This window comes from Crinia signifera, chromosome 1, assembly GCF_055691185.1.
Source record: "Crinia signifera chromosome 1, ASM5569118v1, whole genome shotgun sequence".
Classification (NCBI taxonomy): domain Eukaryota; kingdom Metazoa; phylum Chordata; class Amphibia; order Anura; family Myobatrachidae; genus Crinia; species Crinia signifera.
In genome coordinates, this window is record NC_139217.1 from 260146747 (window position 1) to 260218835 (window position 72089).

Genomic DNA, 72089 nt, shown 5'->3' on the forward strand with positions numbered 1-72089 from the left:
GTCAGTCCACCTACAAGTTTAAAAATACAAATATCACCATGAGATATGTGCACCACTGTGCTACGTGTAGGGTTACCACCTAGTCCCTTTAATTCCGGACACATGTTACTTACACAGGTTCTGTGGCAGTTTAAAATTAGATGAAGTGGAGTCTTGAAGTCAGCCAGCCACAGAACCTGTGTAATTAATATGTGTCCGGAATTAAAGGGACTATGTGGTACCCCTAGCTACGTGACATTTCCTAGTGTGGGTGATCTTTTGTGCCATGTGTGGCCAAATATTTCTTTGATGGACAAAACCATGTGCACTGCAGGTGAGGCAGGTGTAAAACCCCACCCAAATCTGATTATCTCTGCACAAGTAACACCTGCCTCACCTGCAGTGCACATGGTTTTGTCCATCTAAGAAATATTTGGCCAGAAAGAGTGAACTAGAATAAGGGCCTCAGTTACTGCTGGAGACTGCTGAAAAATTGACCTGACAAACACACTAACCTTTTCTTCACCGCGTCCCAAGTTCTGACCACTGGTGACACCTGGTTCACTTCCTCGGTTATCTTGTCCCAAAGGTTTCTCCTTGCACTGGCACCCGGCTTCCTGGTTGCCAATTCAATCCATTCGCGTGCCCTGGGCACTAGAATTCGCATTTCGGCCTCTACAAATGCAGGGTTTCTCCTTCTGGTGGTGGTATCCTGCTCAGTCATCACCCTAGATGTTGCAGCACGTTTTCTGGTGGCCCCAGTTCTCTCACCATGCACCTGCTGGGTCACACCTGTTTGGAGAGATGCAACCTCTTGTTCTGGCTGGTTGCTTGGCCCTTGTGGAGCTGGTGGAGGTTCACCAGGGCCTGTTACTGAGGGGCCCGCTTGATCTTGCAGGCGACTCCTCTCTTGGGCCCTCCTTCTCCGCTCCTGTTCCCTCTTCTGTAATGCTTCAAGCAGGGATTCTGCTTGTGCTCTCTGCAGAGCGTCCTCTGCTGCTGAATCGTCAGAGTCAGACATGTTTGCAGCAATTGTGGGCTGCATCTGACTGAATATTTATATGTTAATCTCCCGCCACGAACAAGGGGGCGTATATATTTCCCCGCAAGGTAGATGCAAATTTACGCCGATATTTCCCGCCGATAATTGCCGCTTAAATTACGCAGGTCTCAATGCACCTGATCAATCACCCGTATATGTATATACACAGGTTGTGGAGCATTGTGGGCTACATCGTGAAATGTGTGCACCTGTCATTCCAATGATGAGTGTTGTCAGCTGGTATCTGTTGGAGTTCGTGTATGCTTTGTGAGTCACATTTCAAAACATCACGTTATCATGCTTGCCTTGCATATGTAATGTGTATGAAATTGTCATACAGCAACATGTTGCATTGTGGCCCTTTAAGCAGCGTAGTTATAAGTAGAGGGTTGCGTGTATTATTTTCCGCCTACTGTATATACAGTACTCCTCTCCATGCATATCGGTGTATCGTGCCCCCTTTAAGCAGCGTAGTTATAAGTAGAGGGTTGCGTGTATTATTTTCCGCACACTGTCAATACAGTACTTCTCTGTTCATTGAATGCATGCTGTTGGTTGTGGTGTGTGTATATCGGAACGGTCCGCGTAAGTTTCTATTCGCATCCAGTTTGTTAATGTAAGAGGGATTAATAAAGTTAATACCAAACAAACAATTTTTTCGACCAATCAGCAAGCACCAAAAGTGATATATGTACCTGCAATTAATAACTGCGCCATTGCCAATATGACTTGTCCAAGAGCTAGGCCCTTTTCCACGTCAGAGCTTTTGGCCCTGGTGGAAGTGATGGACCGTCACCTGGGGCCCAGGGGCCCTTATGTCAGTAATGCCGACAAGCGGCGGGCGTATAATGCTGCCCGCCGCCTCATCTTCTCTACGACCGGCGTCCGCAGAAGCCTGGGGCAGGTTGAGCGGCGCTGGTCAGACCTGCGCCGGCGGCAGCCGGTTTTACTCAGCAGCCTTCGCCGCCATATTGCCCGATGTAAGTTTTGATTACTAGTATGTCAGCGTTTTTTAGCAATGTTTTGTGTACTTTTTATAAATATGTTCCTGAGTATGGGGGTGTATATGGGGGGTATATGGGTGTATATGGGTGTATATGGGTGTATATGGGTGTATATGGGTGTATATGGGGGGTATATGGGTGTATATGGGTGTATATGGGTGGTATATGGGTGGTATATGGGTGTATATGGGTGTATATGGGTGTATATGGGTGTATATGGGGGGTATATGGGGGTATATGGGTGTATATGGGTGTATATGGGTGTATATGGGGGGTATATGGGTGTATATGGGTGTATATGGGTGTATATGGGGGGTATATGGGTGTATAGGGGGTGTATAGGGGGGGGTTTAAGTAGTTGATCAGTTTTTGGGTGTAGGATATCAAATAGTTTGCATGATAAATGTCTGAAATTTCACAGCAATGATAATTTTGAAGGTTATGAGCATGACTAATGTGAATTTTTCTTTCCCCCTTTTTTATGAAACCCAATCTTCGATTTCTATGCCATCAACATGAACATTTCAGCACGGGCAAGGGCACGCATTGAAGCCCGGGAGCAGGCAGCCCGGGAGCAGGCAGCCCGGGACCAGGCAGCCGAGGAGGAGGAGGAAGAGGAGAAGGGAGAAGAGGAAGAGGAGGAGGAGGAAGAGGAGGAGGAGGAAGAGGAGAAGGAGGAAGAGGAGGAGGAGGAGGAAGAAGAGGAGGAGGAAGAAGAGGAGGAGGAAGAAGAAGAGGAGACCCAGGGTGCAGTTTGGACCCACACAATTTCCCCATCCCCTTCCCCCTCCACAACCCCCACCCCCTCCACAACCCCCACCCCCTCCCCACCCCATTTCCAACCCCCCTATACCTCTCCACCACCCACCCCCAAACCTCTCCACTCCCCACTCACACCCACTACCTCGGGCCAAACTACAGGACCATCCACCTTGCTCCTGACCCCCACAACCACTGCACAGCCAACCAACGGCAACCAGGATGGCTCAAGTAGCCGTAAGTAAATAATGTGTCTAATGTTGACCTACACATTTCTACACATAAACAATCACAACAACCACATATGTGTATCCAACATCAACATTAGTTGCAACATATCACTGCAGGCCGACCATGAGGTGTGTCCTGTCCTTCTCCAGGAACAAGGCTCCCCTTGGTGGTTTTTTTGAGTGTGGCCATGCCTCACCCCTTGAATAATTGACATAACAGTACATCCAATGAGATATCCGACATTAGTGGTGTGGTAGTTATGTGGCTCCAGGTGTTGGGTAACTCCAGTTCCCAGCATGATGTGCAACACAGGGCCGGATTATAATGGAGGCGCAAGGGGTCAGTGCCCCTGGGTCCCCCTCTAGCTAGGGGCCCCCTGTGGTTGTCATGTATTTTTTACAAATAACATGTTTAAGTTATGTTTTTTTTTTTTTAGCTAAATGTTTTGTGCATGGGTGGGGTAGTGCTGCAGCTTGACCTATCTGCCAATGTGACAATGATTTATGGTGCTGAGCATCGGGAGCCAAGGCACACTGATTGCACAAGTGTGCAGTGCATTTCTGGGAGTTGACTAAGTCCCATGACACTTTGCACCAGAGGACAGAGGCTGAGAAGTTTGTGCTGAGCTCTGATTGGTGGAGCTCATTACATGCTTCTCAGGTCCATGGAGAACAGCAGCAGCAGCTTAGTCATAGGAGGGTTTTTAATCAGAGGCAGCACTAGGACTGTGAGGTCTCCTCCAGAGTAAGGGGCAGAGGGACAAACACAGGCTTTTCATGTGGTGTGTGTATATATATATATATATATATATATATATATATATATATATGGGGTCTATTATTATTCCGAGTGCCGCCAACCCCCTGTCTATATATATATATATATATATATATATATATATATATATATATATATATATATATCCCCTGCAGGTAACCATTGACCAAGTTTATTCTGCCTTTACGCTATGTTTTGACAGTATAATATTCGCCCATGCAGTGTGCGGCCAGTAATGACAAGTGCAAGGGGGCCCCCCGCTCTAAAGTACCCCGGGCCCCCCAAAGGCTTAATCTGCCACTGGTGCAACTTAAATGTAGAGATTGTTTTGGTAATAGTGTGTGAGGCCATGCGGATGCATGCTTTACAAACATAGCTGTAGGCCTATAATTTGTACAGCAATGTCCTAAATTTAAAATAGTAAGGAGTGCTTAAGCCACAACAATGTCATAACCCTTAAATAGCACAGGCTAATTGTGAGGTTAGAGGAGAGTCCCCCAAAACCAAAGTACCAATTGGGATACAGCATACATTCATTGATGAAGGAGTAATTGAATTAATGTTATTTACTATGTACAGTATGTGTGGGTTAACATATTTTTTTTTAGTACTGTGTTTACAGCAGACCCATCTTCAATGTAGTTTCTAAATGTATGTGGCCTTCACACATAACTCTGAACTTTTTATTATGTACAAATACAACAAACATTTGTGTATATTAATTTTTTGTTTTATCCCTTCATTACAGACACTGAACAGCAGCAGGAGGAGGTGGCCGCAATAATGCGGGAAATAATGCTCACCCTGGTGTACCTGCAGCTACTTTTTGGGCTTCTGGAGGCCCGCCTTTAATTTTTTATTTATCCCCCCCCCCCTTTTTATTTTTGTATCCAATAAAAGTTTGATTACAGTTCGAAATTGCCTGTGTTTTTAATAATAAATATGTTAGAGGGCGTGTAAGGGTAGGTACATACAGATGTGTACTGTAAGTTATACTTGTAATTTGAGGTGAGGGGTAATGATTGATGTGTGAATGTGTGTGTTTTTGAGTAAAATAACACATAGTGAAAATGCATGAATGTTTAATGTTGTTCGATTAAAACATCACACATAACATCAGGGTAGGTATACATGTTACACATTTTGGACAAAGTAATTACGTACATAATTTAGTACATATACAGAAACACCAACATAACTTGATTTAAAAGTAACAGCAATATGGGGACACATAGATAGTGATTAAAATGCCACATTAGAACATAACAAATATACATGTAATGTGGGTTAAAATGTAGTTTTATTAGGTCTTTATTAAGGTAGACAATTGAGTTAATAGAAAACAATAAGTGAATAACAAATAGATTAATTAATCAATTGTCAGATTAGTAGTTGAGAGGCAAGATTTGCAGGTCCATATATGTGAAGGGTATGCCAGCGTGCACGGACGTACGCTCACTCTCACGAGCGGTGACATAAGCTGAGTTTTCCATTGAAAACAATAGGGACCCGTCCGTGCAAACTGGCGTACGCTCAGATCTCCGCAAGAAGGCGGTGGGGAGACGGAGGAAAGACGGCCGTAGACGGCGCCGTACGCTCAGTTGTACGCCTGTTGTCGGAGTGCAAGGGCTGGCCCGTCCGCGTACGTTGCCGTACGCTCATTTGTACGGCACTCCCCTTCTACGGTATTTCTGGCCGTACGTAAGCGGCTGATTTGTGGGTGGACTTAACCCTAACGGCCGCGTACGGCTAGCGTGCGGTAATGGCGAACGTACGCACGTTTGGCCGCTCCGATCAGAATAATGCCCATAATGCCCCCAGCAGGAACACAGATAATGCCCCCAGCAGTATAACACACATAATGGGGCAGATGTATTAAGCCTTAACAAGAGATAAATTCAAGTGTGATAAGGAGAGATAAACGTCCAGCCAATCAGCTCCTTACTGACTTTTTTCAAACACAGCCTGTAACATGGCAGTTGGCAGGTGATTGGCTGGACGTTTATCTCTCCTTATCACCCTTGCATTTATCTCCTGTTAAGGCTTAATACATCTGCCCCAATGCCCCCAGCAGAAACACAGATAATGCCCCCAGCAGTATAACACACATAATGCCCCCAGCAGTATACCACACATAATGCCCCCAGCAGAAACACACATAATGCCCCCAGCAGTATAATAGAAGTGCACAGAATGCCCCCAGCAGAAGTGCACAGAATGCCCCCAGCAAAAACGCACAGAATGCCCCCAGCAAAAACGCACAGAATGCCCCCAGCAAAAACGCACAGAATGCCCCCAGCAAAAACGCACAGAATGCCCCAGCACAAACTTACTGCTGTAAGTTACACTCACCGTCAGTGTCCAAAAGCCTCCAGCACCCGTGTGGCGCGCAGTGATTCCCCGCGTGTCAGCAGAGGTGGGGAGCCTATCAGCGCAGCGGGCAGCCTGTCAGCGCGGCGGGTGTGGGATGTAGCTGGAAGAGCCTACAGTACACACTGCGGCGTATCAGCTCTTCCACCCACATCCCCCCCCCCCCCCCCGCCGCGCAGACGGCTCAATCCATTCCCCCGATGTCAGCCGCGTTTCCTCATAGAAAGGAAAAAAAAATCAGGCAGTCATGCTGAACGCTTAAATATATGCACCATCAGGGCATTTAGTTCAGGATATGCAATTTCTGCATAAAATCGGGCATATATGCAAATGCATATGCAAATATGCAAATGCATATAATCCGGTCTCTAGTAATAAGGCATCTGGGTGCCTGTACAATTAGAAATCGGGTGAAATGACGTCGCATCACGCAATTTTTCATCGTACAATGCCCTGCGATGGAAATCGTGGGCACCGTGATAATACACAAGTACCCATTTAACATTGCCCCTAATGTGAAATCGGGTGTCAGGTACCATTTGGAACCATTTAACATTGATTTCTATGGCAAAATCGCGTTGATCACGTCGATCGCATCGCATGTGCGATTTGGTCGACCTGATGAAAAAATCGGGCGCCCAGATAATACACAAGTACCCAAAGTGGTGACTTGGGGGAAGCTGGAGGTGGGTGGGGGCGCAGGGTCTCTGCAGATTTCATGCGGTCTGGATGTCCGCATAGATTCTGCTAAAACAGACATCTAGTGTCTTTCAGGGGAGAGAAGCATGTACAGTGCTACCCATAAGTCCAGGAGCGCAGGCAACATGTAACCCCCTGACAATGAGCATGTAACCCCCTGGCACAGAGCATGAAACCCCTGGCAATGAGCATCTAATAACCTGGCAACAAGCAGGTAACACTTTGGCAAAGAGCATGTAACCCCTGGCGACGAGCATGTAACTCAGGCATGTCCAAACTGTGGCCCTCCAGCTGTGGTGAAACTACATATCCCAGCATGCCTTGCCATAGTTTTAGCATTCCGTAATAGCAAAACTATGGCAAGGCATGATGGGACTTGAAGCTTCACAACAGCTGGAGGCCCATAGCTTGGACATGACTGATGTAACCCCTGGCAATGAACATGTAGGTTAAATAATAAATAAGGTATGAGGTGGGGCACCAGAAACTTTTTTGGCAGGGGGTACAAAATTTCTAGTTACACCATTGTAACAGTAACTAGAATATAACTTCTTTGCGGACCACAAGGCCCTCTAATGTCAATTCCCAATTTGCTCATGAAGTCTAATAGCTAGATATGAAAAAATAGGAACTACCTGTTGTATAAAGAATAATTAAACATTCCAAAATAAATTTTTCATTTTTATAATGATGTATATGTGACGTTATGTACAAATAAAAACATACACCTGCTCATACACCTGTCACATAACTGTAGTATCAGACCAGACTGGTGCAGAGTCTCTTCTGTAGCAGCAGGTGGCGCTGCGGTGTCTGACAACTCATGCGTCCTTTTGTCTGGCTGGGTACATCTCTAGTGCGGTGCGTTATGGGAGATGATGTTTCTCGATGCTGCAGTGCTCTAGAAGCTAATGGAAGCAGAACAACGTTTCCCAGAGCGCCTTGCGTGCGGAGCTGTGGCTGCTGCAGCGAAATAATGGGGTGCCGGTGGCTGGGATGGGTTTAATGCACTGACCGGAGGATGGCAACGTGTGACAGGGAGATAGTGTATCACAAGGACAGCTCCCAGGTGACAAATAGTGAAGTGTACATGTTATGTGTGTTAAAAGGATGTGTATGTACAGTATGCGCAAGTAAAATTACGTGTGCCTATTACTCAGACATCTCTCTAGGCTTGATTGTCTGAGCTCTGTATGTGTATTATGCATGTAGTACTAGGCATTTAAATGTACGCACACCAGTTGACGCAAAGGCAGACGATTCAGTAAAAAAAAATGGGCACGTCTGTATGAGTGTGGGACGTGGTACATGTTGATGGACACATCATGCAATATATTCCATATAAATGTTGCAAAATAGATCATTTACAATACTTTGCGCTCGCATTACACGAATACCTACTATGTATGCTGTTTTCTTACTGTCTATTCCATATAAACATATAGTAGAAACTGGCTTGTGTTCTGGAATAAAGGAAACCTATTTTATCTGCCTAGCAACAACATGGAGGAGATTAAGAGTAAACTAATATATTGGCCACAAACTCATTTTATAAAGGATGGAAAGAATGCCCAACTAAACCCAATGTAACAAGGAAAACAGCAATATACAATGCAGTGAATAGGGTTTAGTTTTAAGTTACAATAAATTCAATATGAGCAGTCTTGTTCTAAAATATTGCATTTCATCTGAATGACGATGAAATCATTTTTATTGTGGCTGAGTTTATATAGTTGCACTTGAGAACCTATGCACAATTTAATTGTGAATGTTACAAATTGCAAATAGTATTTAAATGTATTCATTTTTAATTCCCCATTACAGTGATTTCTGCGATTATAGTGTGAATGAGTGGATATACTGTAGGCCATCATTCATGATACTGCAAATGAGACCCATTCTTTTGTATGTGCATGTTGGGTCCTGCGTTTACATCACTGTAATGGGAATTGACAGGCAGAGGCATTCTGGAAAACGGGTGGTGTTTCTGAAGCCGCAGTTGCATTTTACCAAACGACAGGCAGAGGTGTTTGGAACACAGTGATGCGATTGCAGGACCCGTCCTACATAGGAATATGGTTGGTTGGTCGACCATAAGATGGCTGACAGTCATTAGGTCGACACAAATGAAGGTTGACATGAGTCTAGATCAACATGAGACAAGGTCAACAGGGGTATAAGTCAACACATGCGCTAGGTCGACATAGGTTAGGTTGACAGTCAAAAGGTCAACATTTTTTTTGTGCCGACAGGTGGTATTTCATGCCCTATCATCCACTAGGGCTGGGGTAGCCAACTCCAGTCCTCGAGAGCTACCAACAGTTATGCTGTGTACACATGGGGGCGATAGGGGCTGAAATCGCTGGGAATATGGTCGCTGGCGACCATATTGCCAGTGATGGGAGTGTGCCCCGGCGATAAATCGCCGGGTGCGCGCTCCCGTTTTCTGCCCCATTCTAAGCTAAGCTCCTGCGACCAGCTGATTACCTCTGCGGCACCGCCGGCTGAGGTTCCTTTTCATCAGCGACCATCTCTGGTCGCTGATGAAAAGGGGGCACTGAGCAATATATTGCTCAGTAATATATTGCTAGCAATATATTGCTGAGCAATATATCTTCCCCGTGTATACGGGGCTTTAATGTTTTCCAGATCTCCTCACAGAATCACAAGTGAAGTAATTAGCTCCACCTGTGGATCTTTGAAAATGTGTCAGCTAGTAATGAGTGCACCTGTGCAGCAGCTAAGTTGTCTGGAAAATGTGAACTGTTGGTAGCTCTCGAGGACCGTAGTTGGCTACCACTGCACTAGGGCGTAGTGGGACAATAAAATAGTGTGTCTGAAGCATGGCGAGCGCAGGGGACACGGTGCACTTAAATCTCCATATCAACTGTGTTGACATTCTAGTAAAAAAACTGTGAAAACCCCCATGTTGACCTTTTGACTGTCGACCTAACGCATGTGTCGACCTTGTCCCCTGTCAACCTTCCTGTGTCGACCCAACGGTGTTGACCATCTTATGGTCGACCATATGATCCCAACACCCTACATATGTGTGTAGAATGAGTGTGAGCAGCTTTCCATATATATGATCCAACCTACAGTAAATAAGGGCCATTTTTTAGTTGGGAATATATATTTTCTTGATTTCTTAGACGGATATAATTTTACAAAGTATATCACAAAATAAATGGTATAATAAATGTATCAAATTATTGTACAAGGTGATTCTATTTATAAGCATAATGTTTATAAAAAACAGCATTCAAACAAATCTTATACACTGAATGGTATTTAATGGGTACATATTTTTTGCAATTGTGCATTGTCATGATAAAAGAGTAAAGTGCCTTCACAAAACTGCCTCACCTGGTACTTTCAAGGGTGGCATGACAAACCCACGGACCTGTTTATTCAATGGGTATCCTGTTATCCCTCTGTTCATTTTATTCTTATGTGTCATATTTCCATGTATTGCTTAATCGCACATTGTAACGTGTGTGTGGTGCACCCAACATAGCTGTGTTGCTTGGTATTCTGTTTTAGTGTTCAATCTAGCCCCTGCCATATTTGAAAACCCATGCAGTTCCTCTTCCCTGCCTGGTTTTTTTTTTTTTCTGTATCTCAGCACTGATATGCAAACCAGACCTGTGCTAGAAACACCACAGCAGACAGCAAAATCCCAGGTAGGGAAGAGGAACTGCATGGGTTTTAAAATATGGCAGGGGCTAGAATGAACACTATGTTTAGAGCATAGGTTCTCAAACTCGATCCTCAGGACCCCACATGGTGCATGTTTTGCAGCTCTCCTCACAGAATCACAAGTGAAATAAATAGCTCCACCTGTGGTTCTTTTAAATTGTGTCAGTCAGTAAAAAGTGAACTGTGTGGGCCGAGTATCATCCACTGGTTTAGAGTAAAAAGTGCATGGTTCTGATATGCTAACAAGGATCTTGCCAAGTATTTTTCCGCCTTCATTATGTGTCCTCAATTTCAGGCATTGCCGATTTAGCCCAGTGTAATCCTATGTAGTGTTCCTATAATGACTGCCTCACCTGGATTCACTGTGGATCGAATCCATCATTTTTTAAAATGCTGACCCAAAATGTTCCGCTACATACTTTGTAGTATCTCAATGCTCTCTGTGTTTCATGCAAAGCTAAGTCTTTTTTAGCTTTGCATGAAACCTACATCGCCGCCCCCTTGCCACAACCCCGCCGCTATGCCAGCGCATATGTACTAACATGCAGCTGGCATCGCGGTGCAGTGACGGGGGCCCCCGTGATACCTGTAATGTGGTTTGCAGGGGTCTTTGTCACCTACTGGGCTCTGCGGCAGTCCCTGGGGTCTCTTCCTCCCCCCTGCAGCCATAAGGACATCCCCAGCTGTGACATGCTGCTGGGGGAGGAGGAGGGGGTGCGGGTGGGCAGCGATAGAAGCCCCAAGGTGGCGATACCCTGCCCGCTGAAGACGGTGCGGCCGTTTTTTGGTAAATTTGAAAATGCGGTAAAACGTGTGTTGACCACATTTTCGGCCTGTAAATCCCGCCCTTTATGTCTACAGTCTAAGGCAGCCCATACACGCTGCGATGCGGGCTGTCCAATGTGTGCTTTGAGGTGCGCGCTCCCGTTAGGTGGTATGGAAAATGTGACCTGTTGGTAGTTCTCGAGGACAGGAGTTGGCTACCCCTTGTCTAAGTTGAAAGGATTCCTTCTCTACAGTGTCATTTTATGTGGCAGCATTCAGTTACCCTTAACCGGAACTAAAGAGTCCAGTCCATTATTACACATCCACTAAACTTTACTGTTGGCAGTATGCATTAATACAGGAGGCATTCTCCTAGCATCAGCCAGTCATATTCGCCTGCCAGATAGTGAAGCATCATTTTTTATCCCAGAGTACAATGGCGGCATGTTTAGCACCATCCAGTTCTAATGCAGATGTAGATTTTAAAGACATTTTAGAACTCGTTGCAAATGCTGTAAACAAGGACAGACCATTTTTTACACACTTCAACACTTGGCGATGCTGTTCTGTGAGTATGTGTGGCCTACTGCTTCACAATAATAGCACTTGTTGTGTACATGGGCACTCCCAGAAGAGTAAAGTAAATTTTCAAATTTACCTGTTGGAAATATGGTATCTAATTACAGTGCCACATTAATATTGAGCACTTCAGTATGGCTCATTCTACGGTTAATGTTTCACTATAGAGCTGTATGCTGGATTTATGGAGGGTAGAGGTGAGGGCCCCGAGGGCTATGAATTAGGAAGGAGTTAAGGTAGGTGTTTTAATGACTGTGAAGTAGGATCATGGGAGAGGTAAATATCTTGATAACTAAATTGAAAAGTAATAGAGAGGTAGGTGTTCCAATGGCTGTGATTTAAGAAGGAATGGAGTGAGTATGGAAGGGAGATGTAGGTGCCATTGGGGCAGATGTATTAAGCCTGGCAAAGAGATAAAGTGGAGATAAAGGGGAAGGAGATAATGCACCAGCCAATCAGCAGTGTTTGAAATATGACAGTTGGAAGTTGATTGGCTGGTGCGTTATCTCCTTTCACTTTATCTCCAGTTTATCCCTTTGCCAGGCTTAATACATCTGCCCCACTATGACTGGATTAAGACTGAGTGGAGTGGTATAGAACAGTGCAGCCCTGATGTTATAGTTCCCAAAGTGTCACCAACACTTTCTACCGTACAAACAAGCAAAAAATTGGAACTTTAAACAATGAGGCGCAATGTATAGTTATGGAAATGATGAGGTATAGACCTTTGTTGTAATAATGGGAGAGAATTAATAGGATGAGAGATTCAGAAAGTGAGAGATTTGGTAAAGCGGCAATCATTTACACTTCAAAATAAAACTGGGTTTGCAGTATAAATGATTGCCACTTTAAAAAAATCTGGAGATTTCTTACCAGATCTCTCACTTTCTGAATCTCTCATCCTATTAAATCTCACCCAACGTCTCTCTTTAGCAATGTTGGCGTCCAGTCCTTATGATCAATCTCAGGTGAGGGTGGTCATCCATGCAATAATAAAAATTAAAAAAAAAGTTTGTGTCTTTTCTTTTGGGGATGTGCTCTTTTTAAAGGTAAGGGGAAGTGTTTCAATCAAGCGTACCCAACTCACGTTTGTGTAAGTCGATACACAGCTTATAAAGGTTTTTTTAATGTGATTATAGGATATTCTGGTCCAGATTATAGAATGCAGTCATATTTATTTATTAACAGCAGCATATTCCGTTGCGCTTATCATTCCACGTGAACTTGGAAAAAGGAAAAAATACATATCATGTGCAGACTTGTGGTACAGGTCGTGTCATTAGTGTGCAAGGTGCTGAAAATTTATTTTAAAAAGTGTACCTCACTTACCAAGAACACAGATGTAACACATATATAAAAATATCTTTGTAATATCGGCGTTCTACCACTCACTGGGGTTTATTCTAGTTCATTCTTTCTGACAAAATCCTTCTTAGATGGACAAAACCATGTGCACTGCAGGGGGGCAGATGTAACATGTGCAGATAGAATTAGATTTGGGTGAGTTATTTTGTTTCTGTGCAGGGAACTGTGAAGGGACTGCTTTATTTTACACTGCAATGTAGATCTCACTTTGAAGAAAAACCCCACCCAAATCTAATTCTCTCTGCACGAGTTACATCTGCCCCACCCGCAGTGCACATGGTTTTGTCCATCTAATGGTGCCCACACACGCACCGATTTCAGTGCTATGCGTTTTTGGCTGTACAATGGTTCTTTACAATTTTTCTGCCAGAATTAAGCATGACCCGATGTGATGGTTATTTTGCTGTCTGCGATGCGATGCTGTGCGATTTAAGCACATTTTGTCACTGGCTTTTTCTGACCTTTATTTTGTTCGAGTTCACATGTTTCAAACCTGCAATAAAGTTGTTGATACCAATTTGTATGTAATTATTTCCAAAAAAAAAAAAAAAAACATCGTATAGCATCGGCTCGTATGCCTGTATAATGCTGAGCCCGATGCTATGCGATAATGTCCTAAAAAGTACCTGCTGCACATACTTTTTTGGACATCTAAAATCGGCCCCCGGGAACGCGCGTAGCACAGCATCGCGTCGCACACGCCGCGCTAATACAACACGATAATCGTACGCGCGATGCGTTTTGTACTTTAAAAGTACAAAACGCATTCTTAAATCGATGCGTGTGTGGGCTGCATTAGAAGGATTTTGTCAGAAAGAATGAACTATAATAACCCCCACTGTGATTTTGTAGTGTTCAAACCTATAAAGGTTTATTTTACCTGTGCTGTCCTTAAGTGTTCCACAGTAGTGTCACCTTTGACATGTGCTCCACATACTTGAGCACATGTGGAAGGTGACTCTACTCTTTCAAATAATTTTTCAGCACCTCACACACTAACGCCACGACCTGTACCACAAGTCTGCCCATGATTTGTATGTTTTTTCTTTTTTTCGAGTTCACGTGGAATGATATGACTGCAACCTGGACCGGAATATCCTATAATCACGTTAAAGAAACCTTGGGTACGCTTGATTAAAACCCTTCACTTTACATTTAGAAAGAGCACATCCTCCCAAAGAAAAGACACTTATAAAAAATATATATATTTTTTATTATTATTGCTGTTTATTTTGCATGATTGATCATCACGACTGGACGCCAACAGTGCTAAAGAGAGACTTCATTACAAAAAAGGACTATACCTCATAATTTCCATAAGTATACATTGCGCCTCATTGTTTAAAGTTCAAATTTTTTGCTTGCTTGAGTGGAGTGGTATGTCTTCTGAGGATGGATGGGAGAGGCATGTGTTCTTATGATTGTGAACGGAAATGTAGGTGTACTGGTAACTGAATTATGAGAAGGTAAGAGATACATTTCCTGCTGACCATGGATAAGGAGAAGGAGAGAAATGCATGTGTCTTGAAATATCTTCTCTCGGGTCTTGCAGAGTGAAGATATTGATGAGTGGGACGATGCCGCTCTTATTAAATCCTATGAAAAGGCTGTCCAGTCTTTCCAGGTATCTACCACATAGCTATATTGCCCTTTAATTTTTATTGGGAATTCATATTTTAAAGTGTAGTCCCTACTGTTGATATATACTGTTTTGCTTTGTGGTTAAATAAATTCTTTACTAATGTTTTTTTAAAGATATCTACTTTTCGGAAACTGGAATTCCAGCCGATCTTTGTCAAGTGAAATTGTAAATAAGCAAGACAGCATTTTCACAGAATCGGCCTATTATATCCATTTCTGATGTACCATAATGGTTCTTTTAAGGTATTTGGATATAAGTCATTGGTCTAATTTTCAAAATGGGGCATAATTACCTCATAAAGTGTATCCTATTATAATGTGTGGAAGGACTTGTGTGCACTTCCTTCTCTTCATGGGTGTGGTATACCGGCCCGGCAGTCAGAATACCGACAGGGGGATGATCGCAAAGAAGGCTTTCTGCACTCTGCATGCTGCGGGCTAGGTGGCTCACTGCGCTTGGTACAGGTTCTATTCTCCCTCCAGGAGTCATGGACCCCCACGAGGAAGAATATCCCCCCTCAGTTGGAATCCCGAGTGTCGGGCATTTAAACAGTTGGGACTCCGATGTCGGTATACTGACTATTGGTAGCCCGAATGTTGGGACGTCATGCGGCACCCCTTTTAACTACTGCTTTCATTTACTACAGCCATTTTGTCCTAGGTATTTGATAGGATGCTTTACTGCTAGTCATCGGTGTATTGCTAACACAAGGATATTCCGTCCAATATAAAGTTGGACATGACAAACTAGCTTTTTCATATAAAGAAATTAATCTTTTACTACACCCAATTTTATCATACAGACCATAAATGCTGGTGACTAGTTGGGTGGTGAAAGGCATTCAGTAGTGTTATACTTTATTTAGAACAAAAAAACAGAAAGACGAAAGCCAATAATTTGCTCATCTTATTACTAATTTGGGATGATTAATTGAAAACCAAAAATTGCTAAATATCCCATGAAACCTTAACCACTTTAATCCCTGCTCTTTAGGATATGCTTAGATGCAGTGATAAGAACCGGAGACCAGAAGGAGCAAGTGCATCTGGTGATCCCCAGAAAGATTGTCAACGGGAGACCTCCAGAGAGCCGGAGTGGGAGAGAGATATTCATAGGGACTACCCAAAGGATGAGGGCGAGAAATGGAGCAAGAAAAAGAAGGCACAGCCTCCTCCCCCTCTCACCCATCATGCTCAGCCCACCACTCGCTCCCTTGCTTCCAAAGTGAGTAAGACAAATTAATATAAGTGCCCTGCTTGTAACAACAAAGTTTCTAATCACTAATTAAAAGTTTATTTTTTTTTAATTGTGTTTTTCTGACAGAAAACTTTTTTTTTTGTATATAGATATATTTTGTATGTATTATTATAACATTAAGTACCCGTATTCACTATCTTGTTTTTTTCTTGTGTCTCAGTGGAAAGTGGGAGACCATTGTAGTGCCGTTTGGTCAGAAGATGGATGTGTCTACCCTGCTACAGTAAAATCCATTGACAGAGAAACTGGCACCTGTGTGGTACAATATGATGGCTATGGCAATACTGAGAGGCATCAGCTGGATGAGATTGTGTCTGTGGGGAGCAGTGGAGACAGCACCCCACCTGCTGGAAAGGTGACTGAATTATTCCTGTTGATATTTTATCTGTAACCACACGGCATTTACTGTATCTCGCACTTACGTTTCCACTAAAGCCAAACTAATGACACTTTTTGTTTCATCAGTGCCAATTGTCAGAATTAATTATATATTAACGTTTGACATTTCTATTGTACCTACTTCACTGCCTCATTTATGAACCCTTGTGTCTCTCCCTGTTGTGAGATGAAGTACATTTAATGTTCCTTCCTTACATATACATTCACTACTAAGCTGTAATCAGTGTTCCCTCTAAGCTGTGCGCACGTGCGCGCGCACACAACCCAACGAGTGTGCGCACAGACATTACAACAGAGCGCACAAAGCAGCAGTGGTCCCTTTTTGCACTTGAGGACTCAATTAATGTGTGTTTCACCCATTAACTACATTGTGTGCTGTGTTCTAAATGTTTAAATGTTTAATATAATTTTGAAGTAAAGTTACCACAAATGCTGAACATCATTTTCCAGTTATATATAAGTGACGCACAAAAATTTAAATTTCCTTCCAAAATTGCAGAGCCAAAATCTTTTGCCGCACACAGCCTTCGTAAAATTAGAGGGAACATTGGCTGTAATCTCTATGCTACCTACCGGCTGCCCAGTAAGTTTGGCATCCTTGATCTTTCTCTGCACTGGCTTACTGATAACCTTTCCCACTGATGACAGCATCTGTCATCTAATGTGTCCCCTAGTACACATGTGGCCTTCTCAGTCCTCTCTCACATGGATTAACCCATTCAATCCTCACTATTTTAAGTGTCTGACCTTTAAACATCTTCAGTCTAATGTATTACTAGTTCCACACTATTACTTGGTATCATCCATTTCCACCACCATATTGATAACATGAAAGCCTTCCCAACATCTCCTATCCAATAGGTGACTCTTAGCCCTTCTCTCCCCTACCTTCTAGTTTATCAGTCACCCCTTTATCCTCCTGTCCTTATCTCTGCTACCAAGACTTCTATCCATACCTCCATCATTACCTACTCCCATCCTTTCCACGGGTGTGGTATGAGAGGACGATGGTCAGGATTCCGACGGTCAGTATACCGACATCGGAATCCCGAACGCAGGTACTCCGTCAGGGAGGCGAGCACAAAAAAAGCCCCTTGCAGGCTCACTGGCTTGCTGCGCTCGACAGAGGTTCTGTAAACCCTCTATGGGGGTTATGAACCCCCTCGAGGGAGAATAGCCCCTGTCAGTTGGGATCCCGACTGTCGGGTAGTTGAACAGTCGGGATTCCGATGTTGTTATAGTAAGTAAGTTTTCTTTATATAGCGCACATGGTTATACTGACAATCTGGATCCCCACTGTGGGGCCGTCATCTGGAACCCTTTTTCACACCAAATTCTGTGCCAGACTCTCTTCTTTCCCCTTTCTTCCAGTGTCTGATTCATGACACCTTATTTTACTGCAGCTTTCGCTGCCAAACTGTATTGTCTAGTGGGTGACAACTTTACTTCCTTCCAGGTCCCTTTCTCCAAATTAGCAGATCAGTTACTTATTTGAGTTAACTTTTTTTGCTTTGAGTCTAGATTTTATTATAATATCTACAAGTCCACCATCTCTCATTCTTCTTTCTCATTTAGTGGAAAGTTGGTGACCGTTGTTCAGTGCAGTGGTCTGAGGATGGACAGCTATACTTGGCCGTTATTCGCTCTGTGGATGAGGTGTTGGGCACCTGTGTGGTGGTGTATGAGGGATATAAGAATGAGGAGGAGCAGAACATGGCTGATCTGATGCCTCCATCCAGTGTCCACGCACGCACTCGCAGCAAGAAGCAGGCGAGTCCTGCACCTCTAGCACTGGACAGCTCAGGGGTACACAGTCTGATGTGTGTGGGGTTGAATGTGGTTGGTGCCTGGAATCTTTAGGGCTGGCAAAGGGGTTAAGCATTAAAGCATTTGTTGCTCTGCAAGTAGTTGGGGTGGTAGGCCTGACATATCTCTTTGAAGGCAAAGCGTTGTAGTATAGTAAAAGACCGAACAAAGACTTCAGGCATAATATGGCCATGGTTGACACAAAAGAAGGAAGTAATAAGGTCTAGTTCTGACTGGGGAAAAAGTTTTTAACTCTTTTCCTGCCATCAAAGTATGTAAACCCTAATTACATATTTCCAGTGAGGTAGTATCTTATTGTGGCTGTATGACCTGGAATTGCTCAGTCACCTGCGGCTAGAAAACGGCCTTTCTGGTGCTGAAAGGGTTAAGATTGTTACAAGGGGGAGACTAAGCTTGTCACCTTTAGAATTGGCATAAGGGAAGACTGAGCATGGTACATCAGAGGCTGGCTTTCACATTTAACAGCTTTGATTGGCAGGATGAGGAAGACACAGATTGGCTGTACACAAGGAGGAGTTCTACCTCTTCACCTGACCTATCACGCCATTGGAGGAAACAGGGGAAGAAATCTGATTGGATGTACACTTTTCCACCTCCACCACCGCCTCCACCTCCCCCTCCACCACCTCCACCTTCATTACCTCCTCCTCCTCCACCCAAGGTTAGTGCATTACATTATACAGAAGGTAATGTTTGTATGATTTCGTGAACAGTCACCTGTATATTCTGTCAAATTAGGACATACTGATTATTGTATATCTATATAATAATATAAAAACTAACCATTCAGCTAAACACATAAGAGATCTATCAACGTACCTATGGTCAGAAAAATGGAAAATACCTTATTTTTTTCCGTCCCAGCTCAATGTATTCAAGTCCTGCAGGGATCAGGGCTGGCATATTGAGGGGCAGTCAGATAACAGGCAAATTGTCAAAATAGGTGTGAAAATTGCTAAGTAAACACTTTTATTCATTATAATGACCTGTAATATTATCTTATATAGGAAATATAATCTTTTTTACACAACATTGTTCATTTGAATTTATATAACAAATGTGAGCGACGCTGGAATTTTTAGTGGATATTTTGCGCATCTCTCATAGGGATGCTGGCACTCAAGGGTTAATCTTTGAATATCTTGATCACATCCTACCATTATGTAAGAATTGGTCTGGGTAGCTTGTTCCATACTGTCTTGACTTGGGAGCCTTCCAGAACTGTGACCATTCCATGTTTTGACAAACTTTGGCATGAGCACTGCTTGCCAAGCTCTCTTGGCAGGAGGTACTCTTGATGGCACTATGGGCCATATTGAATGCAGCCGGCTATATCTGACACATATCAGAGTAGGTAGCTATATGATCTATATCCTATTACATAAGGAAACTAACAGATCTTCCGATAAAATGAGAAAGCAGCAGATTTCCTTGCACACTACTACAAACAAACAGTGTAAATCTGAGTTGGCTGAAAGATGAGATGGAGGGGTATTTTTTCATAAATTCCACTTCATGGGATTTGGCTTCCATATCCATAAGCTATATGAAGATGAACCCAAAGTGTAGGAAAGTAAGTCTCGGAATAAGAATCTGAAGGAGAAAGAGGATTTATTCATTAAGTATAAAAAAAAAGATACTTTAAAAATAAATAAAGATAGAAATGAAAGAAGTCTTATGAAAGATTTTTGGGACCACGAGGAGTTAATAAGAAGCGTTTTTGAGTGCAAGACCATTAGTTTAGTAGTTTGATGGGGAAAAAATAAATGTATTTCCATTATACTGCAGCATTAAGACCAGAATGCGAAACATCCTGCAAAATGGCAATTATAGCCTTAGTCCATGAAGCAAGGCTATAGCTTTCAAATGGAAATGGTTTAGAATGAGGGAAGAACAGACAGTACTTGATAAAAGGACTAAACGTGCACATTATTGGGAGCTTTTTGCGGTCTACCTGTCCTTCAGATATATGTGTGTATATGTATATTTATTTAATATGCCTTGATGCAGTCTGAACTGAGCAAAAGCTGTGAATGCTTTCAAAACACAGCAAGTGAAGTTTAGCATGTTGAGGCTGATAGAGCAAAATAACAGAACAACAATAACTAGATATACTTAATTGGTGAAGGTGCGACGAATGCTATGTTACTGCGGCAATAGAGACCACCAACTTTGGTGCTTGTCCCGAATACTTTCCCCTATCCTTGTGTATGCAACATAAGTTTTACAATTGATACCCGCACTATGAAGCACTTGGTCTCATTTTTTTTTAGACTTCTCCACCTGTTGGATGCAGGATACCTTTTGGTTAAAGAGACAAAGCAGCCGAATGACATAACCTTGAATTGTTTGAAAATACAAGCAGGGTTTTTTTCCCAATGGAGCAGGCCGTGAAATCGGTCCAAATCGGATTTGTTTGACATCCCATCCAACCCGATGCGCAGTCCATGCACACTGGGTCGGACCATACAGATTGAACCTGCTGCAGTTTCATCAATCTGTTGGATCATACCCATCAGCGGTACATCGTGGGTGCTCTTTAGCACCCATGATGCGATTAGTAGGTGTGTCGGGGAAGCACCGCTGGCACACACCTACGTGCAGCAGCAGGGTCCGAGTGGCAGAAGGGAGCTGGTAGTGGAATTTGCTAAGCAGCAGAGTGTGAACCGGCTACTGAATTTTACTAAATTATTTGAAAAGATGGGAGGTGGCTGATTGGCTGAGAGAACTCTCTTAGCCAATATATGGCTGTTCAGACTTTTCAAATTATTTTTTCAAATTGAGTAACTGCTTCACCCTCCGCAGCCCAGAAAATGCAGCTGCATGCTCCCCCTGGCTGCTCGGAACCCCGCCAGCTACATGCATTTTTACATGTGATTTAGTGCATGTAAAAATGGCACATCAAGTGCCAAATTGTAAGTGAGCCACCTGGGGAGCTCAAGGGGCAAACTGGTCCAACTTGTCTCCTCAGTCAGACTATGTATAGGGGCCCTTACTGAGTGTTTGTGCATTGTTTTATTATATATATATATATATATATATATATATATATATATATATATATATATATCCATATGTGTAGAGATAGCACTCTCCAATCAATTTCAACTGCCGGGGTGCCATATGCCAGAAAGTCACCACCATTTTGGAGCTTCCATATCCATACAAGAAAAGATTGCAGACACTCACCGGACTTGCTTGTAGCGTTTTATTTAATAATCACACATCACCTTACGTGCATAACAGTGGGTACAGGTCGACGTTTCGGTCCGAAACGTCGACCTGTACCCACTGTTATGCACGTAAGGTGATGTGTGATTATTAAAAAAACGCTACAAGCAAGTCCGGTGAGTGTCTGCAATCTTTTCTTGTATAGATATATAGATATAGATATAGATAGAGATAGATAGATATAGATATATATAGATAGATAGATAGATAGATTTTGTGTGGTCCGGCACTCCAAATTAAATGCAGTGTTGCTGGCGCTGGTGCCCTCACTGAAGCGGAGGGTCCGCTTGCTTTATAGGGTATCCTAGGTGCGGCACTCAGCTGTACATACATCCACTCGGGGAGGCAGTTGTAGTCTACAACTGCCTCCCCGAGTGGATGTATGTACAGCTGAGTGCCGCACCTAGGATACCCTATATATATATATATATATATATATATATATGTCAGCAGTCCTTTCAGACTAACTAGCAAATTTCTCCCTAAGGCGAGAGGGGTCTCAAACGCTAACAGAGACATGTGTGGTAAATTCAGAAAGTCTGGGTCCTCTGCACCTTCAGACCGCAGCTCAGGCGCAGCGCCCCAAAAGCCCTCATCATGACGTACTCGAGGTGGGGGCAGGACTGTCGTTTTTCAGTCAGGTGTGGGAGGATTCCTGCCTCAGTCCATGGGTCAGGGGTCTTATTTTGCACGGCTACAAGTTGGAGTTCGACAGGTTGCCGCTGCACAGATTCTTTCGGTCCGGCTCCCCGCTGCGGCACGGGATCAGCTTATCCTCAGACAAGCTGTGTAAAAACTGATGGACTCCCAAGTTATAATACCTTGTCCGGAATAGCCTCAGGTTCGCAATCGGGAATGAGCATTTTCAGTTCTAAGCTTTACCTTTCGGCCTGTCCACGGCTCCGCGCATCTTTACCAAGGTGATGGTGGAAATTATGTCCTTGCTAAGCTCTCAAGGGGTACATGTTATCCCATACCTGGATGATCTGCTGATAAAGGTGAGATCAGAGGAACTGTTGAGAGCGGATATTACCGCCATGATGCAAATACTGTCTTCACACGGGTGGTTTTTGAACCTGCAGAAGTCCTCACTGACCCCATCCAGGCATCTCCAGTTCTTGGGGATGATACTGGGTACAGTGTTGCAGAGGAAAAGATGGTAGCCATTCTACTGCTGGTAGTGGCAGTCCTTACACCGGTTCTGGTGTCAGTCCATCAGTGCATACAACTACTGGCAAAAATGGAGCAATATAAGGGGAAAGGGGAGTTTGGTTTAATAATCTCACAGGAGGTATGATTTTATATACAAAAGAGGCCCCTCGTATATAATTTAGGAGTACAACTCGTTATAGTCAAGAGGGTGTGCTACCACTGGACATCTGATTGAGGCAGAGGTTTGTGGAGAAAGAGAAAGAATGTCTCTGTGTGGTGCATCAAGAGATTTTAACGTAATAAAATATAACCTTTATTAATTGAAGGATAAAATATAGCGAAAATAAACAGACACAAAGACATTAAACATATAACATGTAATAAAAAAGGATATCTATCCTTGCAACGGGGGACCCCCACGTTCCCTAAGTGTAATGTGTTCACTTTTAATAGTGTTTTGATGAACTGTCACTTGTAAGGTATAAGAGAGTATAGGGTAAGAACGTGATCCTGCTGTTTCAGATCAAATTAAACCACACTTAATAGTGTCTAGTTAGCAGTGAATATTTGTGGTGACTAAATGGCTCCAAGGTAAGTATGATGTCGCTCCACTAAGTACTGCTGCGTGTCTGCCCGAATTGAGAAGCTAGACCGCACCGCACATAGGCCCTTATTCTGGTCGGTGCGGATATATCCGCGTGCGTTCGGGCCGCCGATGTTTTGTGTCTGCGCATGTGCAGAGGCATCTCTGCGCATGTGCGAGCGGGGCGTACGGCCAAATCCCGCATGATATGTGAACACTCCGAACAGGGGGGGGGGAGAGGGGCGTGAAGGGCTATTTGTGCTCATTACCATATGCATACGCCCCGCGTTTCATGGGCGTTCCCATGCAAACGCTGGGCGTACGTATGGTAATGCGGCCGTGACGCACGTGTAGGGGGAGGACATATGACATCGCCGGATGTCAGCTGCCCGCCCAGATCCCTGCTTTTGCACGGAAAAATGTCCGTGTGGTCTGAGGTTGCGGGAGCTGGTGGAGCACTCGGTCCTGCATTCGATGGTCTGCGACCATCGAATGATGGGGGAGGTTCCCTTAGATGGAGGAGGCGTATTCCGTGTAAAATACACGTGCGGTCCGTTCGGCCAGCTTCTTACCGCGTACGGACGGAGTTGGCGATCCGTATGGAAGGCGGGGTTTCGCACGCACGGTCCTGGCCGCATAATCGGATCCGGCCGCACCGACCAGAATAAGGCCCTTAGTGAGAAAATAAATAAAGAGCTTCCGACTAATGACAGATCAATGCCATCTGGAGCACGATTAGTGGGCCGACTGGAGGTAGGCAGACAATCAGCACAAGAGCGCGGTGCTCGGTACAGGGCACAGTCCTCCTCGGCTGGGGAGCAGTGACATTGAGAAGGCATTTTCAAGGAAAATGGTCTCTGTGGGAGTCCAAACTGCACATCAACGGTTTGGAACTCAGAGCTGTCTCTTATGCGCTCCTTCAGGCGGCCCCCTTGTTGCAGAGCCTGGCATTCCAGGTTCAGTCGGACAACTAAACAACGGCAGGGGGGGACAAAGAGCAAGTCCTGCATGAGGGATGTATCCAAGATCTTAGTTTTGGCAGAGTCTCATGCCATGGCCTTGTTGGCCATATTCATTCCGGGTGTGGACAACTGGGAAGAGGACTTCCTCAGTCATCACGAGTTGCACCGAGGAGAGTAGAGTCTCAGTCCCCAGGTGTTTGCGCAGATTGTGGTTTAGTGGGGAGTACCACAGATTGACCTGATGGCATCCAGGATCAACAAGAAGGTGGACACATATTGCTCCAGGTCCAGGGACCCTCAGGCAGTGGCAGTCGTTTTGGTCGTTCAACCTAGTAATACCTGTTTTCAACCATTCCTTTGATAAGTCGCATGCTAAAAAGAATTTGAAGCCAAGGAGTGGATGCAATTCTGGTGGCCCCAGACTGGCCTCGAAGGGCGTGGTATGGGGATCTTCAGGCCATGGTCGCAGAGACCCCATGGCATCTACCTCTCATAGTCGACTTGCTCACTTAGGGGTCCTTCGTTTACCAGGACTTAGGGCGGCTTTGTTTGACGGCCTGGAGGTTAAGAGGCAGATCTTAGCCAGGAAATGCCTTCATGCTTCTGTCATTTACACCGTAACCCAAACAAGGAAACTGCCGATGGCTTCTATTACCATAAGATCTGGAGAAAGTATGTAGCCTGGTGTGAAACTTCTTTGTTTCCACCTGCGGACTTTAAATTGGATAGTTTTCTGAGATTTCTGCAGTCAGGCTTGGACCTGGGCCTACAGCTAGGTTCCTTGAAAGTACAGATTTTGGCTTTTTCTATTTTCTTTCAAAAGAAACGGAAGTACAGACCTTTCTCCAGGGGGTTTTGAGGATTCAACCCCCCTTTGTGCCACCTACGGCTCCCTGGGACCGTGATGTGGTCTTACAGTTCCTGCAGTCTTCTTGGTTCGAACCACTGGCGTCAACTGAATTGAAGTACCTCACATGGAAGACTGTGGTGCTTCTGGCTCTGGCGTCGGCTAGACATGTGTCAGAGTTAGGTGCTCTGTCTTGCAGGAGTCCTTATCTGGTGTTTCATGCAGAACTGAGAACAAAACAGCAGTTCTTACCGAAGGTTGTTTTGGCATCTGAACCAGGCTATTGTGGTTTCATTTAGTGTGGATCACTCTGGGATTCCGGAATTCCTGGATGTGGTTCGAACGCTTAAGGACTATGTTGGTAGAACGGCCAGGCTATGCAAGACTGATTGTCTTTTTGTGCTTTATGATGCCCAGAAAAAGAGTTTGCCGGTCTCAAAAGAATTTATTGCACGTTGGATTTGTGCTACTATTCATCAGGCTTATGGAACAGCTGACTTTCCGGTTCCACCTTCTTTGAAGGCTCATTGCACGAGAGCGGTGGGCACATCCTGGGAGGCTGCTCGGGGTGTGTCAGCTCTGCAATTATGCAGAGCTGCTACTTGGTCGGCTCAACACATTTTTGTAAAGCTTTACGCTGAATCAGAAGCTGAGACTATTCTATTAATTACTGAACTGAGTGAATTAGCAGAAGATACTCCGCTAGAGGATATTTATAGAGATCTGTTAACTTAGTAAATGTCAAATTGATTACTATTATCACAGACTTTCCCTTAGTGAATATTATTGTTCGAGAAAAATCCCAAGGGGCCTGTGGGTGAGGAACGGCCCAACCATTGGCAAACATGACCAATCTTTCTGCAAAGGCCAAAATGAATAAGTGTTCCTTTAGATATAATGCTACTGATAATTGAGTTTTCAATCTAAGAAATGAATGCAGCTAGGGAAAAGATTTAAGTTTTTTCGAACAGATCCATAAACTAAAACTGACCAATGATCCAGATACAGATTGCTATGAGAAATTAAATACTCAATTACAACAATATAAGAGAGATTTGATAGCATTTAAAAAAGACAAAAATTACAAAGTTGACCAAGACTTATGAAACTCCGTCTACAAAAGGATTGAGTATAAACAGAATACTGGTTATCGTAAACCTTTCTTCTGAGAATTTAAGGGTCGCCGTGATCAGGATTATGGCTCATCCACATATTTCAATACGTCCAATAGTGATATTGATGCGTTTGGGTCCAAGAGTGTTCCTGTTGTATAACATGTCCCTTTAGGGGTCTTTACCCTTGCCGGACTAATAGTAGGCAAAAAAGTACACGTGGCGTGCTGGGCAGGCCGCGTGGAATAGGTTGGGGCAATAAAAAAACCTGTTGCCACCTTTAGTGGTTAAACTGTCCTCTCACATGTTAACTCCTGCTAAAGAAAAATGACTGAGTAAAGGAAGGCCTTGCTTTTATCCCTTCAGTCCAGTTCAATAAGGATATATGGGCTATAAAACAACATCGCTTATTGCGACAATTAAAGCTCAGAGTACTTTGTAAAACAGCAATATATCCATGCAGAACAGACTGACATTCCTCCACAGCTTAAATTTTTTCTGCCACAATCTAATTTTGATCCACAAAGTTTTTTAACCCATCCATAAAATCCTTTATAATGTTATTGGACACTGAGGCTACCAATATGCCTAATAATTCCACATTTAAGCAACAGAATTTGACCATCGCAGAACGGACAGCGCTACAAACTCTGTCTAAAGATCCTACGCTGGTCTTTTGTGCAGCCGACAAAGGGGGTGCCCTGGTGATCCAGGCTCTAGAGAAATATCATACTCAAGTCTTGAAACACCTGGACGATGCATTGACATATCGGAAATTGGAGCAGGACCCTACATTACGGTTTAAACAAGAAGTTTCAGAGATTTTACAGTCGGCATTAGACGTGAAGATTTATATCTGCTAAATTGAAAGATGCGTTGCTCCTTGCCTCACCTACTACTGTATTCCAAAGATACACAAGTCACTGGAAGACCCTCCTGGCTGTCCAATTGTGGTAGCTAGGGATCTTTGTTCCAGCCGACTAGTGTATACCTTGACCGTATACTACAACTGTACATACAGGACCACCCTAGATTTCTCCTGGATACTACATTTTTAAGAAAATTGGAGGTTACCTGTTTTAGGATCTCACACTTGGCTGGTGACTAATGATGTGTGAAGTATTTACACCAGTGGTTCCCAAACTGTGCGCCTAGGCTCCCTGGGGTGCCTCGGAACACTTGCAGGGGTGCCTCAGGTTGCTGGTCTAGAACCAATTCTAATTCTTTTTGGTCAATGAAATAGGCAAAATCAGTGCTTGTGGCTTCCAGTTATAAAATATGTGGGTAAACAGAAATGAATCATGTTCTTCACCACATTATTTAATTAATTTTTTTTCCCCAGAAAATCTCAATAACAAACTCTTGGCCTAGGGGTGCCGTGAAAAATATGCTGATACTGTAGGATGCCGTGATTCAAAAAGTTTGGTAACACCTGAGATATGGGGCTAGCTTCCTTATGTTGTTTTCTTACTAGCAGAGATAATTATCCTGACCCAAATATTGGCTTTGTGAATGAATTGTTGTTTTTGATTTTGAGCAAAAATTATTTTCTTTACAATAAGACTTTTTATTTACAACAGGTCGGTTGTGCTGTGGGGGCGGTGGTAGCCCCTTCATACGCCAATATTTTTATGTTTGATGTTGAACACTCCTTGTTTTTTGCTGATGATAATGTCTTTAGTCGTATATTTTTTTTTTTTTTACGCTGTATTGATGATATATTATTTTCAAGAGGCCCTATTCATGATTTGACATCATCATCCAGTCCTGCCAAGCTGACATTTGATTATAGCCAGGAGACGATCCATTTTTTGTATGTGTCTATTTCTGTGAAGGATGGGATCCTATCCACTAGTCTATTTTGAAAAACCACTGATAGAAACAATTTATTACATCATTCGAGTTCTCATCCCAGACAATTGATCTGAAGTATTCCCCATTCACAGTGGGTTGGGATCGTTTTGTCTACAGCATGTTGGTCGACAACCATTAGGTCGACATGGGTTTAGGTCATCAGGTCGACAGTCAAAAGGTTGACATGGGATTTTTACCGAATGTCGACAGTCGACATGGACACAGTTTCAAATGCACCGCATCCCCTCGCTATGCTTCAGGTACACCATTTTATTCTCCCACCATGCCCTAGTGCAGGGCTGGGCAATTGCGGCCCTCCAGATGTTGAGGAACTACACATCCCAGGATGCTTTGCATTAGTTTTTGCTATGTGGCCAAGCTGAAACTGATGCAAGACATGCTTGGAAGTGTAGTTCCTCAACATCTGGAGGGCCGCAATTGCCCAGCCCTGCCCTAGTGGATGGTAGGGCATGAAATACCGCCTGTTGGCACATGTCAGCTCAATAAATATTGAAAAACCCCATGTCGACCTTTTGACTGTCGACCCAGACACTGTCGACCTAATAATTTCGACCCTATGCTTGTCGACCATCGTGCTGTAGACCAAATGACCATATCCCTTCACAGTAACTTAGGAGGAGAAGGGTTAACTTCGATGATCAAACTGCGTCAAATGAACTTGACGAGATGATCAATAATTTTGCAGATCGTGATTACAATCAGGCTGCACTACATCTCTTTAAAGATAAACTTCTTTCTTTGGACAGGAACTCTCTTCTAATACCTAAAATTGAAAGTGTTGTTGAACGATTTATTACATGGATCAATACATATAATATTTGTAGCCCCCAAATCGGACCCGTGGCCAAGAAGCTGTGTAAAATTATACAAACGGACCCTGAATTAAAATGAACCAACACCAGGCCGATTCCCTGCTTTAAGTGGGGGCACAGCTTGAGAGATGATCTAGTTAAAACCAATATTACCATGCAAAACGAAGTTTCGACCGCTAAAACACTAGGCTGCGTTGTACCTGCACTACTTGCAGATTACTTATCCTTTGACAGGCTGTTTGTTTTCTATTTGGTATAAACATGTAATACGAAATTGGTTGTATACTAGGTAATTTGTCAGGTTGAGTTATATTAGTAAAACCGTCTTCTCAATAATTGTTCATATTTTGTTATTTATTTCATATGCATTATTTTATTGTTTCATTCTCAACCCTTTTTGATGATTATATTACTGTACTTGGGCCAGATGCACTGGGTGCCGGACGGCTCCCCGACAGTCGGGATTCCGACAGTCATTACTCAGACGTCGGGATTCCGACTGCTCCCTAGTGGGGGTCCACTTAGAGGGAGAATAAAATAGGTGGCGAACGCAGCTAGCCACCGTGCCTGCAGCGTGGAGAGCGCAGCAAGCCCGCAATGGGCTTCATTGCGCCCCCCCGCACTGTGCAGTCGGGATTCTGACGTCGGAGTAATGACTGTCTGTGTGTTATACCACACCCGGTGCACTAAGCTTCAAAAGTGATAATATGGAGAGTGATAAACAAACAATCAATCAGCTCCTGTCTGACATTTTTCAAACACAGTCTGTGACTTGGCAGATAGGAGCTGATTGGTTGGCTGTTTATCACTCTCTCCATTTTATCACTTTTGAAGCTTAGTGCTTCTGGCCTCTTGAATTATAATAACTCTAGAAATGTATTGTCTGTATGGAGTCAGCTCATGTACATTTCAGTAGCGGTTCGCGATTTTAATAGCCACGCTTAGGAACTACTGTTCTCTCTGGTGTCCATTGTTATTGTGTTGTCATGCTGATTTGGTGCGTCACCCGTGCACCGCTTCACGTGATGATGTCACCAGCACTCTGGGTCGCACCCGGCGAGTGAATGTTCCCACTTGTGTTTCACTGATATGGTATTTAAGGTATGTTTATTTCAACTTTTTTGTAAGCCTGACGAAAATTAATTTGGTATTGAATCGTTGCTGTTATAGCTGGAAATGGTGGATGGAGTGCTAAGTGTTGGCAGAGTATATAGCGGTGCTTGTGGTGTTATTAGACAACACGTTTTGGAAGCTTAACCAGTAATGTGGGTTTATTGTAGTAATATGCACAGAGTTAACAGGTAGTTAAAGGGTTAACTTTTAGGTATGCAGGTGTAGCAGTATAATATCAAAGGCAGGTGTATGGTGCAGGTACTTATCGTTCCATACAGCATCTAGATTTGCAGTAAATGGATGGTGGGTAATGGAGGTCTCTTTTTTTTGGGCTGTAGACGTTTGCACAGCAGGCAGACATTGAACTGGATTATATCGGAGCTAGCGCTGCAACGCTACATGGGAACTCTGAAGAGGTGATTGACAGCTCCACTCTTTCCCCTCTGACGGGTCTGTAATCCGGGGCTCAGGACGCGCTATTACATAAAGGCACTGTCCTGTCAGCACACTATGCTGCATAGCGCGGGAGCCGCTTCTCACACTAGCGATGTCACTCACTCTCAGTGCAAGCTTCATCCCTCATGCTGGGGCTGGGCCCACAAAATTCCTCACAAAGTCTGATACACAGCCAATGCACGCTGTGTACCTCTCCAACACTGAGTTCTTGGTTGCTATATTCCTGTTATCACAGGCACCCTCCCTCATTTTACTACTAAGTGGCTGTGCCGGACCATCTGGAGGCGAAATCAAGGGCCAAATAATAGGTTGCCTTTTTTTAGACCGCTAATAAAATCACACCATATCGCACATGTAAAGTGCGATTTTCAGCCAAAAATCACACATGGAATAGAGTGCACATTTTTAGACTAAACCAGAAACTCCTTGCACTTTCTGGCGATTTTTTTAAATTTTTTAGTAATATGTAATGCATTTTTGGGGTTATTTTTTTTTTTTTTTTTTACAACCGTGTTCGTGACTGTACATATGTATGTTTATATTAGGGCGACCAATTTATCCCTTTAATGTGGGACACATGTTAATTACACAGGTTCTGTGGCTGGCTTTCACCTGGTTTTAAACTGCCACACCTCAAGTCTCCATTTCAACTGGTTTTAAACTGCCACAGAACCTGTGTAATTAATATGTGTCCCGGATTAAAGGGATGAGTTGGTCACCCTAGTTTATATGTATGTCATGGCATAACTATTGCCTTCCCTGCATCCATAGATGATAGACAGCGGCACTCCTCAGTCTTGTAAATGTTAAAATCCTTTATTGCGCAATAAAGGTTCTTTACATTTACAAGTCTGAGGAATGTCGCTGTCTATCATCCATATATCATGTACCCGCAGTGGTCAGCTGAGGGCACCCCAGCCAGCATTAAATATGTTGGGCCTATCTGGGTAGTTGCAGGGATTTGCTGGTCAGGCACAGATATGGCATTTTGTGGCCATATTAAGTGTATAGCAGGGGATGGTTGCTGTCAGAGCCATTGGGTCACTCACATTGGGGGGCCATGCTTGAATAGATGGTCTGCACAAAGAATAGGGCTGGTGTGAGTTTTCGTTGGTGCAACCAATGGAGATGCCTAGGGACGTGAAGGGTATATGATTGCAGCGTCTGTGGGTAGCAGTGTGTGGCTGTGACTGTATGTTGCGGAAGGTGTTTGCCCTTATCAGCAAGTGCTTGCCCCTCATAAAAATACTGTGGAAGGTTGGGGGCCAAGTGGAAATTTTGCTATAGGGCTGCAATAGGTCTAGTTTGACCCCTGGGTTCCCCCGTATTTAACCCTTTGAGTGCCAACGTTGCTGAGATCCTCAAAATATCCGCTAAAAATGCCAGTGTCGCTCACAGCGACTGTTCTTTTAGTATAAATAAATACAAGTACAGCCAAGTCAATTAATTGAAGTTAAGTTAAATATTTCATCCAAAAAAAGAACAGTCGCTGTGAGTGATGAAGGCATTTTTAGCATATATTATTCATTTTTAGCAGAAGATCTCTCACCGCAATGTTGGCACTGAAAGGGTTAAAAAAAACAGAACTGTGCCCTTGGTCCTAGTTTCAAAAATACAGGGACAAAAAAGAATAGGGGTCACCTGTATTTTGGAACCAGCACCGGGCTCCAACAGCCAGCAAGAGGATGCCAAAGCCGGGGGAGACTTTTTATATAAGCTCCTCTGGTCAAAACATCACCCCCTGGCTGGTCAGCCCTGGATGGGGTTCCTAGAGGAATGTGGACCCCCCCCCACAATAAAGGGATCCACCCCCCAGGCTTCATCCGTCCAGGGCTGAAGCCCGTGGTTGTCCTCGGCACCCCGGGCAGTGGGTATGGATCGATTTTTGTTTGTGCTGTCGAACTAAAAGTCCAATCCAATGTTAAAATAGACACTGACACCCTGAAAAGTACAGTTTTGATATCATACATGCATAAACACTTTCACACACGCAAACATACTTACTAACCTTTGCCACACACTCCCCTGCAGGTCAATCCCCATGTCCAGTATTAGTCCAAGTTAAAAAAAAAAAAAACCACTGGGGTAGATTTATTAAGCTCGGTGAAGTGATAACTTGTCTGGTTTTTTTCGCTGGCCAATCATCACATGCTTGTCATTTTTCAAACCAAGCCTGTAACTTCACAGATAGGAGTTGATTGGCCGGTGATAAAAATCAGACACTTTATCACTTCACGAGCTTAATAAATCTGTCCCACTGTTCCCAAATCCCGCACTTTATGAGGTGCATCTGTGTCTAATGCTGGTTTCTTCAATACAGGGGTCCCCCACCAAATTTTTCCCCAGTATTTGGGAAACGCCCTATTAAATTGGGATCATGTCACTAGGTCGACACTATGAAGGACAACATACATTAGGTCTACAGGGCGTAAGTCGACACCTGTAATAGGTCAAAATGGCTAAGGTTGACACACGCCTTAAGTCGACAATGGGAATGTGTTGTCCTGGTTGATTGCTGAAGCCACATGTGACTGACAAGACTTGTTCTTGTATTTTTTATTTTAGGGTTGCTTTTGGCCGCCACCACCACCACCAGTGAGAGCTCATCTTCCTGCCTGGCACAACTGGCCGCCGGTATGTGTTTTTCAGTTTATACGCTCAGAACTTGCCAAGTGATCTTTGCGACCCACTTGTAAAGTGATTTGCTTTACTTTTCCCAGTCAGCTCCACTTCCCCCACCTCCACCTCCACCACCTTTCTTCAGCACAGAGTGGGAGGATTATGATGAAGAGGAACAGGAAGATGAAGATGTATTAGCTTGTATGCTAATGGCTTGGTACATGACTGGATATCACACTGGATTTTACAAGGTAACCGTGCCTACCTGCTGTTAGCATTGCAGTCCTTTTGTACAAAAGGTGAGATGATTGGAAGTTTAACAAGCAAAGGAACAGCTAAAATTGTAGTACTGCAATTCAACCTATTTTAATATCCTAGCATCAGTATTCACTTACTAATGCTGTACTTCTTTTCTCCATTTCTTTGAAGTGAATATTGCTGCAGACAGGTCTTAAATGTATAGAAAAGGTCAACTAGAGATCTAAAACGTATTTACAATTAAAAGATACTTCTGGATTTTGGCCTATATGGGCATCTGTAGACTATTGCTTGGTCCACAGAAAAGTAATTAATTGTTTTTATCTTTTGAATTTGCCAACTGTTATCATTACTTGAGTTCAGAACTTCAGACCGCTTTCTACTACATTCAGAAAGGTGTAATGCTCACTGGCTATGCATTTCAATGATTCAGCAGTTCAATGTTAAACGTGCAATTTCATTAAAATGAATGTGCGCTATTGAAGTGTTGAATTGCACAAACTCATACTTGTTACTGTTTGGTTACCACCACTTATGCAGTTTTATTTTTTGTATTTATGTCCTGATGTTCTAGTTCCGTTCCCGAACATGGAACTAGCATTAAACTTATGTATTGGTCTATTTCTACTTCAGCAGTGAACTTGTAGACCATAATGCTGAAATGCACAAGGACCCGGGTTTTCTAGGCAAAGTAGTAATTTCTCAGATCTAAAAGCTTATGTGTTACTTTACACATATAACTTAAGGACATCTTTATAGGCAAGTTACAGTAAATATAAATGTAAATCACTACCTACTACCATGGCAGATTTTACATATGGGCTGCAGTACTGCAGTCCCCCAGGTAAAATCCAAAACCCCACTCAGAATCCGTCCGTGTCTGCACTGGCTTCACTGTGACTGGCAGTGACTTCCTATTGGAAGTTCTACCAGTCAGTCACAGGCAGTCCCATTGGGAGATGTTTTCTCCTTGTGGGACTGCCAGACCAGGCTGCGATAAGCAAAGAGCTGGCTTCCTGTTGAAATCCAGCCCAATTTGGCTTCTCTGAGCTGTGGCCAATGCAGTCTCTAGAAGTCAGGGGTTTGTGCATGCAAAAACCATTGTGCAGGTTCTGGGACCTGGGTCTGGTGGCTGTTTCCTCTCCGGCCAACAGGGAATTGGCTGTCCCCCAATAAAAGTAAGTAGGCGCTGCCGCTGTTAGCTATTGAAATGCAAGTGTATTGTACATGTAGACTTCCCATTCTTTCCCCCTAATCAGGAGTGATCAGAGTGTAAACATATGCTCATTATTCATTATTCTGTATAAAGAGGTACAGTATTCAGGGTTGTTTTACCAAAACATGACTGGTACATAGAGAAATGTGCTTAATAGTACACAATGGGGCAGATGTATTAAGCCTTAACAAGAGATAAATACAAGGGTGATAAGGAGAGATAAACGTCCAGCCAATCAGTTCCTTACTGACTTTTTTCAAACACAGGCTGTAACATGGCAGTTGGGCTGTGATTGGCTGGATGTTTATCTCTCTTTATCACCCTTGCATTTATCTCTTGTTAAAGCTTAATACATCTGCCCCAATGATTGTAAAAAATAAATAAAAATAAATCTGGGAACTTGCAACTTGTTATGGACCAATAAATTAATTTGAGCAACTATCATTCTGTGTATTATCATTCTATACATGGTATAACAGGACAAAGATACAGTAGGGCATGATGGGACTTTTAGTTTCACAACAGCTGGAGGGCCATAGTTTGGACATGCCTGCTATACTATTTACATAAATGACTTTGTCTGCAATTACTTAGTGTCTCCTTTCTTGTTTTTCCTTGTTGTAGCACTAATAATGGATTTGCACCATTGTTTGAGCTCCAGTCCCTGGAGCATTTTCATGTTTGGCTGTTTTATGACCTGTGTAAATATAGGATGTGAGCAGATGTGACCTGTTCAAATTGAATTTTTTCCATGTATTTTTGCAGGTGGTGGTTACATTTTTTATCATAAAAAGCATACATTTTTAGTATAACCTTGTATACTGTACTTTACCTAAACTAGCATTCATTTTGTCCAACCTGAATTTTATACGGCAATTTGTAATAATGACATGATCAGTGTGGCTACAGTTCTTTAGTGAGCGGTGTACTGCCTATGGGGGTTCTTCTGGTTGATTTGCAAGGCTGCGAATTCGCAGCCTTGTGATTCCACCAAATCCCACCTTGCTGCCACCCATTCGCAAGGGCGACTCCCTCGCAGTGCCTGACACTGTATGTTACACAGTAACACCCATTCACAGCCTAGTGGGATCCACCCACATCATTCGATCTTCATCGACCATCGAATGATGGCGAAGGTGCATGCATATAAAAATGACTTTCAAGTCACTTACATATTAATGAACGGTCGGGAAGAAGTGGACGGGCCCTGCATAATTGGGGCATTTTTATGAGAACGCCCAACGTTTTCATGGGAACGCCCATGAAACGCTGGGCGTTCCATTATGCAAATGGCACATAGTGTGGGCCCTTAATGCTTCTCTACGTGTGGCTACATGCTCACCTAGCAGCATAAAGATGTATGTCCACTTCTGTGTTTTTGGAGCTAGTCCCACATAACAATGCACCAGATTTATATGAACATGTATATTATGTAGTGTGAAATATCACTTCATCCCACTACCATTTAAGGAACACTTCCATTCAGCTTTCCAATGAATAACAGCTGCTGTTCAATCCTAAATGAATGATATGTTCGGCTTCATAGTGACTGTTTAGTAAAAGTCACCTTTTTGGGGTTCTAAATGTTTCACTATATAACTTAAACATCCCCTATGAGACACACAGGAGGGTAACTGGCAAATGTATCTTATTACAGATATAGGACTGAGACCTGGTTTGTGGTTCTGGGGAAACTCTGCGAGGCATGCATATTGCTACACAGCAGGGGAATATCTCTCTTTTTTGTAAATGGGTGTTAATGCACATTTATGCACCTATTCCAAGGAACACCCATGATCCAATAATGCAAACTATTTAATTTAATTCCAAATTAAAATAGGGCAGCCTTATGATGCTACACAACCTGCACTTGGACTTCCTCCCTCAGGTGATCTCAGATAGGTCTCACAAGTCAGCAAGTATAGTATGTACAAATCAGTAACCGAGAGTTTCACTTTCATTACATTAAGCCGTTATGGGAAAAAAATGGTTAAACACCGCATGCAGGTATTTGTGATTCATCCCTATGAGAGCTATGATTATCCTACAAGTACAGAAACCTAAAACATTCTGTTCTTTTCTGTGCTTGTATTAATAAATGTCCTCCAGTAGGGGGGTGATCCACCAATACCTGTGTGCCACGTTCACCTACAGTATCAAAGTTTTCAGAAAGGCTTTTGGACATTTTCCAGGGGAAAAGCTGTTCTTAGGTGGCTGCAGATCTACAGTTGTATAATGTGTGTACCCAGCCTTAGTTGTGGATGTCTCTGTTTCTGAGCTATACCGTATATTAGTCACCATGCATACATTTCACCTGGACATTTCATTACATAAGCTACAAACAAGCTGGTGACAATGCAATTTTGTTCCCTATTTATATTCTTTTTCGTAATCAAAGTTACGTATTTATATTTTGACAAGCATGCCACACAAAGTGAGACTAACATGGGAGTTATGTTTCAGATGGGATTATTGCTATGGGCAACCAATTAGATACCATCTATTATTTTCTAGAATGTTCTAAATAAATAAGATTCTGATTGGTTGCCCATAGCAACATTCCATCCCATGTGAAATAGAACTCCCTTCTTAGCTAATTTCCCCCAAAGAGTATTCGGTCTGTGTCCTATAGCCTTAGCATTCATTTAGCATTTACTTAGTACAGCATATACAGTACCGATAAGGTATAGGAGTTAGACAATCGAAATGTCAACACTCAGGTTTTCGATGAGAGAATTTGTGATGATCCAAATGTCAACAATGTGTGCTGATCTGTTCTTTATGTCGACATTTAGATTGCCAACATTTAAATCATGTTCATACAGTATGTTCAGTATGTCAACAATATGCAAGTGGACTATGTGAATGTTGGCAATACTGTCTAACCCTAATGCTGATTTGTCCTAAATGTTAACATTATGCAATCCTTCATTATGACCATATTGACACTTTGTGAAGGGTGACATGTTATGTTTCAGTTAAGGAAAATCAGCGATCCTCGCTGTTTAACCCCCTCGCCGGCCAATCGCCCTATTCAACATTCCGGGGGAATCCTCGCTGTCACAGGACGGGGAGGATTCTTCCAAACAGTGAAACCCGCGGCTAATGCAGCGAATCAGCTGCATTTCACCGCAGAATTCGCTGCTTCAGCAGCAAAATACGACAATTCCCCCTCGCTCCCAAAATGCAGCGAGGGGGAATCGGCGTATTACTGGGGTCAGTTGAATATTGCAGTGGGAGCACTGACAGCGCTTGCCCCCGGCATTGAATACTTGCCACATAGCCTTTGTTATTATCTCTTATATATTTGGCTACATCTGTCACTCAAAATGTGTGAGTGTGTCTATAACGCTGGGTGGAGCCTCTGACCGCCCACATACACTCACATTGACCCACAGTGCCAGACACCCTCTGCCTTCCCATGCTGCCCTGCAAAGACACTGCTACTCCACAGCCACCAGGTGAGCGCCGCCCCCCCTCCCGCGATTCGCAGCACCCCGCGACCCCCCCCCCCCCCCTCCGGCGGTTTGTGCCGCCCCCCCTCCCCCCTCTCCAGCAGGATAAGTTGTTTTAATAATCAGTTCTAGAGGGATGAGTAAAGTACAAACAGGCCGGTGATTGGTTATCAGCCCTGCCCGTAGCAAATCCTTGGTGAGCTGTAGACACAGACGTACATTATCCCAAGGTCGTTCTTTAGCAGGAATCACAGAAAATAGATTCTTATGTATTTGTGCAACAATAATATGTATTCTATAGTGTTTCAGTGAAAGATGCCATTACAGAATTGCCTGCACTCAGAGGCGGAACTAGCGAGTTATGGGCCCAGGTGCAAAAATATGCTTCGGGCCCCCTCATACTCAAAATAGGAACAGTGTGCACCGAAGGCTTTGTGGGAAAGTGGCATGGAGAAATAATAGTGTCACAGTAGTGTCTGTTTATTTACATTACATCACATACAGTAGTAGTGCCACTTGTACACATTGCACCAGGTAGAGCCCCTCATACGCCTTTCAGGTTGCATTTATAACCCGGGTTATTGCCCGGTCGAGGAGCGATGTGAAAGCACTTAACTGAATAATCAGGGTCGACCAACCTGGCATATCGACCTGGATTACAAGAAGGGTCCAACTTGTGTATAATGGGTTTAGTGTGAAAGAGCCAGACCCGGGATAGCGATCTGAAAGAGCCCCTTACACATTCTGCGCCAAGATTATGCACACTGTAATGCCCATTACACATTGTCATACACTGGAATGCCAATTACACGTTCACACACTGCATTACCTATTACATATTATGCCACACACCATAAAGCCCATTACACATTATCAAACACCGTAATGCCCATTACACATTGTCATACAATGTAATGCCAATTACACAGTCACACATTGCAGTACCCATCACACATTATGCCGCACACCGTAATGCCCATTACACATTATGCAGCACACCATAATGCCCATTACACATTATTGTACACCATAATGCCCATTAGACATTGTTGAATACTGTAATGTCCTTAACACATTGTCAAACTGCAGTACCCATTACACTGCACACTATAGTGCTCATTACACATTGTTGCACACCATGATGCCTATTACACATTGGCGCACACCGGAATGCCCATTATACATTGGTGCACACCGTAATGCCCATTACACATTATGCCACACACATAATGCCCATGACATATTACACCCGCAGTAATGTCCCTTACACATAATTCCCCCCGTAGTGCCCCTTAATCATTGCCCACATTAGTGGCCCTTACAGAATTCCCATATTAATTCCATATAAGAGGGGAGGAGAGACCTCATTGCCACGTGCCTGTGTGATGTGCGCTCAGTTCCTACACAGTTGAGCGGCTCAGGCTAGTGAGCCAATTGGAGCTCATGGTCCGGCAGCCAATCACTAACTGTGGCTGCCTGTCCGTGAGCTCTGATAGGCTGGTGGGCAGGAACCATATATCAAATGTCCAGCGGCGCTGGCTTGAGCTCCTCAGCAGCCAAGGAGCTGAGGGCACACCACACACAGCCATGGCGATTAGTGGCCATGTGCGCCCCTCCCAGAGGACCCAGTGCTCTGCAGCCTGATCAGTCTTTTGGTTTATCAGGCCATGGCCCCTTCCCTGTAGTATAATTATTATACAGTATATCAGCCCCATCCCTGTAGTATAATTATTATACAGTATATCAGCCCTATCCCTGTAGTTTTATTAACAGCCCCTTCCCCGTAGTTGTATTAATATTTAATAGCCCCCTCCCTGTTGTATTATTAATATTAACAGCCCCCTGTCCTCCAATTAAGATTGCTGCAGACCCCCCTCCTCTTATATTAACTTATACCTTTGGCTGGTAGACATCTTGCTCCCAACTCCTTTCTGCAGACCAGGATTAAGGCTCTGGAGGACATGGGATACTTAAGGCAGGAGGGCCCTAAGGTATTGTTCATCCATTTAGACCTTCCTTACCTGCATCTCTCACTCCCTCCACCTCACCGCCCCCCTTCATATTCACTCCCTTCACCTCTCCATTCCCATCGCCTCTCTCTCACCAATGAGCCTCTCCATCCCCCTGCATCTCTGCGCCCCCATTAACCCTGCACTTCTCTGCCCCCCTATTCACCACCATTGCACAACCCACATACAACCCCTAACACCTATCGCCATACCCCTATACCCACACACCCTTCTCCCCCTGTCCATCCAAAGTGTCTTCTTTTTTTTTTTTATAACGTTTTTATTTTACTTTTTTTTTTTTATTCAGTAACAAATACATACATATCACTTCACCGGACAAAAAGAAAACACACAGAAAAAAGAAAAAAAAAATCACAAAAAAAACACAAACAGTCACAGCATCTTAGCATCATTATGTATTCATACATGGCTTTACAGTCAACCTCCTAATTATTTCGTCAAAGTCTTTTACAACAGAACATGATTACCCTTTCCGGCTTGTTAACCGGAACGCTATTCCCTGTCCCTCCTTTTGCCCCCAGAATATCCTCCTTTCCCTTTTCAATTCTCTTTCCCCTCTCTCCCCTCCTCCTGACCCCTTCCCTTACTATTCCCCTAACTTGGCCGACTCCCTCATACTGGCCCAACGTTTTGTTGTCTTGGAGAATCTGGAGTGTTGTTCCCCTTATATCTCACTTCTCTGACTCCTTTTTCCTCGTGCCCTTTTCCCTCCTTCCCCCTTCACCTCCCTCTCCTCCCTTCCCTGCCTTCCGTAGGTCGCCCCGGCACATCTATTACAAGCAATATTTCCCCTATGCTCCCCCTTTTTTGGTGATCTCACCACTCTAAAGGCAGCCGCCATCTTTTGTGAGGCAGATGGCATGACGGGGAGGGGTGAACGAATGAGAGAGGGGAAAAGAGAGAGAGAAAAAAAAAAACCCTTTCCTCATGTGCTCTCTATATGGAGGGTGTCTTGTGCATCCCCATTACTGATTCCTCTCTATCAGATATGGGAAATCGTGTCTGTTGTCCATGTGATTTAGATTATGTGACGCCCGCCCCCCTCCTAAAAAAAACCACTCCCCCCCCCCCCCCCTAACTACCGGGATTTATCCTACTTCTTACCCTTTACATTACCATAAATCTATGCCCCCCTTTCCTGTGTCTTAGTGCTGGACCTACATACTAATCCTACGAGTCTTATTGCCTTCTGGCCATACGTACTTTAACATCCTTCAGGGCTCGTTGCCTAGCTGCGGTACCATTTATGTGACCGTGCACCCTATGTGTAAATGTGCTTGTCTATACAATTTATTTATATTGGGGCAGGACCGCAGAGCTCTATACTGATCTGAGGGTCCCCCCGTGCCCTTGCCTACCCTCAACTGAACTAAAAAAAAAAAAAAAAAATGATAATAAAAACCCAAAATTTTCCTCCCCTACCCCCCCCCCCCCCTACCGATCTGCCCCCTCCGTGTTACATGCTTTGTAAAATCCTGACCTATTCCAGGGGCCCCAGATTCCCTGATACTTTGCAAGCGTACCTCTCGAGGCATGTAAATATTTTTCGTGCTCGTTAGTTTGATTTACCAGATTGACCCATTCTCCGTGGTGCGGAGCCAATGGGGACATCCATCGTCTGGCTATTATAACCTTAGCAAGGGCCACTAGGTTTCTAGCCAGTTGCCTCATTTCCCCATTAATTGCGACTTCCTTCCAAATCCCTAAAACCATATTTATTTTAATTAATGCCGCTCTCGGAACCCCTAATTGAGCAAGAATTTCCCTTACATCCCCCCAGAACCTACTAATTTCCCTGCAACTCCAGAGTAGGTGATCAAACGTAGCCGGCCTCCCCCTACATTTAGGACAACCATCTGATGCCGACCCCGAGAATTTTTTCATTTTAACCGGGGTGATATAGGTCCTGTGGAGAATATTAAATTGGACCTCTTGTGTCCGTATTAAATTGGTGGAGTGCCGGGGACTTGCCACAGCCACCCTCCACCCAATCTCATCCAGCTGAGGAATATCCTCAGTCCATTTGTCCCGGAGTGCCCCCATTTCGTCAGATTGAGAAAAAGACTGGAGGTACTGGTACATCTTGGACATTCGCTTCCCTTTAGAGAGTTGTTTAATAAAGATTTTACAAGGGGCCTCCTCCAAAACCCAGGATTCAAGCCTACCCCCCTGCGTCATCGCACTTCTTATTTGCAGGTATCTAAAAAATACTTCCTTGGGTAAACTAAACTCTGATTGTAACTGGGAAAAGGATTTTATTATCCCGTCTTGGCACCATTGTCCCACATTCGTGATTCCATAGAACCTCCAGATTGTCCCACCTAGTTGTTCTTTGAGTTCCCTCATTCCTGGCAGGGATAGGATAGGGGTGTCCGGGTCCAGACCCGCCGTTTTCGTTAATTTACTGATCCATCTCCATACCTTAACCGATTGGCTGATTAATGGAGGAAAATCCCGGCGAAGCCCTCTTACAAACAATCTTTGAAGAGGCGAGAAGTCTGGATCCACTTGCTCCACCAGACTGCATAATTCATCAGAGACTTCCTCTGGTTTGACCCATGCACAGATTTGTACCATCTGTGCAGCCATATAATACAGTTTAAAATCTGGGAGGGCCAGACCACCACTCTCCCTATCCCGACACAGGATTTCCATTCTAACTCTGGGGACTTTGTCCCTCCATATAAAGGAGGAGACAATACTCTTTATCTTCCTAAAAAATTCATCCTTAAAAAAGACGGGGGAGTGTTGGGCAATATACAAGAACTTAGGCAATATGGCCATCTTGACCAGATTAACCCGGCCAATTTGTGAGATCTGGAGCCTTGCCCAGCTTCTATACTTCGACTTGAGGTCATTGATAAACGGGATAAGATTATCGGGGATATAATCCACTGATTTTCTTGCAACCACTATTCCCAAATACCGAAATTTCTCCACAGATTTTAACTGTACTTCTAACGCTGGACTTATACCTTCTTTTTTCCCTATCCGCATGTAATTAGATTTACCCCAATTCATTGAGAGCCCAGAGAAACCCCCATAGTCCTGAATCAGTTTTATCACCCCTGGTAGGTCTCCAGGTACTGCAAGACCGACCAAGAGGTCATCCGCATATAGCGAAACAAGATTTCTACAGGGCCCCCCACCCCCGTTCCCACCCCCCAGGGCAGCCCGCAGGACACACGCCAGAGGCTCCACCACCACCGCAAACAGCAGGGGGGATAGTGGGCAGCCCTGGCGCGTGCCTCTGGAGAGAGAGAAGGGGGGGGACGTAAACCCGTTGATGGTCACTCTAGCTTTAGGGTCCCGATACAGCAAAGAAATCCGTTTAATAAACATTTCCCCAAACCCAAATGCCCGCAACACCCTCCACAGGAATGGCCACTCGACCGAGTCGAACGCCTTGTTCGCATCAAAAGATGCGAGCAAAGCGTCCGACCCCCCCATCTCTATGCCCTGAAGGTAAGTATACGCCCTTCTAAGATTAATCATAGTGGATTTCCCCACCATGAACCCAGTTTGATCAGGGTGAACCACTTGATGAATTACTGTCTGGAGTCTGGTTGCCAAAATTTTGGCATATATCTTGGCGTCTGCCGTTATTAAAGAAATGGGCCTGTATGAGTCTACTTGGTTAGGGTTTTTTCCACTTTTAGGAATCATTATTATGGCTGCCTCAGTCATTGACTGAGGAATGCTCTCCTCGGCCTCCATGTGCTGAAACACTTTTAGCAACCGTGGGCCTAGATTGTTTATAAATTTCTGGTACACTTCCCCGGGAAGACCATCCAGGCCGGGGGCTTTACCCTCTGGAAAGGAATTAACCGCCTCCTTCACTTCCTCTACTGACATGGGGGCCTCCAAGATCTCTCTTGACAAGGGCAGCAGACTAGGAAGGTCTATCCGAGCCAGGTATTCATCAATTTCTTCATTACTCCGATTAAGTTTAGATCTATACACTTCTTCCAAATGTGTAGAGAAAAGCTCTGTGATCTCAGGGGTCTTTGTCACCGCTTCACCATTTTCTGACTTAATCATAGAAATGATATTAGGGGGGCTCTCCTGCTTCATTAAATGGGCCAAAAATTTCCCAGTACGATCAGAGTTTGCATACCACTTGTGTGCCCCAAAACCCAACCTCCGACACGTCACCTCTTGGAGATACTCTACCCACTCTTTCTGGGCAGTCTGCCACGCAGACCTGGCATGGTCTGTCTTATTTGATAGGAAGACATTCTCCAGGTCGATCATTATTGTTTCTAATTCCTTTGCCTTTTTGCGATTTGAGGTCTTCAAGAAAGCTATCCTTTTAATTACCACCCCTCTCAGATAGGCCTTAAAGGCATCCCAGATGCAATTATTAGGGGCGGACCCTTCATTACCCACAAAGTACTCCTCTATCATGGCCTCCATCCCCTCCTGTTCTCCAATTTGCTCGAGCCAATAGGCCTGTAGTTTCCAATATCTAAACCCTATCGGGGTCTCTAAATCCATCTCTATTATAACCGGGGAGTGGTCGGAGATTCCTCGGGCTTTGTAATCTATATGTCTAATCTTAGTAAGAGTTTTAACCGAAACAAGAATCAGGTTGATCCTGGAGAACGTTTTATGGGAGGAGGAATAGCAGGAAAACTGCTGAACCTCGGGGTTCCTTAGTCGCCAAGGATCCTTCCACCCTATCTCCTCAATAAACTCGAAAAACCTATTGCCCTCCTTACAAATTTCCCTCTCTGACCTGTTCCATCTATCCAAACGCGGCTGGAGGACCTTATTAAAATCCCCCAAACAGATTACCAAATTATCCGGGAAAGATGCTGCAAATTCCACCGCCAGTCTCACCACATCGTATGAGAATGGCGGAGGAATGTACACTGTAAGAATACAGAACCGTACATGATCAATAGCACACTCCAGGAATATAAATCTACCCCCCTGGTCAATCTTTACACTTCCCACTTCTAATACCACGGTTTTTTTATGAGAATCACAACCCCGCGGGAAGAAGAGGAGAAGGGGGCTTGGAAGATATGACCAATCCAGGGACGTTTTAAGGAGCCCACCCGATCCTTCGTCAAGTGGGTCTCTTGTAAGCAAATAATATCGGAGTCTTGGCTCCTGCATTGTTTCAGAACAAGAGCTCTTTTGACCCTACAATTCAAGCCTCTAACGTTCCAGGTCATGAATCTAATCATCTAAATAGAAAAAATAACAATAAACCACAATTTACATTTATCCCGTCCTCTCCGACTGGTGCCCGACACCCCTCTTGTCCCAGCCCGGACAACCTGGCCCCTTCGGCCCATACTTAAGGAAAATTTTGTCTTAGAGTTGCTGTGACTAAATGAAAACAAAAACAAAAACATACACTGACACAAAAACACCCCCCCGATCCCCCCACCCCCACCCTGTATACCCAACCCCCCTGGTATACCTGAATCCCTACCCCCCATCCAATCTGTCACACTCCTTACACTAATACATACACCCCAGGAGCAATTTACTAATGACCACAAAAGAAGCCCACCCCCCTCCCCCCCCGTACACCCCCACACCACCACTCACAGAATCTATTCATGGTGGCTGGAGAGAGCAACCAAAAAAGAAAAAGAAAAACAATGACAAACCAACAGTAACAATGATAGCTCTCTTCCCCCCACCAACTTCCCTGTTATATTACCACAGGGTCCGCCCCCCAGCAATTAATAGGAAAAAAAAAATATTATTTTTTTTTTTTTTGCACCCATATGACCTGTACTCAGGACCTTATACACTTTAACATAGGACCACATCTTCAAACTGCAAAAGTGGTCAAACGACCTTCACTCAGTAAGCACTTTAAAAAGAAAAAAAAATCAAAAAAGAAGGAAGAAAAGAACCAAAAAACACATTATCACTTTGCCAGGATTTGCTTCCTTCCGGGATATGTGGCATCAAGCCACCTTGCCGCCTCCCCGGGAGTGAAAAATTTTTTCGTGGCCCCATCCGCCACTACTCAGTTTGGACGGGTAGAGCATAGAATATTTCAATTCCAACTCCCTCAGGCGAATTTTTTATTTCCCTAAATTTAGCCCGGTCCTTCTGGATCTCTAAGGGAAAATCCGGGAAGGCAGCAATCCTACTGCCATTATGAACAAAGTCCGCCTTGTCCCTGGCCAATCTTAGGACCATGTCCCGATCTTTGAAGTTTAAAAATTTCGCAATCATAGTCCGAGGTGGACCTCCCGGAGGAGGAGCCCGACCAGGAACCCGATGAGCTCTCTCTATTACAAACTGGGCTGAGAAGGCCTTATCACCAAATATCTGAAGCAACCAGTCTGTCAGGAATTTTTCCGGGGCATCTCCCTCTATCCTTTCTTCAAAGCCTATAAAACGGATATTGTTCCGTCTCAGTCGATCTTCCATGTCCGACATTTTGTACCGTATTTCGGTCATTTGGCCACTCATAGCTTTGACCTGAGACTGCAAAGGACCAACCAGATCTTCTACAGCTGAAATTTTGGTCTCGGCCTCAGTTACTCTCTCACGCAGTACTTGAGCATCATTCCTAAGCAGGGAAATATCAGACTGCACTTTATTAATCTGTTCAAGAAGGCGGGTCTCGCATGTATTAATCGCCTCGAGCACTTGTTGCAACGTGACCTCAGGCGGCACTGGGTTTTTGCTCTCTTTAGTAGGGGTAGAAAGTGGAGTACTAGACTGTGAGCTATTTCCCGCCTGTGATCGGGCATATTTCTCCAGCCTCGCTGCTGCTGCTGTCTGACCGGTTTTTCCCATGGTTGCAATCAAAACAGCCACCTGGCGTTATCTCCCACAGGCCGTAGACCCCCCCCCCCCCCCCGGTACAGATTGTAGAGTTTTGGTACACTTTAATACTGGCACCAGATAGAGTCCCAGAGTGCAGAGTAAATGTGCCACCTATTTACACAGACTGATAAACTGGGTTTTGTACTGGATACAGCGCTTCACCTTTTCCCCTTTCTCACAGGGTAATTTTGCCTCTGAGGGCAGTTTAATATGAGCAGCCCCTCAGTAGGGACCACTTGTGGACCTTGTTCAGGGCCTCCAGCCAAGGCCTCCAGCAAGCAGTTCCGACCACAAACCGCAGTATACTCCCAAACCGACTCCCTGCCTCACACCCAGGGACCGGGTGGGGGTCCTACATGCGGAACAAGCCTAATTGAAACCAGCCTTGCCAGTTTTCCCGGCTGACAAAGTAATGCCTTCTATAAGTCTGTGAGCCAGAGTACCTCGGTATATCGCTGGTCCGGTCACAGCTGCACCTTGACTCTGAGGGAGCACTCCTCGCTGCCCGTGCTTTCCTGCTGGATTATAACGGCCCACAGGAAGTCTCTTGCCGGTATAGGTAGACTAAGTGTCTGCGGATCTCACCCGCAGGCTTCCGGCGTCTGAAGGCTGTCAGAGCAGGCTGTCCCCGGTCGCCGCGTCTCACACCCGCAGGCACCGGCGGGCAGCGCTCACTCCCGACGCTGTCTCTGCTGACTCCGTCCACTGCGACTCTCCCAGACGGGCAGGGTTTCAGGCAGACATCCAAGGACCCCTCGGCACGCGTCACCTCGCGTCACTACGCCGGGCGCCCTCTCTCACCAGGCGCCTCAACGCTTCCTTCCGTCTTTCGTCAGGCAAGGGACCTCAGGAGCACGAATCCATGCACAGGCTGCGCATAGAAGGTAACAAGCGGCAGTTTAGAGCGGGTTAGAGCTTTTTTTTTTTTTTTCACGCTGGGGCTTCTATCTCTGCAAGGGAGCAGTCACCATTTGCGCGGTGTGGTGTGCACGGGGGAGGACAGACGCGCGCTCTCACTCACGTCCTGCCGTGGTCACGCCCCCCCAAAGTGTCTTCTTACACGCATCCCATACCCCTCTACCCCCAACCTAACTCATATACCGCTACCCCCAACACATCCTTCACTTAAGTCCCTGTCCCCCAACATACACCCCATAACCCTACAGTATATCTCCACCACAAACACCCTATTCCACCCACAGACCCCCTATAATGCTTTACTCCCATATACACCCTAGTCCCCCTGTTTGTTCCACATACACTCCATAATCCTCTACACCACTCCAATTACACAACCTACTCTTCCACTGTCTCCAACATACCCATCCCATAACCATCACCACCACATTTCTCCCCCTACCCCCACCAGAGTCTGACCTTTTTTAAGTTTGTTACTCTGGAGCTCGCACGGCAGCTGTATGGTCCCCCTTCTGATAGCCACATTTACCAGCACATCGGGGGAGCTGTGCGGGCGGGCAGGATGATGTTAGCTGCAGGGCTGAATCAATCTGCACTCCCGGCACAGGCTGGTCTTCTTCCTGCACTCCCGGCGCAGGCTGCACAGACTCAGCTGTCATAGCCGCACTGAATCTGCAGCGGCTGTGACGGCTGTCACAGGAGGGAGCAGTGGCACGGATTGGATCCACAACAGAGATCCAATCCGTCACACCCCACCTGCCGCCGCGTAACACAGACCGCAGTGAGTTCCCCATATGCGGGCCCCCGGACGCATGCCATACTTTAAAGAAAAAAAAAACTGAAACACCAGTATGTGGTGCAGACGGTCAGTGGGCCCCATGAACTCCTTGGGCCCTGGTGCACTGCACTGTCTGCAATGCCAGTAGTTCCGCCCCTGCCTGCACTTGTGTTACACATTTTTACAGTAACACAGATTTTCCTGCACCTACTGTATGTTAGAGATCTATATAATAACACAGAATTGCCTGCATCTGTTTAAGAGATTTTTCTAATAACACAGAATTGCCTGCACCTAGCCTAGAGATCATACAGTAACACAGAATTTTATGCACCCCCCTCCCGCAATTCACGCCACCCCCCCCCCCCCCGTTATTCGTGCGATTCACGCCACCCCCCCGAGCCCCCCATCTGCACTTTGCGGACCCACGCCCCCTCCCCCAATTCTGCCTACCTTGATTCACGGCACCCCCGCACCCCTCCCGCGATTCACGGACCCCCGCAACCCCCCTCCCGCGATTTTCGGACCCCCGCACCCTCCCGCAATTCGTGGACCCCCACGCCCCCCCTTCCTCCCGCAATTTTCAGACCCCCTTCCGGCAATTCCACCCCCCCAGCGGACCACTGCGACCGCCCTCACGCATTTCACGTACCCCCGTGAGAATGGGGGATCCTGTACCGCCACAAGCAGGTTCCGCCCCTAGGTGAGAAATCCTGGCCCTGGCTGCCGCTCTGCAGGTTCCCTCACTGCCAGAAGTGTCCCCCCGGTCCTCTGCACCAGCGTCACAACTTTTATCAATGTCTTGCCCACATACCACTATTATACAGTCTCCTGCTCTCATGCACGCTCACTCCCTCCCAGTGGGAGGAGACGCTCACCCACTGCCGGGAGCTGCATACTGTCCCCCACCCTCCTCCAGTTCTAAGGATGCCCATCGACCATCAATGATTTCAAATCATCGATGGTTTATGGCCGATGATGAATACTTTTGCAATCGATGTGGGAGGACCAGATGGTTTCCCTACATCGATGGCAAAGGAAAACCGGTCAAGTTTCACATTTTTTAATGGTGCCGGGACACGGAGCATAGCTCCGCCCCCCACACCCGACAGTCCCGCCACCGAGTTCTGATTGTCCCACGGCCTATTCAGTCAGATATAATGGATGACCATCGATAGCTACAACAATCGATGGTTATCCAAGTAATATTTTACTATTATCGATGTCAGGGTGCAAAATCGCCATCAATGCCAACCATCGATGGCGTCTGCACAAATGCCCATCCCTACTCTGCAACAGGCAAAAACCTTTACTACTCCTCATGCCCACACACCTCTATCACTGCCCTGCCTCCTGTTCTCCTGCCCCGTAACTTCCGCCAGTGGGGACCCGCTCACTCTGTGTTGCCCACATTCCCCAGTGGCAAACGCAGGATTTTCCAGAGGGGGTTTCCAGAGGGGCGGAGCAAAGCACGGAGATGGTGACCCAGTATATGCCGGGTCAGTTAAAGTATTATAGATAGACCAAATGTATATGAATAATAATACAAATATATATATATATATATATATATATATATATATATATATATACAGTATATATACACACACACATATATATATATATATATATATATATATATACATACATACATACACATATATATAATATATATATATATATATACAGTGGCGTCAACAGCAGTGTAGACCCCTGGGCATAGCAATGTATTGGGGCACCTACCGATCCTCCAGCGGTAGGGGTGGGGGAAGCTTTGATGTCCCCCGGGTGGTAGGGGGTATTATATCAACCGCTCAGCATGTAGGGCCTGGATCAATAATTTCCACTAATTACCTCTTTACTGCACAGATGATGGGAGATGAGGTGGGAGAAGGGGGCATTGGGCTGAATGAAGGGGCCCTGATACAAAACTTCCAGGGTGGTAGAGGATGTTTAATATGCAGAGATGGGGTGTATAGTGGAGTGGGCTTATTATTCATAATTTTCTGGTGGGAGGACAGCTTGCTTGACTGCAGATATCTTCAGTTCCCAGAAATAGATTTCTTAGATTTTAATGGAATTATAAACTAGAGGATCCCACCTACCAAATGGTATTGGGGACTAGGGGATCAGTGATCAGGAGGCAGAGCAATCTGCCAATGAGGATATAAAACTACATACCAGGTGTGTGGAGCTGGAGCAGTAACCAGCTGCTGGAAGGCTGATATCTCTGGTTCTGGGAAGAGACAAGCTACTAGTGTCCATCAAAGGAGAGTCCCAGCTTTTGGAATATACCCTCAGAAGAGCTCTAAGTCAGACAGAACCTGAAATATCTGACTGGGAAGAGCAATTAACAGGCTTGGATGGGGGCCACTGCTTTGAAGTCCGATATCTCCGGTTCCCAAAGGCCGATTTTTAAAATTCTTGTATCCCTTAGACTCCTGGGGGTGTTTCTGGGTACTCAGAAACCCCCCCTGCGTGCGCTACTGTTCCCCTATCATGCTTTACCACCCAGTCTCCTGCTCTCATGCACCCTAACTCCCAACTAGTAGGTGGAGACACTGACTTAGGGGCACCATCCTGTACTCCTGCACTGCCACGCCGGACCCTCACCCACTGGCAGAAGCTACACAGTGTCCCCCACCCTCCTCTTTAGTCCCCCGTATGCCCACACACCCCTATCACTACCTAGCTTTATGCTCTCCTGAACCGTAACTTCCACCACTGGGGAGTCGCTGACGCTGTGTTGCCCACATACCCCTATCATGCCTCATAGCCCAGCCTCCTGCTCTCATGCACCCTAACTCCCACCCAGTAGGAGGAGACACACAAATATCACTGTACCCTCCACACTATCAATGTACATCTTACTCCATAACCGCTTTTTAATTAAACAAAACAATACACACCCCCTTCCAAATCCTATGCTCTCTATTTAACACATTTCACCTATAACTCAAGTTGCAATACAGGGCATCTTTCATACAATTCGAACCATATTTCTCACAATACAAACGTTCACAAATTAGGGGGCGCAGCCCCTTATGACGGTGTGAAGAGCGCAATGAATCACCTAGTATATATAGAGAGAGATTTTTTTGCGTGATCTTATGTATAACCAATTTTATAGCAGCTAGCCCTTGAATTGAGTAAGCTACCTCCTATTAGTACACTGTGTTCTTTCCCACAACCTCTTCTAGCATTGGTACCTTTTAAATACAGTACATGCACAGTACTATATGTTTTATGGTATTGTAAACTGATCTGGAGGTATACTGTAGTAATACAATACATATGTTGAATACTTCGTGCATTATGTTAAAAATGTTTAATATAACCCTCTATGAAATTGTAATTGTGAAGTTATTGTGCAAACATATTATTCCTTGACTACTGTATTTAAATGTACATTGATCTCCTTGCTTATTCCAACAAATGTGATGCTTTTATTATTGCTCATAGTAATATGTAATTTACTAGTTTTATTAATGTATTATTTGTTTTTAAGGGCCTCAAGCAGGGTCGGGCTGAAGCTTTGAGACCAAACCTTAAAAAAGGGCCCAGGAGAAAATAGCCTGATAAGGTGAGCAGCGTTTTCACTGGCAGCACCCTCTGGGGAGTTGTACTAAGCCTTGAAGAGTGCTAAAGTACCAGCCAACATGCTCCTAACTGCCATGTTACAGACTGGGTTTGAAAAATGTCAGGAGCTCACAGTTGGGCAGATGTATTATGCCTGGAGAAGAGTTAAAGTGGAAGGCGATAGCGCACCAGCTAACCAACTCCTAACTGCCATTTTGTTCAAACACAGCTGGTTATTGCCTTCTATTTTATCTCCACTTTATAATCTTCACCAGGCTTCATACATTGGCCCCACTGGCTGGTACTTCTACACTTTGGGGCAGATTTTTTAAGCCAGGTAAAGTGATAAAGTGGCTGGTACTTTATCACTGATCAGCCCCTAATTGTCATTTTCCTAACCCAGTGTGTAAATTGACAGCTAGGGACTGATTGGCTAGTGATAAGGTACCAGTCACTTTATCCCTTCACTGAGCTCAATAAATCTGCCCCTCTATCACTCTCCAGTGCTGGGTACATCTTCCCCACAAACTTGTTGGATGTTTATCTGTGATTCACATATAGATGTGTATCCTGTATCAGTATAACATGACTTCTATTTTCTGTATTGAGTGTAGAATAAGTTACAGGCTGGTAATACAAATGCTTCATTTATTTATTTTTTTCCTTTTCTCCAGGACAAAATAATTATCTCTCCCATGGAGAAGGCAGGACACTTTGCTTGGTTCCTCATTGCCTCTTGAACAGCCTCCTCTGCCTTCATCTCCCCTGTTTCCTGTAAATGCAAACTCACACATGTTGAGAAACCCAAATACAAGTACTATATCGGAAGAAGTATAATATAATAAAATAAAATGTTGTTTCCAGTTCTTGCGACACTTTCTTTATAGTATACACAATAAGGTCATATATTTTTTTCTCCTTATATTTATTATATAATATATTTAAAAGAGATTACAACGGTTTCATAACAAAAAACAAGAGGGATGCAACTAATACCCCTTTCACATTGCACTTGTAAGCCCGTATATTGCCGTTTTTTTAGTATTTTGAAACGGTACCAGCTGCAATGTGAAAGGTCCCCAGTCAATTTACCGGTTACAGAATACCAGCATTTGAAAACGTTTCAAAAGCAGGATCCTACACGGTTCTGAGCCGTTTTTCCAGCAGTCTGAACGTCCCAGAACCGTTTTGAACTACACATGATAATCTGCACAAGGGTCATTGGTGGTCTCCCTGCATGTTGTCACTGCCCACAAGCAGGAATTGCACAATAGAGTTTTATTGCAAAGAAGCCGTTTTTTTATGGGTGAAACGGGTTGAATGTGAAAGCTAACAGTAATATAGTGGTTACAACGCAATGTGAAGGGGTTTAACTGGCTTTTGACCCTTTTTATGAAATGTTTACAAAAATGGGTTAAAAGCAGGGTTGCAATGTGAAAGCAGTATAATACTATTTTGCATGACTACAAACTAGTACAAACAAGCTAACTAACATAATTACAGTTCATTAAGCAGATAGGATAATTATGGAAGAAAAACAAAGCGGAAAGGTACCTTTTTACATGTGATTGCAATCTAAAGGGGTTATTGGTGGACCCAATAGGGACACATGCCCATGTATCAGTCTTTAAACCGCTACACCACCAAAACAAAAGGTTACTAATGGTGTATACATAAAGGTTTTAGCCTTAGTCCATTTGCATTGACAATTTGAATGGCATTGTAAAAACAACATGTCAGGATCAGGAGTAATAGGATGGAGGAGGGAGTACAGACACTGACGCATTATCTGTGACCCGGTCTCTTGCTTCTTGGATAAGGCCGCTTTCTGCAAACATCACCCCTTCAATTTTCAATTTTGTATTTTCTGCCTAAACATGAGATGTATTAATAATAAAGCAGAGCAGGTGCATTTCTCTAACATGACTGCTTTTACAGCAACTGATTAGGCAAGTGATGGCTAACCTTGACACTCCAGTTGTTGAACTACACATCCCAGCATGCCCTGCATCAGTTTTAGCGTGGCCAAATAGTAAAACTGTAGCAGGGCATGCTGGGATGTGTAGTTCAACAACAGCTGGAGTGTCAAGGTTAGCCATCACTGGATTAGGCTGACTGATATTCTACTTCTGATCTGTAGTAAGCGATCGTACATAGGGGTCTATCCTATTAGGTGCGGATGATTCACACTCACGAATCATCACGGCGTCGGGCACAGCCCTCCATAGGGCTGCAAGCAATTTTAAGTGAATTCCGCCCAGTGAAGGGTGTGAGATCGGCTTAATTCGTGTGCCGTTTTCAATTCGGCTTAATTCGGGTGCCTTCGGCGCTAATAGGATTGTCCCCACAATGTTAGTTTAGTGCAAGCAGTATGCATACAAATTGAAAATATGCAACCTGACCATGTACTATGTAAATTCTTGTATAGTACTAAAAGGGATTATTGTAAGAATTTACCGTTCGAATCCCTTTCTCTGATATGGTCCTGGTGACACAGCTCAACATTGGGATGTAGGAGGGTCCGCAGGAGCCAGGCACCTATCCTAAAACTTTTGGAGGGTAGGCTCCTCCCCTTCCGCATCCCAGACTCTTCAGTTCAATCTTTTAAAGCCACTGGAATACATTAACTCAGTACAAACGCCTGCACATATTATATGCACAATTTCAAAATAACTTCTCAACCACATACTTACTGAGCGTAAGGGAGGGATTGCTGTGTCACCAGGACCATATCAGAGAAAGGGATTCGAACGGTAAGTTCTTACAAAAATCCCTTTTTCTCTTTCAATGGTCCTGGTGACACAGCTCAACATTGGGACGATCCAGAGCCGGTCCTTTGGGTGGGTACGCTCAGGTCTGCAGCTCTCATCACTGCTCGCCCGAATGATGCGTCCTCCTACGCGAACTCATGGAACCTATAGAATTTGGCAAAAGTATGAACAGATGACCAAGTGGCAGCCCTGCAAACCCGCTCAGCTGTTGCCCCATGTCGAACCGCCCAAGAGGTGGCGACTAACCTGGTGGTATGCGCATTAATCCTGGCCGGTACAGGGCAACCAATTTTGTGTATGTCATACAAAACTAACAATGTATCAGTCTTCCTGACACTCTACTCTGTCCACATAAATGCACAAGGCGCGCACAACATCCAAATTCCTCAATTTGTCCTTTTTCCTTGAACCCTCTGGGGGTTGAAACACAGGTAGAACTATCTCCTGATTTAGATGAAAAGCAGAGACTACTTTTGGTAAAAATTGGGGTACTGTCCGAAGGACAGCCCTATCATCATGCATTATAAGGAAGGGAGACTTGCAGGACAATGCTCCCAACTCCGATACTCTTTTTGCTGACGCTACTGCCAACAAAAATACCAGTAAGGAATTTAAGGTCAGCTGACCTTAACGGCTCAAAAGGCGCCTTTTGAAGGCACTCCAGAACCAGCGATAAATCCCATGGTGCTACTGGTTGCTTGTAGGGAGGTTTCAATCGAGAAACCCCCTGTAAGAAGGTCTGTACTTCCGGTAACAATGCTATCCTTTTTTGGAAATAAATAGATAAGGCCAAGATCTGCACTTTGAGTGACTGAAGGCTTAACCCCGAGGAAAAGCCATCCTGCAAAAACTCCAGCAACTTAGCCAATCTGAATCGTGATGTGTGTGACTTCTGCCTCTCACACCACCGAATATAGGTCTTCCAGACCCTATAATAATTTGCAGAAGACACTGACTTTCTAGCCTTAATCATAGTGTTAACCACAGCCACTGAGAGCCCTTTGCTCTTCAAGATGGCGGTTTCAACAGCCAAGCCGTCAAAATTAATCGAGCTGAATCCAGATGGTTGAACGGTCCTTGGTTTAGAAGGTCTGACCTCAGAGGTAGACGCCACGAGTCCACAGACAATCTCTGAAGCCTCGAGTACCAGGACCTCCTTGGCCAATCTGGGGCCACTAAAATCACTGGGATTGCCTGGGCCTGAATCTTTTTCAGAACTCTTGCCAGCATTGGAACTGGCGGAAAAACATAAAGAAGATTCTCCTCCCAGGGGATGGTCATAGCATCCACTGCTTCTGCCAGTGGATCTCTCGTCCTGGCATAGAACCTGGGCACCTGATGGTTGAACCTGGATGCCATCAGGTCCACCTCTGGAATTCCCCATTTCAGGGTAATCTGATGAAATATTTGTGGGTTCAGGCTCCATTCTCCTTCCATCAGCTTCTCCCTGCTCAGGAAGTCTGCCTCTATATTCTCCCCTCCTGGTATGAATATCGCTGATAACGCTGGAACATTCTGTTCCGCCCAGCAGAGGATCCGGGACACCTCCCACATAGCCAGTTTGCTGCGTGTGCCTCCCTGGTGATTCAGATATGCCACAGCTGTGGCGTTGTCGGTCTGAATCCTTAAAGGGAGCCCTTGCAATCTTTCTCCCGCCAGAGAAATCACCTTCCACACAGCTCTTAGTTCCAAGATGTTGATCGGCAAGGCAGACTCCTCCGAAGTCCACAAGCCCTGCAGACGCAGTTCCAAGACTACTGCCCCCCAGCCCCTGAGGCTGGCGTCGGTCGTGACTACCAGCCAGTTCCAGGACTGTAGGGACCGACCCCACTGAAGGGAATCCACCTCTATCCACCATTTCAGGGAGGATCGAGTTTCTGGAGACAACACTATTTGTTCTGACTTCATGGTCTGAGTATTTCCTGACCAGGTTGTCAGAATGTTCCACTGGAACACTCGAGAGTGGAACCTGGCGAACTGCAACGTCTCGAAAGATGCCACCATTTTCCCCAGCAGTTTGAGGCACCTCCATACTGATGTGCTCCGAGACCCGAGGATCTCTTGGACCAAGGCAGCCAGATCCCTGGCCTTTGCCTCTGGTAGAAATACCCGATGTAGGTGGGTATCCAGAACAACTCCCAGGAATTGGAGTCTCTGCGACGGCACCAACTGAGACTTTTTTGTAAGTTTAAAAGCCAGCCGTAAACCTGCAAAAACCCGATGGCTTCTGCCAAGTGACTCTTTAGCTTTTCTGCTGACTCCGCTTTGAATAGCAGGTCGTCCAAATATGGAATCACCGTGATTCCCCTCAGCCGAAGCACCGCCGCCATTACAGACATTATTTTGGTGAATACCCTTGACGCCGTAGCCAGACCGAAGGACAACGCCTGGAATTGCAAATGCAGGTCTCCTATCGCAAACCTCAATAGGGCCTGATGTTCTGGGTGGATGGGAACATGAAGATATGCGTCCTGGCCAAAAATTCTCCCTGGTCCAGGCTTAGCAGCACTGACCGTAGAGACTCCATTTTGAAATGGTCTACCCACAAATGGATATTCAATGACTTTAAGTTTAGTATTGGTCTGAAAGACCCGTCTGGTTTGGGCACTAAAAACAGAGTGGAATAAAAGCCTTTTTTCCACTCCGCTCTGGGGACCGGGACTACCACGCCCTTCTCTAACAGAGAGTGAGCCGCTTCCAAGAGAGCCGTACGGAGTCGCGCCTCCTTTGGTAGTGGTGTGGGAATGAATCTTCTCGGCGGAAGACCCTTGAAGGGAATTCTGTAACCCTGGGATATAATTTCTAACACCCAAGAGTCCCGGTCTAACAGCGCCCATGCGTCTCTGAACAGTGTCAGACGTCCCCCCACCTTGACCACCACCGGGCAGACCCCCTGGCAGTCATGTGGAGGGTTTGTCCTCTCCTTTGGTGTTTTGGTTTCTTATGAAAGGAACCAAATTTAGACTTTGGGGCCTTGCCCCTGGAGGACTGAAATTTTGGGAGGGCCGAAAGGACGGTCTGAAAGCAGAAAACCTTGATGTCTGCTTGGCTGCAGGGGCAGGCAGGAAGGTACTTTTGCCACCTGTGGCCTGCTTAATAATCTCTTCCAGCTCGGAACCAAATAACAGTTTACCTTTAAAGGCTAATGCCTCCAAGGCCTTCTTAGACTCGTTGTCTGCCTCCCAAGCCTTAAGCCATAGCACTCTCCTGGCATTGACAGACACTGTGGAAACTCTGGCAGCCATCTTGAGAGCTTCCTCCTCAGCCTCAAGCACATACTCTGCAGCTGCTTTAAGCTTTTCCGCAAGCAACAACACACAAGGGTCAGCATGTAAAATAGTGCACAAATCATTGGCCCACACAATCATGGCCTTAGAGACCCAGGCTGAAGCAATCAGAGGACGTAGGGTGTATCCCACCCCTTCAAATATTGCCTTAAGGTTACCCTCCAGCTTTTTGTCTACGGGGTCCTTGAAAGCTGCTCCCCCTTGCACTGGTAGCACAGTAGCTTTTGACAAACTTGCCACAGAAGCATCTACCACTGGCACTTTCTCCCAGAGCTCTGCATGAGCCTCAGGCATGGGGTATAAACTGAGAAATCTCTTTGGCATTTGCAGCCTTTTATCTGGCGTTTTCCATGCCCCTTCCAATAAATCCTGTAAACCTTCATCTGCAGGGAAGGAAACAGCTTCCTTACGCTGCCGTTTAAACACACCTTTTGCAGGAGTTTTATCTTGCACAGACAAATTAAAAGCCTGTTTTACAGCAGTAATCAAATCCTCCACCCCTGCGGCTGAGGAATCCTCAGAATCATCACCCTGTTCCCAGGGAATGTCTGCATATGCTCCATCCTCATCATCAACCATTAAAGGCACTGAATAAGACCTTTTAGGGGTCCCCACAGCATCAACATCAATCTTGTCTAGCAATTCACTAAACCTGTTAATCCCCTTAGCAGTATCCTGCATGACCTGTAGAAAAGCAGGGTCTGCCTGGGTCAGAGGCAAGGAGCCAGAGGACTGCTGAGATGATGACATAGGTCTCAGAGAATCTACCAAGACATCACTCTGTCTGTCCAGCAATTGCACTAAAGCATTAACAGACCTGCCCAGGGCACTGGCCCACGCAGGTTCAATTTGCTCTACCCTCTGGGGTTCACTTCCCATGGGTCTCACAGCAGCACAAGTAATACACATGCCCCCCCTTGGCCATCTGCTCAGGGACAAATTTCAGTGTACAAACACTGCAAGCGCTCAATGTATCTGGGGCTCCCTCCCCCAAAACCACAGACTGATGCACCGACATGATGTTCACAAATAACACAGTCACAGCGCAAATGTACAGGCGTTTACACAGAGCCAATGTACTCAGTCACCTAGCTGTCTGTAGTCTTCAGATAGGGAAAGCGATGCCCAGGAAATCCAATCACTCTGTCAGGATCTGTCAGCCAGCTCAGCTCCCCTGCAAGCGTTCCGAATGGCGCCAAAACAGAGTGAGGGAAGAGACCAAGTCCCTGCTGCTGTGGGATCCGTGACTTTTGGCGCCAACTACCCCCAGACAGCCACTCCCTTTGCAGGATCTCCTAGTTCCAGTATCTCCCCCTCAGCTGGGGACCACTTGGAACATGCCTGTAACACACTGCTGTCCTCTCATACAGGAGCTCAGTGTGTAAGCTCCGCAGAAAATGGCCGCCGCCATCACGGAGCGCCTGTCCCCCATGATCCCCACCTAGCGTGAAGCCGGTTTCAGAGCGCTCCGGAGCCCAGGCAGCTTCTTAAAAGAAGCTGTAAGCGCTGCACAGGGAGGCCAGAGCGTCTCCCCTGTGAACAGCGAGCTGACAGGACGCGCTTCTGTCAGCTCCTGCTGCGCTAGCAGTGTGAAGATTCTCTAATAAGAATCCTCACACTGTGCCTACCTAGCTAGTGTAAAAGTTAATAAAATAATGAAAACCCTAACTAACTCTAATCCTTCGGCTGCTCCAGCAGCCCTTTAGAATAGCACCCACTCCAGTGGGCACCTAACACGAACTGAAGAGTCTGGGATGCGGAAGGGGAGGAGCCTACCCTCCAAAAGCTTTAGGATAGGTGCCTGGCTCCTGTGGACCCTCCTACATCCCAATGTTGAGCTGTGTCACCAGGACCATTGAAAGAGAAATATAGTTTGCCTGTAAATGTAGAAGTCTATCTTCACATTTTTGGTTAGCTCTTGTATAACCAAAGGTTGGTTGTATGAAGCCTCAGTGTTGTGCAGAGATAATGATTACAATAGCATATATTCTAGGCAATCTGGGATTGCTTCTAATGGCTTTGAGCAGATAAGTACAGTATAGCTATATCAAGACTTTTTGCAATAAAAAGTGCTTTTATTCCTAAGAAGTGCTGCATTCTCCCAACGTTTCGGTCCTAGACATGAACCTTAGTCATGGTGCAGTCCATCACAAAGCAACCACTGCTTGGAGGATGCTTTGTCGCAGTCTTGTGATGAAACGCGTAGGGGCGTGGCTTGTGTGACGCTACTCTGCTGCTGGAGACGCTGCTGGTGGTCCGAGCTGCTTGCCGGGTGTGTGTGCCGAGCGCTAAGTCGCAGCTAGCCAGGAGAGCCTGTGGAGATCTTTAGGGTCCCGTGAGTCCATCTATGCAAGCTGTATTGCCAGTGGTTTATTGTGAAATTTCGTGGTAGTCAGCCCACACCAGAGGGAGACCTTGGTACGGGCACTACTTTCTGCAAAATAGTTTTAAAAAATATATATATATACCAGGCAGGATACCAGCACTCGTGGGACTTATATAAACAAAATGCAGCAGACACAAGGGTCTGTCAAGACCTTTGTGTCTGCTGCATTTTGTTTATATAAGTCCCACGAGTGCTGGTATCCTGCCTGGCTATTGTCTATATGTATTGTATTGTGCATACAGGTATTTTGTGGTTTTAAGTTATTTTGCATATATACAATATAATATCTAAGCGCAAAGACCTATAAACACTCTTTTGCAATATAAAGCCCTTAATTAGCTTTATCTCCTACATAATGCATAGAGATCTCTAGTAAATAAGAAACTGTACAGAGTTTTTCAGTGTTATCTTTCCACATATCTTTGATATAGTAAATGGAAGTGGCATCTTTTCTAAATGTCTGGAAGGAAAGCAGCATTTCTATACTAGTGAAAAATAATTGCGTACAAAGCAAACCTCTACACTGTAAATACAGTAAATCCATGTAACCCAGTCCAGGTGTATTGTGTGGTGTTTACTGTAATTTTGACATTTTATATGAAGAGTATAGTAAGACAAGTACTAGGGCACATAATAGATATAAGCATTGTATAGTTGCCCCATCTCATAATTATGAAGCTTCAAAGGTGCTATCGTCAGATGCTGTTCCAGACAGACTGCTCTGCAGCCGGGTGGAGTACCCAACTGTATTGTACAGTAGCACCATTTCTTAGCTGTGCTAAGGGAACACACTAGGAAGGGATAAATGTAATGGTAATAATGGGGGGTTAACAAACATAATTAATGACACTAAGGCTAATAAATAGATTATTCATGCAACTAAATCACTGCATATATTTTATGTGTGTATACTGTCATGCCTGTGGTCAGATCTTGGCTGGAGGTAACCACAGGTGTAGGTGACTGGTAATTGACATGACCACAGTATAACAGGAATGGATAACATACACACATCTATATATAAACCAATATAGATATATACTTGGTAATAACAGGTGCAGTGTAGGGATACTGATTGGAGTCTAGAACAAGTACACAGTAGTGCAGACTTTACATGATAACAGTAGTGGTATACTGAACCCTGTGGACCAAGCAGACAAGGAAGCTGGATAACGATGTTGGCAATAACGATGCTGAGGAGCATCAATGGAGCAGGAGTAATGATGGTGGAACACCGATGGAGCAGGGGTATTGATGGCAGAACACTGATGGAACAGGAGTATCAATAGTGGAACACCCGTGGAGCAGGAGTATTGATGGAGGAACATCAATTGAGCCAAGCAAGCTGCACGTTGGAGATGTCACGGGACCTGGAAAGAGCAGAGTCCTCTGGAACATACAGGTAACAAAATCATATCTGATCAGTAGCACTGGCAACTGGCCTCACTTACCCAGCATCCTTATAGTAGCCAGTGGAAGCTTATTGGCTGGGTATTTAACCAGACTGGGAAGTACACCGGATTGGCTGGAAATGGATCGTGACCTATAAATTCATAAATGTAATAGAAATAAACATTAATGTAACTAAATGAATAGATCTAGCAAACAATGGGTAATATAAAGAATGGTCCTCAAATAACACCTGCAGTCTCAGTGATGCAAAAAACAATCATTATTAAAGGAGGACCAGCCCTGTTACCAAATATGAAAACACAAACATATACTGTACACATGCCCCATGGGAATTTAAATTGATAAATTGGGTGTACTGTACATTGCTCAGTGAACTTGTATCTGCCCCACACCAGTTTCAAAATACATGCTTTGCAAGAGGTACATTTGTGTTTAGGTCTGCATATGTGCGACTTGTGTGAACACTCCTAGACTGAAATGTTCCTATGTGAGTAAGCCTGGTCACACCCCGGTACCACCTGTTTGGTCATAAGTGATATTGGTATGGGAATTCATGCAATATGCATTCAACTCTGCACCGTGCCCTCTGTGTTCAATGAATGTAAGACTTCAACAAACAATATAGACTGAAATATGTGTTACAATATCTTCTTCTTGTTAAACTTTTATTGCTTACTTGAAACTGGATAGTTATATGACCAGGGAGACTATGAGGGAGGGACAGATTGAATTCTGTCAGAAAACCTAATTACAGAAGAGGAAACCTTGCTCCTTACTGCTGGCAGCTCTGAGGGGTGGCAGGAAACACAAGCAAGATTATCTGGCTTGAATCATACTACTGTAGCAGGTGATGTCCCACTGCTAACTTAATCTGCCCCTAAGAGACTATTTTGAATAACATCCGTTTCTCATGCTATGCTTGTAAGAAATCATTTGTTTACCACAGGCAAATGTTGAGCTGGGCATATGCTCATGTATTTTACAAAAAAGTGAACTTCTTAAACTACACAAAAAAAATAAAATGAAAGTGCATTGCTAAATAACAAAAAACCGACTCACCTGCTTAGAGAGGTTTAACGGGCAATGGATAGGGCTTGCAAGGTACTGAGGAGGTTATTCTGATCGTAGCGGCCAAACGTGCGTACGTTCACTATTAACGTACGCTATCCGTACGCGGCCGTTTGGGTTAAGTCCACCCACAAATCAGCCGCATACGTACGGGCAGGAACAACGTCGAAGGGGAGTGGGGTACAATTGAGCGTACGCCAACGTACACGGACGGACCAGCCCTTAGACTCCGACAACTGGCGTACAACAGAGCGTACGCCACCGTTTACGGACGTCTCTCGTCCGTCTTCCCGCCGACTTCTTGCGGCTATCTGAGCGTACGCCAGCTTGTACGGACGGGTCCCTATTGTTTTCAATAGAAAACTCAGCTTATGTCACCGCTCGTGGGAGTGAGCGTACGTCCGTGCACGCTGGCATACCCTTCACATATATGGACCTGCAAATCTTGCCTTTCAACTACACTTCTGACAATTAATTATTCTAATTGTTATTCAATTATTGTTTTCTATTAACTCAATTGTCTACCTTAATAAAGACCCTAATAAAACAACATTTTAACCCTCATTACATGTATATTTGTTATGTTCTAATGTGGCATTTTAATCACTATCTATGTGTCCCCACATTGCTTTTACATGGAAATAAATTTATGTTGGTGTTTGTGTGTATGTACTAAATTATGTCCCTAATTAGTTTGATCTGATTTTTTTAACATGTATACCTACCCTGATGTTATGTGTGATGTTTTCATCTAACAACAATAAAAAATCATGCCTTTTCACTATGTGTTATTTCACCCCAAAACACACACATTCACACATCATTCATTACCCCTCACCTCAAATTACCAATATAACTTACATGACACATCTGTATGTACCTGCCCTTACAAACCCTCTCACATATTTATGATGAAAATCACAGGCAACTTCTAACTGAACATCAACTTTTTTTATTAATAATATAAAATTTAAATATTAAAAAAAATTAAACAAGGGCCTGCAGTTGGGCGAAAAGAATATGCAGGTACAGGATGGTCAGGAACATTTATTGGAGTATATGGGCCACCTCCTCCTGGTGCTGTTCAGTGTCTGTAGTGAAGGGGAAAAACATTATAATTAATATATCATATACATAAATGTTTATTGCATTGTAACATAATATGAATTTGTGAGTTAAGTGTGAAGGCCACATACATTTTTCCACTACATTGAAGATGGGTATGCTGTAAACATGGTCCAAAATACTAATCTGTTGACACACACATACTGTACATATTACATAAAAATATAAAAATTACTACTTATTGGATGAATGTATGCTGTATCCCAATTGGTAGTTTGGTTTTGGGGGACTCACCTCTAACCTCACAATTAGGCTGTGCTATTTAAGGGTTATGACATTGTTGCGGCTTAAGCACTCCTTACTATTTTAAATTTAGGACATTGCTGTACAAATTATAGGCCTAAAGCTATGTTTGTAAAGCATGCATCCGCATGGCCTCACACACTATGAACAAAACAATCTATAAATTTATGTTGCACATCATGCTGGGAAGTGGAGTTACACAACACCTGGATCCACATAACTACAACACCACTAATGTCGGATATGTCATTGGATGTACTGTTATGTCAATTATTCAAGGGGTGAGGCATGGCCACACTCAAAAAAAAACACCAAGGGGACCCTTGTTCCTGGAGAAGGACAGGCCACACCTCATGGTCGCCCTGCAGTGATATGTTGAAACTAATGTTGATGTTGGATACACATATGTGGTTGTTGTGATTGTTTATGTGTAGAAATGTGTAGTTAAACATTAGACACATTATTTACTTACGGCTAGTTGAGCCATCCTGCTCGCCGCTGGTTGGGTGTGCGGTGGTTGGGGAGGTCAGGAGCAAGGGGGATGGGATAGGACTTGGGATACTGGTAGTGGGTTGGAGTGGGGATTGGAGAAGTTTGGGGGTGGGTGGTGGAGAGGTGTAGGGGGGTTGGAAATGGGGTGGGGAGGGGGAGGGGGGTGGTGGTGGGGGTAGGGGTGGGGGTTGGGGAGGGGGTGGGGGAAGGGGATGGCGAAATTTGGTGGGCCCCAGCTGGACCCATTGTCTCCTCCTCTTCCTCCTCCTCTTCCTCCTCCTCTTCCTCCTCCTCTTCCTCCTCCTCATCCTCCTCCTCATCCTCCTCCTCTTCCTCCTCCTCGTCTGGCTGCTCCCGGGCTGCCTGCTCCCGGGCTGCCTGCTCCCGGGCTTCTATGCGTGCCCTTGCCCGTGCTGAAATGTTCATGTTGATGTCATAGAAATCGAAGATTGGGTTTCATAAAAAAGGGGGAAAGAAAAATTCACATTAGTCATGCTCATAACCTTCCAAATTATCATTGCTGTTATATTTCAGACATTTATCATGCAAACTAATTGATATGCTACACCCAAAAACTGAGCAACTACTTAAACCCCCCATACACCCCATATACACCCCATATACACCCCCTATACACCCCCTATACACCCCCTATACACCCATATACTCCCACATACTCAGGAACATATTTATAAAAAGTACAGAAATCATTTGCAAAAAAACGCAGACATACTAGTAACAAAAACTTACATCGGGCAATATGGCGGCGAAGTGTAGAAAGCAACACTGGCTGCCGCCGGCGCAGGTCAGACCAGCGCCGCTCGACTTGGCCCAGGCTTCTGCGGACGCCGGTCCGGGTGTATATTAGGCGGCGGGCAGCATTATACGCCCGCCGCTTGTCCATGTTGGACACATATGGGCCCCTGGGCCCCAGGTGACGGTCCATGACCTCAACCAAGGCCAACAGCTCCTGTGTCGAAAACGCCCTAGCCCTGGTTGAAGTCATAGTGGCAATGGCGCAGTTAATAATTGCAGGTACATATATCACTTTTGGTGCTTTCTGATTGGTGTAAAAAATTGTTTGTTTAGTATTAACTTTATTAATCCTTCTTACATTAACAAACTGGATGCGAATAGAAACTTACGCGGACCGTTCCGATATACACAGACCAAAACCAACAGCATGCATTCAATGTATAGAGAGGAACTGTATATACAGTGTGCGAAAAATAATACACGCAAGCGTCTACTTACAAATACGCTGCTTAAAGGGGGGCACAATACACCGTTTTCCATGGAGAGACGTACTGTATATACAGTGTGCGGAAAATAATACACGCAACCGTCTACTAATAAATACGCTGCTAAAAGGGGCACAATACACCGATTTCCATGGAGAGACGTACTGTATATACAGTGTGCGGAAAAGAATACACGCAACCGTCTACTAATAAATACGCTGCTAAAAGGGGCACAATGCAACATGTTGGTGTATGACAATTTCATACTCATTACATATGTAAGGAAAGCATTATCACGTGATGTTTTGAAATGTGACTCACAAAGCCTTCACGAACTCCAACAGATACCAGCTGACAACACTCATCATTGGAATGACAGGTGCACACATTTCACGATGTAGCACACAATGCTCCACAACCTGTGTATGTGCATATACAGGTGATTGATCAGGTGCGTTGAGACCTGCGTAATTTAAGCGGCAATTATCGGCGGGAAATATCGGCGTAAATTAGCAACTACATTGCGGGGAAAAATATACGCCCCCTTGTTCATGGCGGGAGATTAACATATAAATATTCAGTCAGATGCAGGCCAGAATTGCTGCAAACATGTCTAGCTCAGACGATTCCGCAGCTGAGGACGCTCTACAGAGAGCTACAGCAGAATCCCTGCTTGAAGCTTTACAGCAGAGGGAACAGGAGCGGAGAAGGAGGGCTCAAGAGAGAAGTAGCCTGCAAGACCAAGCGGGCCCCTCACTAACAGGCCCTGTTCAACCTCCACCAGCTCCACAAGGGCCAAGCAACCAGCCAGAACAAGAGGTTGCATCTCTCCAAACAGGTGTGACCCAGCAGGTGCATGGTGAGAGAACTGGGGCCACCAGAAAACGAGCTGCAACATCTAGGGTGAGGACTGATCAGGATACCACCACCAAAAAGAGAAACCCTGCATTTGTAGAGGCAGAATTAAGAATTTTAGTGCCCAGAGCACGCAAATGGATCGAATTGCCAACCAGGAAGCCGGGTGCCAGTGCAAGGAGAAACCTTTGGGACAAGATCACAGAGGAAGTGAACCAGGTGTCACCAGTGGTCAGAGATTGGCTAGCGGTGAAGAAAAGGCAAGTGTGTTTGTCCCCCTGATAATGTCATATGTGTGTACATATGTTACATGTATGTTTGGAGAATAATAGAAAGGTGTGTTTGTAGATAGTGCTACACTTCAATGTCACATGTGAACACAACCATGTCTAATAACCCACATTGATATATGAAACATGCACCATTGGTGTGATGTGAGGTTATGGGCACAGTTCTGCTCATGTGAAGTATGTGATGGGACAAGAGAAAGTGTGTTTTTGAAAGAGTTGTTGTAACATGTTCCATATGATGCTACTGAAACAAGAATGACCAAACTGTGCACATGTAGCTGAAGAGAAACTACACATCCCAGTATGCCATCCCATAGTTAAATTACTCCATAATAAACACACTGTCAAGCTGTGGTGGAGTGTGTAGTTTCACAACAGGTGGAGGTGCATAATTTGGCCATGGATGATGTCATTTCTGCATAGTGATCTATGTATGTGCATTTAGTGGCCTAATGAATGAGATGAGACACTGAAATGCCTCCTAATGGAGACATTAATGTGTGTGTGGGACACATATGGCTAAAAAACATAAGATCACCCACACTAGGAAATGTCACGTAGCACAGTGGTGCACATATCTCATGGTGATATTTGTATTTTTAAACTTGTAGGTGGACAGACTTCAAAACGACACTGAAGAGGAAGATGACTGACCGGTACAACCACAGCATGTCCACCGGGAGAGGTCCTATGCCAGATAATTTGGAGTATACCCCCCTGGAGCAGGACGCCTTGGACGTCATTGATGTGGCCGAGGTCAGGGGGATATCCAATATGGATAGTGAGCTCCCGGCGGAGGTCTTTGCTGCTGCTTTTGATGGTAAGTCACAGTAATGCATTGTATTTTGAAAGATATTTTTTTGTGCGTATGTGATGGTGACATTGTTTTCAATTATTATCCTAGAAGAAGCAGAAACCCAGGATGAACCGGCAGCATCTTCCTCTGCAGAGCCACAGGTGGAGCGAGTGGTCCAGCCTCCACCAAGACGACACCCCCAGCCACAGGAGACATGGGATGAGAGCGTGATGGTGATGCTGGAGAGGATCGAGCAGCAAGGGGTGGATGCTGCGATCCGTCAGCAGCAGGTTGGGGAATTTCTGGCGGAGTGGAAGGCCACAAACAGGCAGCAGTGTGAGGCCTTGAACCGCATGAATGACACTCTGGCGGCTGGCATGCAAAGCATTGGCCAACACCTCAGCCGCCAGAATGAAATTCTTGCGGAGCTGCTGACCACCGCCAGGTCCCTAAGGGACAATCCCCCATCTGCTGGCCCACCCCAAGCTGCTCCCCAACCTTCCACCTCTGCTGACCCTCCTGTGTCCACTAGGGGAAGACGCCGCAAGCCATCTGAGCCAAAGGCCCCTGTCCCCAAGGCCCCATCTAAAAGGGGGAAAAAAGGGCCCAAATAATGAGACCTGGTTCACTTCCTCTGTGGTTGGACCCCAAATGTTTAAATTGCACTGGACATCCACTTCCTGAGTTGGCCATCGATCCATTTTCGTGCCATGGGCATTAAAGTTCTTATTTTGACCTCTACAAATGCAGGATAATTTTTTGGTGGTGTGTATCTTGCTTAGTATTCACCCTGGTTGTTGCAGTACGTATTCTGGTGTCCCCATTTCTTTCACCATTGCATTTGCAGGGTAACACATGTTTGGAGATATGCAACCTCTTGTTCTGGCTGTTTTTTTATTTTTGTGTCTATTTTATTTGTTTATTTGATTTATGACATTAAAGTGTCAAATAAGCTGTGATGCTGAACAGCAAATAAATTTATTTTACCAATTAAAACAAAATTGTTGTATGTGTAATTTCTTGTGTGAAACAAATACTACATTTATGTGTACTTACTGACCAGGGTATTTTTGAACATTTGTTGAAGTGTGGTAGAAGTTTCCCATGTGTAACCCTCTCCATGGCCATTCCCATGTTCCTATCCAACTTTTCCCTGCTAATTAGTTTGTGTCAGCACATGTGCAGAGCAACTTAATAGGTGAGAAAGCAGTTTGTGTGCAGGTGAGGTAGCTCCTACAGTAGTAGGTAAAAGCAGGTCCAGAACAATGCTTTCCTCATGGAGTGGGTGAGGCAGACAAACAAGGGTGAAAAGGTACATTTGTGTAGGAATGCATATGTGTCCTCCCTAAAAAAAGATGTGTGAATCGGCCAAACATGAGAAAATTGCTTGTGAACAAACATGTATAACTTTTTAAATATATATGATTTTACAGTGTCATAAGCAGATGTAGGAATCCTTTGTTATAGAGATGTGAGTGCAATAATGTGATTGGTGGCATCTTACATCCAGAGTGTAGTAAAATCCAATTCATAGCAGATCAGATAGTGGTACAGTTCTGTATTTTGGGTACTATACAAAGATTGTGTGCAAAATAGTGGGCATGGGCTTTAAAACATTGCTGAAACATCCTTTGTAGGTGTTAGATGTGGTTTATGTTATTGTATCATAAATACAAAACCTATGTTTGTATTAGAGTGAACACGTTGACACATGTCGACTTGTGTAGATTGAGTGTGCTACTGTGTAAAGTCTATGAAAGCACGTAGTGAATGTGTCTAACTGTTTAACAAATACCTACCTTAGCATATATAAGCAGGTCTTAAAAAGATTCTTACCTTAAATTAAACAAACCTTTAAATGTAGAGAAGTATACAAAGATAAGCTTCCAATGTGTTTGAGTGCTGTGTGTGGCTTGCAGGTAGTGAAATCATGGTTTGGACTTAATAGACTGCAGCATTGCTTATTACATTCAGGTGTATGTGTTTGAGTAGTAATCAGCGTAAATTAGCAAACCCAGGCGCACGCAGGCATGCGGTATCTGTAGGGGTGGTCTGAGCTGGCGGTTGGCGGCCGCCTGTTTTGTGTCCGAAATGAACGGTGCTTTAGGCGATCGTGCGGTAGTAGCACCGCTCATTTTTGGTGCACACCCCCGTGTACGCCCATATTTACGCCCATTTTCCCTCATTATTTCGGCCGCTCCCCTCAACACGCCCATATGCCGCCCCCAATGCCCGTACACTCGCGTACAGGTTTTTTCGCACGGAGAGACCCGTCCGTAAGCGTTGTGGAGTGTTCGCGCCTGCGCATTAGCGAATGTACGCATGCGCAGATCATGAAAAACCCCGGAACGTACGCGTACGGCCTGGCCGCACCAACCAGAATAAGGCCCTGAGTACCAAGGATGAGCTTACACAAATGCTTTTCATGCAGACCACAACAAAGAAGAATATGCACATTTCTGGTGCAAAATATTTATGAAGAATGACAGCAATCTTGGTTAAAACTTGACAGGAGGAAAAAGCTGGTTCGTGACAATAATCTGACAATTGACGTATATCAGTTTATCTTGATAAAGATAAATGTGTGAGAACAATGAACAAAAAAAAAGGAATGTGAGACTACTCCCAGCTCCCTGGTATCTAGAATATGGATGCAATGTCAAAAGACCAACACTGATATGCCAATACGGTGGATCCTGACAGGGACTCTGTTCATGCCCTAACTCTCTCCCCCTACCTATATAACCCACCGTGCTTGAAGCCTAACCCCATATTCCACCACCTAAACCTAATACACCTACCTCCCAGAATAAGCCTTACATGCCCTTGTTAACATTAAGTCTACTCTAATATTGCTTTAACCTATACTGACATACATTTGGGATGACATCTGTCAGGATTCTGGTGTCGGCATATTAATCCATGTTGGAGTTCTGGTGCCGGTATTCTGGTGGTAGTCGGGATTGTGTCAGCCAGCACCACGGCCACCGGATTATAACTGCATCCCCAAGAGTAACGCAAATACTTGTACATGCATGCATGGTATACAGAAGAGTTCCTCCCAATGCATACTGCAGTATAAGACTACACCAGGTTCGACCCCTTTCAGCTAAGAACAGGAACTGAGGCAGTAGGCACAGGATCATCAAATGCTGCCTGGTCTGACAAATGTCGACAACTGCTGCAGTATGCAGATATAGGACAAGTCTGGTGTAAACAACATGAATGCATGAATCTACGGTCTCTTGTTTGTTTTAATGGTTCAACTAATACTGGTGTAAAGGTGTGGGCTGGGGTATGTTTTCTTGATACACATTAGGACATTCATACAAATTGGATATTACTAAATGGATAAAGCCTACCTTAGTATTGCTGCTGAGCATGTACATTCCTTTATTGCCACAATACACCATCTTCTAATTTCTACTTCCAGCAGGATTACATGACTTGCCATCTTTTTACTTCTATATTTTATTAAGAAATCAGACACCTAATGTATAACAGGGTTGCTCAAAACAAGAGAACAGATGACTAGATGAACAATAAACATCAAGCACCACAGCAGGAAATGGTAGATTAATGGTAAACCCAGAAACTGAAACATTTGTCAGGAGTAATAACAACTGCGTGTAGAAATTTAATGTAAAGAGAAGTAGAAAAGGTGGAAATAGAGAAAAGGAGGGAAGAGAGTCATAGGATAGAATGGATTAGAAATGGGTCGTTCGCGAACGAACCGGATCTTTTGAACGGATCCCATTCAAGAACGAATGAGCCGCCGATCCCAAAAAGGTGATCCGTTTCAGTTTGCAATGCATTTTCCTGATCTCAGTGCTGCCACCTGTGGCAGCTGAGATGTACTACCTCTGTAGACTGAGTACAGTGCTGTGACTACAAGTGATAGAAAGATTAGCTGCTGCTGCTGCCA

The 72089-nt window shown here is 44.6% G+C and overlaps 1 protein-coding gene across 6 annotated transcripts; it reads left to right on the forward strand.

Annotated features, from left to right (window-relative positions):
- The first annotated feature begins 7729 nt into the window (after window positions 1–7729).
- Window positions 7730–53063, forward strand: LOC146073938 (survival motor neuron protein 1-like). 6 transcript variants are annotated; one of them, XM_083181544.1, is made up of 11 exons: window positions 7730–7930; window positions 14822–14893; window positions 15905–16135; window positions 16329–16523; window positions 17067–17150; window positions 18143–18373; window positions 18873–19055; window positions 33103–33171; window positions 33258–33407; window positions 52127–52201; window positions 52872–53063. In XM_083181544.1, exons 1-10 carry the CDS (start codon window positions 7883–7885, stop codon window positions 52190–52192), a joined length of 1329 nt encoding a protein of 442 aa, XP_083037670.1. In that variant the 5' UTR covers window positions 7730–7882; the 3' UTR covers window positions 52193–52201; window positions 52872–53063. The 6 variants fall into 6 exon arrangements, with proteins under 6 accessions (XP_083037670.1, XP_083037676.1, XP_083037693.1 ...); XM_083181550.1 differs by having other exon boundaries at window positions 18143–18337; XM_083181567.1 differs by lacking the exon at window positions 17067–17150 and having other exon boundaries at window positions 7731–7930.
- The last annotated feature ends 19026 nt before the right edge of the window (window positions 53064–72089 follow it).

What these genes read in the sequence shown, in the direction of transcription:
- LOC146073938 (XM_083181544.1), top strand. Translation starts at nt 7,883, where the DNA reads ATGGCAACGTGTGACAGGGAGATAGTGTATCACAAGGACAGCTCCCAG. An exon ending in CTCGCTCCCTTGCTTCCAAA is followed by an intron (nt 16,136 to 16,328) that starts GTGAGTAAGACA and finishes CTTGTGTCTCAG; the next exon opens with TGGAAAGTGGGAGACCATTG. An exon ending in CTCCTCCTCCTCCACCCAAG is followed by an intron (nt 19,056 to 33,102) that starts GTTAGTGCATTA and finishes TTTTTATTTTAG; the next exon opens with GGTTGCTTTTGGCCGCCACC.